This window comes from Dermacentor andersoni, chromosome 6, assembly GCF_023375885.2.
Source record: "Dermacentor andersoni chromosome 6, qqDerAnde1_hic_scaffold, whole genome shotgun sequence".
Taxonomy (NCBI): domain Eukaryota; kingdom Metazoa; phylum Arthropoda; class Arachnida; order Ixodida; family Ixodidae; genus Dermacentor; species Dermacentor andersoni.
In genome coordinates this window covers 65291866-65363954 of record NC_092819.1, presented here as the reverse complement: position 1 = coordinate 65363954, position 72089 = coordinate 65291866, and the positions used below count along the sequence as shown (strand labels likewise).

The 72089-nt window shown below is 46.4% G+C and overlaps 1 protein-coding gene and 1 long non-coding RNA gene across 3 annotated transcripts; one reads left to right on the top strand and one right to left on the bottom strand.

Moving 5' to 3' along the window:
- Positions 1–12180: 12180 nt before the first annotated feature.
- Positions 12181–13935, bottom strand: LOC129382393 (uncharacterized). The gene is made up of 3 exons (XR_008610458.1): positions 13754–13935; positions 12507–12614; positions 12181–12392 (listed from the first exon to the last, which is right to left on the bottom strand). It is a non-coding gene; the product is annotated as an uncharacterized lncRNA (long non-coding RNA).
- Positions 13936–29840: 15905 nt separating this feature from the next.
- LOC126522726 (very long chain fatty acid elongase 4-like) lies at positions 29841–53168 on the top strand. Of its 2 annotated transcripts, none has more exons than XM_055066544.1 (2): positions 29841–29962; positions 50224–53168. In XM_055066544.1, exons 1-2 carry the CDS (start codon positions 29856–29858, stop codon positions 51101–51103), a joined length of 987 nt encoding a protein of 328 aa, XP_054922519.1. In that variant the 5' UTR covers positions 29841–29855; the 3' UTR covers positions 51104–53168. The 2 variants fall into 2 exon arrangements, with proteins under 2 accessions (XP_054922519.1, XP_050027470.1); XM_050171513.2 differs by lacking the exon at positions 29841–29962 and adding an exon at positions 38955–39004.
- The last annotated feature ends 18921 nt before the right edge of the window (positions 53169–72089 follow it).

The following is a 72089-nucleotide window of genomic DNA, read 5'->3' as shown; positions in this document are numbered from 1 at the left end:
AAAATTTACTAAGGCATCAAGTGTGTCGACATCACTAGCGCGCAAAAAGTCAGGAATCGAGTACTGGTTTTAGAGGGTTTTCACCTGAAATTTAGCTCTAGTGTAAGGCATATCATTCTATGATCCGAAAGTCCCTGAAATATATGTATATATATATATATATATATATAAAGAGCTACAAGATGCCGACGCACTTTCTCGCTGACCCAGATGCCATCCAGCCGCCCTTCTGTGCTTTCCGCTAACCAGCGCACTGATCCATATTGCCACGACATCAGGGATCGCCTCATTGTTGTGTCACTCCCGCCTAAATCCAGACTTCGAAAACAGCTCAAACTATTAAAATTAGAGAACCATGTTCTCTACGGCTACACTTTTCACCCGGAGGGCCATCGATGGGTTCCTGTCGTTCCGCGTTCTCTTCGTGTTGAAATTATCCAGGCTTCTCATGACGACCCGACGTCTGGCCACTTGGGTTATTAACAAACCCGTGAGCGAATACGCAGCCGATTCTCCTATTCTTCTGGCCAGGTCTTTCAACCAGCGTAGCTCCTCCACCTCTTGAAGAACAACGGTTTTACTCGATGCTTTTATGCCAAAAGCATGAGCTAGCTCGCCGACAATGAAGATGCGAAATGATGGTGATGGTTATGTAGAGATGAGGAAGATTACTTCCACTATACTGAACCGGAATGGTGCGCGCTCTTTTTTTCACTCCTGTACAAAACCGAAAGGAACAAAAGATGCAGGTCACCTTATCTTTCTCACATTTTAGACGTTTCAGCACCATTACTTTTACGCATGTCACGTATCGAAGCCGGCATCTTAGTAGTAGGCGCTTGAGCATTTGAAATTGGTGTTTGTCAGACTGTCTTATAGTGGCGGGATACCTATATATATAATCGCTTAAGTAAAGAAGTGCTTCCTATATAGTTGGCCAGTCCTTTTTGATCCGACTGGTATGTAAACTTAAATAGGCGTGCAAGAAATTACGTGTTGATTCCTGACGTATTGCTTCTGATGTACGCTTCCACGGTGTGATGTTTTTCGTGTCTATACACGCGGCCTGAAGAACAGTACGCGTACCAGTTTTTGAGCCTCCCCGTGCAGCTCAGGAGCACGTACCAAAGAGTTGCTGTAAAATAATTATGCCGTTTTCCTGTAATAATTATGTTTATGCAAACGAACACAGACTGGTTCAAACCGGTTTAGAATTGTTATTGTTTCGCTTCGGAGTTTAACTGGAACTCCAGCGTTCTCGCTGAACCGGGACGGAGACACTGAAGGAGCGAAAAAAAAAAAGAGCTTCGATTAGAAATCTCTGGCGGCCGCACGGGCTTCGGTCTCGTTCGTTTGAAGGAAAGGTTGTTTACAAGGAACACTCCAAAATTGCTTCTTTGTTTGGAAGGACGCCTTAACGTGTTCATTCTGAGTGTATAATGTCTCCCATACGTGTCGAAAGCTTAAAGTGTACATGTTGAAAGCTTGGCATTGCAACAACACTTCTAAAATGTTATTTATTGATACCACGAGCGTTTTATTGGCACCAAGGGCAGTTTGAACATTGCCTATGGCCACCTCAACGCACCTGTAATTTTTTTTTTTAATTCCATCATGTTTCTTCCCTTACGCATTTTTGTTATATTGAGTTTCGTGTTGATAATCCAGAGAGTCTTAAAGCGATGCCCTGTGGCGAGCGCCAACATGCAATTAAAAGAATATTAGCGTCGGTAATTTCCCCACAAGACGCCAAATCAACGCACACGCTGCGAACTTTGCTTACGCATTATCTTGGACACACCTGGCATCCATTTCAAATTTCATGTCACTATCCTTCTCTCTGTACTCCCGCATGGTTCTCTCTTCCCAGTGCTGCTCACCAATGTTCTACTGTCGGCCACCCACTGTACTTACCACTTTCCTTTCAACGATTTTCTCTATCTCTCATGGTTATCTCAATGAACTTTTTCTACTATTGGAGTGGATATTCTCCACCTCGTCAAGCATAAAGAGCTGCTGCGTTGTAAATTACGTCAGTTGTAAGGATCACTGCGTGGCTGTTAAGGTGCAACCAAATAAATGTGCATAAGTGTGCAGTTAAAGATGCAACTGTAGTGAAAAAATTCACGCAGAAACTCCACTGGAACTTGTCTAAGTGTGCGTAAGCATTATGCCGCTTGTTCATCCATCGATGTTGTAAATCTTGATCCGACCAATATAAACGAGATCACTGCGGTGACAGTAACCCCTGCTGACGGCGGCGCAATGTGAATTGACGACGCAAGTAAACTACTGCAGGTGGCGGTGCCAGGTGCGCTGATGACGTTGCGATCATTATAAGCCGTTACCGCTCTCTAGCGCCCTATGCATCCGCGTCGAACCATTATCAACCGTGATAAACCGCAGTACTCCAGCGGCGGCTGCGTATTGTACGGCCGCGCTGGCCCTATCTTGAAATCGATCTGCGATGGGGACAGAGTTGAAGCGAGAGGCAGCACGGAGGTCAATTCGCTCGCTGCTGCGGGCCCTATCTTGAAAGCGATCGTCTTACGTGACAGACAGACGCGTTTGCTCGTTGGGTAGGCATAAAAAAGCTTACATACTTAATATCGCGTGCTGCTGGCATTTAAGGTACCCTGAGCCATGCTCTGAACTGCATGTCCAGTATGGTCAAATGAGCGCGGCGCGCGACCCGCGGAGATATGAGCCATTGTAAACGAGAGACAGCGAGGCACTCGAAACCAGTTTTTACACTTTTCTGACGCAGCCAGGTGAGTGAGGCGAACGTAAACATGTTTACTTAATCGAAGTCCGATTCTGATTTGGACGGAAACCGAAGAAGCCCCGGCCACGTGGAGGAAGAAAAATACGCAGGAAATGTCACAACGTCTAATTCAGCGGGAACTTCGAGGTTGTATGTACGATATTGTGCGGGCTAGCGCCTACGATAGACGCCTTTAATTTAAAGTAAAGAAATGCGCGTATACCACATTGTACGGTCGTCACATCGTAAGTCGATTTAGGCGATATTGAAGTTTGTACGTTCGAGTAGCCTATTACAGAATTTTCTTTTTTGTTCCCGAGCGTTCGCCCCGCTTCCTTCTTTCTTTTTCTTGCGCGCGTGCATTTGCTTTCTTTTTTCACTGTTCTTTCGGTCCTTACCCCCCCCCCCCCCCCCCATTGTAAAGTGAGTGACCAGAAGGAAAAAAATTATATTAAGGGGTTTTACGTGCCAAAAACACGATCTGATTATGAGTGGGGGACTCCGGAAATTTGGACCACCTGGGGTTTTTTAACGTGTACCTAAATCTAAGCACACGGGTGTTTTCGCATTTCGCCCCCATGAAATGCCGGCGCCGTATCCGGGATTCGATCCCGCGACCTCGGCAACCAGAAGCAACTGTTCCAGTTATCCTCCCTACCTTTCCCATCTCACTTCTATGTCTCTCTTTTAAGCTAAAATTCATTTGGCATGATGACCCGATTCCACGGCCGCAACACGATTCTCGCAGCATGTAGCTACAGCGGGGCAGCAGGGGTTCAAAGCAAACTATGAGGGCGTTAGGCCTATGGCAACGTAATCATCTTTGCACGTGTATTTTCTTTCTCAAGAGGGACAGCTGTCAATCGGCCAATATCGCATCCGTGCTAAGATCTACCTTGTATATAACGACTCCGTTTTCAATGGTAGAACAAAAAATGTCGATATAGCCAACTTTCCGACAATGGGACTCGTCTTCCTCAAGGTGACTTGCATTCGTCAGTCCCCTCGCTTATGATGCTGCCTCCAGCGACGTTCCTTGTTCGACCATTGCAACTCACTTCGAACCTCCATATTGTTATGAATTTCGGTCTTGTGTGAGCCCCGTTGTCAGAGCCCCAGCATTTTGAGCTTAATATACTCTCGGTTGCGTTTCCGCCCTGTACCACGACTTCATATGTAATCTGATAAGATTTTAAGGTGCTCTCGCATGATTCGCCACATCGTAAAGTTATCGCTAGAGATGGGCGAACTGAACACCAAAATTTCTTAGTACAAATCGAATACGAAAAGCCAAACGTAGACGCGTATACGTATTTACAGTCTGAATATGTATTTCTGCACAATTAGTTACCACGTCTGTGCTCGATCATCTGTTTAAAGAATAAACGCTTATTATCAAGCCCGAAGAATTAGTGTTAAAGACAAGATTACTAATTGCCATTAAAAGCTGCATCAATACTCTATCAACACCTTTAGAGCCAGGTCGCAAATAAGCTTTCCAAGAAAGAATGGCTAATGTGTGAAATAAAGCTGGATGGGCTAATGCAAAAAAAAAAAAACGCCAGAATAATTGTTGCGGATAAAAAAGCAGGAATTGTGATAAAAAATAAAGCTGCTGAAGGACTTCTATGCAGCAAACACATGTAACAGGTCCAGTTGCAAAGCAAACATGTCTGGTCGTAGCGTAATATATGAAAATTTTACTTGACTTACTGCCTAAAACCTAAATCGAAGACAAAGTCTACATTATCCATTTTGTTTCCGCATTCCTTCGAAAACTTCTGTGGTTGTTTCACTTCTGATAATATTCGAGAGAGAGAGAGAAAAAAAACACACATTTATTTGATTCATCGAGGTCGTTGCTCTTGAGGTCGAGTGGGTGGTGTCCCCATTCTAGGACTCCACTGGTCATGGCTGCTCGACGAACTTGCTGGACGAGCGCTTGTTGGCCCGCCAGGGTATCGCCACTCAGCAGGACGTCCCACCACTCAAACGAAGTGCTAGGCGTTTTTAAGAGTTGAGGTTTGCCTACGCACTCACATGAGATAACGAAGAGTGTAGGGCGTGTGTCGCCGCACCAGGGGCAGATGCCACGATATGTATTGTGGTACATTTTGCTGTACCTGTGCAGGTTTGGCAATGCGTTTGTTCGGATAAGTCTGAGAGCTACTGCCTCTTGAGTGCTGAGCTTCTTGTGAGGGGAAGGATAAATCCTGCGGTTTAGCCGCTGGATCTCGAGGCGTTCGCCGTATTTGGATGGCAGGGTCACGAAGGCAAAGGGTGGGAATTGACGGAACGAGTGGATCACGAACCAGATCTCGCGAATTATCAAACGAACAACCAGAGCTTGAGAAGGCATTCGAGGAGAGGACACGCTCCGCCTCGTTCAAGGCACCGTTGATCAGCAAAGTGAGGTGCAGCATGCCGTATCACTACCACTCGCTAAACAAACGACACCAAGCACAAGTCGATACCATCAAAAGAGGCGCGTACGAAACGGCACTGGGTCTCCCCTGTCACCACCTCAAACTATAAGTTAGCAGCTCTCAGGATCCAGAGCACCTTCGACGAGCTGTCAGATGCGGTTGTGGCTTCGCAAAAATCCAGCCAGACTACAGAACACGGCGGCGGGCAGAGCCATCTTTCAACGCACCGGAACGGCAACGGAGTTCCGCGCCCTCGATGGGCAACGATCACTACCGCCTGAGGTCAGGAGCATAATTTTAGGCAGTTGGTTTGGCAGATGGAGGACAGCTACAAAACTTTATTGATCGGTTGTAGCGGCGAAAATAATTCGTTAATTTCCAATATTAAAAAGACATACGCGATAGTTTCGCTTTCCAATACAAATAGTTAGTGTGTAATGTTCGATTCGTAATCAAGACTTCGAGTACTCGCCGACCCCTAGTTATCCTCTGTTTGCTTCGGCACTTTTGCCAGCATCTCAAAGCTGCCAAACTCCCATGACGCATTGGCAGGCAACAACTTGTCTGAAGGCACTACTCTGACTCATGTCCTTGGGGTGCATTCTGCGACGATCACTTTCGGCGATACTCTCGCTTTGGCCACGTCTTCCCCATCGGTGCTCGCTGATTGACTGTTTTAGCAAAAGGGGATGAACTGATTGGCTGGTTCACCCCTACGTCATCTGCTTTTTTCTGAATCAGCCAATCAGAGAGCGCCTGACGGCGATACTACCGCCGAGGCGACACTGTCGCCGAAAGTGTTCGTCGCAAAATACGTCCCCTGATTATATACCTGCCACAAAGGCACCGATGCCAGATGGTACCGGGTGCATGACTCGCGGATTTACTACATTTAGATCGCCGTGCTTCGAGTTTTAGCATACACTTCATTCCATTCGTTATTCTCTCACCCAACCGGCGCTCAGGTACAGCCTGGGGCGCGGGAAGCCTGTGCTTCACCTGACGGAAAAAAATAACGCTTGAATTTTTGGTGGAAGAACACACCATTATCGTCCGTGATTCATTTGTACCAATGTTTTTCTCATGTCAGCTAACAAAAAAAATAACAATAAGTGAGTATCATGAGTGCATAAAGAAAGATGTGCGATTCTGCAATACCGTTGTGACGAGCTTACGTGGCATTGGTTTCCACTAAAACGACGGGATCACGAGCATTCAGGAACCAATGGCTGAGTGATATGATGACTTTACTTGTCCGTGTATGACCAGCCGCAAATACAGCGATTTTTTTTTTTTTTTGACGACATCGTTGCAATCGGGCAACTGTTGGGATCACCTAATCTTGTAAGTGCTTATTTGGCTGCGCTTCGCACTTCTTGCCGACCAGGCAAAGATGCTTGCAGAAGCTTTCGGAGGCAGTAGCGTGAGACGTTCTACAGTCAGTGACAACCTACCAACTAAAGGTTATGTGTACGCTTTCCAAATCAAACAAAATTCGCAAGGATGCGCCAACCAGTTATATATAGGTTCGTTTATTTCCATGACACCAAAATGTATTGCACGTTTAAAGCGACTGTTTTCTTCGTAGAGATCTGTCTTTGTGCCACTAGTTTTAGGATGACACCTGCACATATTCGTGAATTTTATGCTCGAATCCTGATATGAGTGCTGAGCCAAAGGTAAGACACTAGCTTGAAACAGTGAGCTTTTATTTTGCAATTGTGTAACCTCTGCATTCTCTGAGCAAAGACATTAAGACGTGAGCTGACTCCAGCTCGCTCGGCTCTCTTTTCGAGGAAATCCGAAAAACAAGGAAATATGGCTCCTTCTCCTCGCGTTATACTACATGTCAGTGGACTTTTAGACGTGTGCTGCCAAACCATGTAACCCGAAAGAAACGTTACAGACGAAGCAATTGCCGGCCTCGACCAACAGCCATATTTACCTGCAGTGCAAGAATGGAGTGCAAATAAAAGAAAGAGACACTATCGATCGTTACTTCAACTTCGACTTGTGCTCCCTTCTTTCTTCTTATTATTTGTTTTTCTAATTGTTTTTTTTTTTGTTTTGCGCTACCAGTTGTATACGGGCAACCTATAACCCACTTGCCCAGATTTCTGTATTACGCGACTGTCCGGCTAAACCCGCCTGTTCCAACATCCCTACCACAATCGAAAGCATCGCTCAATGCGGCATATGCGAAATACCGGAAGTAGGCTTTTGCACGCTGTTGGGCTGTCCTATACAAACTGGCTGACCTCCCGGTCAGGGCACCACTGAGCCAATTTTTTTTTTTTCGTTATGCTTGAAAACAGCGAACGTGCAGCAAGAAAGAGCTGGGTGGCCAGGACTAGGAAGCACCAGCTCATTTGCTTCTGCTGTATTTCCACGTACAGGGCTACGCCCACCACCTTGTGTGGGTGAAACGAGATGTGCGCGTAGAGCGCACTTGCAGAATCTCGCACATCCCCTTATTGATGCGTTCATGGTAAACAATGTTGCAGCCTGCCGCCGCCCTTATAGACCGACCATAAATCGGGCCCTGCGGCATTTAGCGCTTTTTTTCCTTTCCTTTCCACTTCCTCTTGCATATGCAAAAGAACAAGCTACAGATTACATTGGCTCACAACTACCTCCGTGGTTTTCCCGGTAATAAAGTATCTATCTCTCTATCTCTCTCTCCCTCTCAAGCGCCTGCTAGCACGTGAGTGCACCACCTCTAGACTCAGATCAGCCCCGTCATGATGTGGCACCCTAACCCTAACCAAAGCCGTTGGCCGAAAATTATCTTAAAGAAGTCAAATATATATATATATATATATATATATATATATATATATATATATATACGTGTGTGTGTGTGCGTATGTATTGGTCAGATACGCGTGACTATTACACTCAACACGGTGGTTTAGGGCAAGGAAAAGGTGTAGCATGGGCGTTACGCAACACCCCAAGCGCATACGTCTGTTCTATGGGAGGGGCTGATGCCTTAGTCGCTTCTTTCCCCGAAAGCATACGCTGAGACGTCCGCCGTCGCGCTGACGCTCATTTACTTAAGTTAAAGGTGTCGCTTTCTTACTCTTCTCTGGCATCCCTGCTGGGCTTGATAGCTTCCTCGATGCAAACAGCCTTTCGTGATCTTTATGTTCCAGGAAGGCATGCGTTCTTCTTTGAAGAGCAAGGTTTATTTGATACCTCCCCAAAATCTAAGACTATTGGGCGTGTTGTTTAAGATGAGCGTTGCATCTTTTCTCAAACTAAATGCTGGTACCTTCCTTGTGTCTATTGCTTAAGTCACGTTTATTTAGCGCTAAATAACAACTAGTAAATGAATTCTGTGTGTCTGCGCACACGGTCAGGTTGCAAACATATGCGCTTTTCCTGCCCAAGGTGGCGTGTCGCTTAATAATGTGGTTAAAGGTACAGATCTGTCCGTTCTACCTGGAAGAAAAACATAAAAAAAAGAAACAAAACATTGTTTTCCTCGTACTCGAGAAGACGTCAAGAGCGGTTCGGGTTTTCATTATGTGTCTGTCCTTCCACAGGACGCCATGCTTCGCAACGTATATAGTTCGTCCTTACGGATAATACAGCTTCATTGTGACTTTTTGATTCGGGTCTGCTTTGTGCGCTGTCGCCGATGTTTTAATTGTGACTGCTTAGCCGACGTACTTGCAACGCCAAACAGATGCACGTAAAAGTGAAGGCACCGCACACGAGCAGAAATTATGCTTTCAAATTTAGTGCATTCGCCCCAAACGTCCATAGAGGACAACCGGGACTTTAAAGTCATACAGTGGCTCGTAAAGAGATACTTTTGCGTGGGTTGCAAGGAGCACGGTCTAACTGAATGTCCAGAATGTGACGAATTGCGAGAGATTCTCTTTCGCTGTCGTCTCAACGCTTTAGAGAGTCGTTATTTTTCTGTGCATAAAGTACTTGGTCACAACACAGACTATTCCTCGATGCTCTACGTGATTTTCTTTTGTGAAGTGACATGATTAATTCTTCGTGAAAAGCCGTATGTGTGCTTTTTTTTCATGTGTAATCTCTTATTCACGCTTGTTTCATTTTTATACTCTTTTAAACTTTATTCACAAGCGTGTGATAATTCTAGTTTGCATATAAGCGCGGATGGCATGCAAGCGTCTGCTATGTCTAGGCATGCATGTCTCATTATTATTATTTTTTCTTTCCATTTTGATTTACCTAATCCGTGTATTTGTTTCGACGGTTTTTAATTCTGTAGCGCTTAAACAATATTATGTGGCTAGAGTTTTGGAATAGGTGGTCCTTTCAGAGGATAAACTTTTCATCTTTTGCAGACTAATACAGGAAGAGAAAGAAAAGAGCAATCTCGGCATTGGGCGCACAAGATAACCGCGATGAAATATTTCCTTCGCTGTGCGGTCTGCCAAAAGCAACAACGAAAATTGGGTTATGTAGATTATAGAGCAGAAAACATAAACAGACAGTCGAGATTACCGCATTCCACTGACATTTATGCGCTTCCTAAAATTTGGGCAACGTCTTTTCAAATGTGAATACACAGGAACTGCCAAGCCTAAATATTTTTCATCCTATAGCCTTCACAATGTGGTGGAAACTCGAAGGGCCATTGAGGCGCAATATTTTTGCCCGTGTTGAGAAGGTGTCATGGTCTTGTGATTCCGCAGTCCTTCAAGTATTTCTTTCAAGTGAAAACTTTGTTTTAACAGAGGGACAGAGAGAAGGAAGAGATCCCACATAAAGAAACGTGTAGGATAAGAAATCTTGTATATAAGAAGGGTGTAGCGCTCTGTTCACTCCTCTATTGTCTCTATTTTCGTTACGATGTCTATCAAAACTATACTCATATATAAGTTCACTGTAACGTCTAATTGTCTAACTCGACATTCGCAGGAACATCACTGATGAAGTTTCTTGCATTTAATAGATATAATTAAAATATAGCAGCTGTTCTGAACAAATTTCTTGTTATGATCATCAATCTTGCTGCAACACTTGCCGAAAATCTAGGAAGTCTAACTTATCTTTGGCAAGTGACTTTTTTTAGGTCACAAGAAGACTATATCACCGCAAAAGGTACAGTTTTTCATGTTGCTAATCGTGAAAACGTTATTATAGCTTACGGATAGTGATTAGTCACTACACAACGTTATGATACAGATGCTAAAAATGGTCCATAAGTAAAATGTTATTTGTCCACTCCATGGTCGCATTTCCTCAGCTTAAGAGAAAGCTTTAGCACAGGACACCTATACTACTCAGAGAAGGGAAACTGTACCTTCCACAGTGCAACGGAAATAAAGGTAACGGTGGAGTCGTGAACTAAAGCATGCGGCCAAGAGATGGCGTTGGCAAAATCAAAACTAATATCATCATCATTGTAGTGAGCAATACGGCTGCTACGGTAGCGGCAGGCAGCGCTGCTCGTTGGCTGGCTTTGGGCGTTTTGTTACCGCTGTTGGGGAGGTACTCCAGCATGGCTACACTTATCCTTATTGTGTAGCCAGGTGGCCTAGACGCCTCTACTGGCAAAATCACTTCATACAAGTAAGCTTACATTGTTTATTGTCAATGGTGAATGAAGCAGCACATGCCCACAAATTTCTTATAGGTCGTGTGGACCTAATGCCATGCGTCACTAAGTTTACAACACACGTAAACAGAGATAGCAATCTATGTAATGGGATTGAAAGGTGAAATGGAGCAAAGTTGTCTCATTGTGTTCGGCGTGCCGCCAAAGCAGGGAAAATGACGCTTCAGACAACGATATTTATGCTGGGCTACCCTCGTTCTGTAGTTGCCTACAATGGTGTTTGACGTGTTTCATATATACTATACGTGTATTATCCGCGTTCGAAGATTCCAGCTACATTAAAGAAAGAAACATAAGTGCTCGGCAAAGATGTAGTGTTAGCAAGATAAGCTCGGGCTGCTGTGCGAGTCACGTAGTGTAGGAAAAAAAAACGTTATGCTAAATTGCCCGCACATATTATCAGCTCTTGATATTTCTGTTGCAAATTTAGTGTTCCATTACGGCGTTAAAGGCTTTGACACAAGTCCAGTACTCATAGGAAAGCAAGGGACGTAATGGAGACAGCAGTGCTTACAGGGTCTTCTGCAAATATTGTATGAATAAACATGGACACTAAATGAACATCTAATCAAGCCCAATTGATAGTCATAGACGCTTGGAAAATGCAAGTTACGGTTTCATGTTGAAAAAAAATATATATATTTTTGTATTCAAACAAGGCAAAGAGGTTGCTAGGAGATGAACATTTCAACTCAATAACAGAGGTCCGCTACGGAAGCCTCAGCCTGGAGCCAATGTTTCAACAAGCCAACATATTTGTGAGGGCCTTGACGAAGACAAGCTCCCACGCTGAGGCTTGCCTTGCTCGTCCACTGTTTATTGGCTGAATGTGAAGCCGAACTTACTATTCTGCAATTATATTTCAAAATCTTTTTGGGAACGCACTGTGCTCAGGTTTGTCAGCTGCTATTTGAAGAGAAAGAAAAAGTTGTTTTTAGTGATTTGTCATGTTGTTCAGTGTGGAACAGGCTGGTCGTGTAAGCTTGCCTTTTCTAGCTATCTCTTATCTTACGGTGCAGGGCTAGCCTAGTTATTGATTTCATGCAAACTGTACATGCACCACGTAAGAGTGACTGCCAGAGATTGAATCAACATGAAGTATAATTTCCTCAAAAGTGCATTGAACACTTTTGATCGTTTTAAAATTCTTAGCACTTTCATGTAACAAATTGTCGTTGTGAGAGAACATTTGGTACTCGGTCGTAATGCCCGTCAAGCTGATTTGCAAGGAGCAGATGACAGAGTTTGTGCATTAGCAAGTAGGAGCTTGCTACATTGTTTCTGTTCTGGTCGTCATGGCTATAATGACTAGAAAAGAAACTTGTCAGGACTCACATGTTACTTTCCTGTTTACGATAAAACGGCCTGAAAAGCAAGTATGCTTGTATGTCAAACTTTATTCCTGATCAGAACAACACAAAACTGTAGACCGCTGCTTTCCTGTATAGGGCTCATACCCGTCCATATGGTAAACTTGCAAACAGTTCATGGTGAGGCATGGAGTTCAAGAGAACCTGCTGTCATTATGGCGACCGTTGAGCTTATGGCTTGGCGTGGGCAGCTTGCAGACCAACAATATCTTTTTTTTTTCGCCTTTCTGAAAAGAGAGATGATGAAGCCATTACAAACATGCAAGCGAAAAACGATGAAGTAAGAGTTGGTCCAATAAATTAATAAATCATGGTTCTAGGAGAGCTGTTCCGAAACATACATTGCAAGGATTCTGGCCCTTGATGTTACTTTCAGTGTGACACATTCACTGTTGACTTGTACGTGCAGAGTTCAAAGAGGTGAACAAATATGAGCAGTGTCTTGGAAGCTGGAGTTGAAAGAAAAAAAGAGCCTCAATTACTATGGCGAAAGGGTGGGTGACTTTATGATTCATGTCGTACTTAGAACAGTGAGCAAAACGCTCCATAATAGAAAAGCACGCACACACAACACTGTTTGTCGTGTGTGCTTCTTTCAATATTGTCCTTGTGTGGGCTGCGCTTAGTCAAGCCTCGATTAGATGACTGTTGTTTCTACCAGATACTAGTAATTGACCCAGTAATGTTATCATGTCTCAAATGGAATTAATCTAACTGTACCACAGGGAGTATGTTTGCCCCTAATGTATAGTGAATTTATCGCAGTGTATCATTAACGCAAAAACAGCCAATACTATTCATTATTTGTGCTGTACTCCATGTTAGGAATTTTAGCAACCTGACAACATAACAAGAACCGATCGTTTGAATTACATTTGAAGAGTAATGGCTGTATAATTATAGTTATTTTCCAGGTTTAAGAAATGAATGCAGCAACCTGTGTTAGCCACCTCACACGCTAAGATATTCGAAGTTGAAAATGCGAATCATTGCTTTTTTTTTTTTTTGCTTAAGAGGCTGCAAAGTTACTCCGCTTTCGTGGGTAGTCTCCAAGCCGACTGTGCTCGGTTCCAGCGATGAATTTTCTCGCTAGCTAACACATGACTTCTTTATTCAGGCAACACGTCATTACGCGGCCAGACGCGGCAGATCACTAACGACGGAAGCTGTGCATGCAGCCCTTATGCCAGTGAAACGCGCCGCAACTGATAAAAATTCGCCGTCTTTCAACATGTTCGCTTGGTGGCGGCTATCGAACGTTGGACACCTAAGCTGGCTGAGATATTATTATTGGCATCTAATTAAAAGGAACATTCACGATGCTGCTCAAAGGAAACGACCACCCCGTTCGCAATTATTGCCGCCGTACGGTGGCTGTTCTCAAGTGACAATGCAGAAACTTAAATATCAGAAGTCCAATAGAAACAATGGCCCGATCACTTTGTAAAACAAAAGAAGATAACATGTAAACTATGTTTGTCGGCTATTATATGTACATTCATAGATAAAATGTTTAGCCGCATTGAGCGCCCCTAGTAGAAACAACGCGAAATAAAGTACGCGACCATATTACAGTAGCTCCACTTACGCGCGCGGTGCTGGAACGCGCCGCAGTGGATTCCTCGCCTTCTGTTGCGATTGCTGGAACTTGAGAGTGTGCGGGGCCTGGCTTCAGCTCGCGCGCAACTCCGGTGCAGCCTATTCGAATACGTGTAAAACACAGAAACGCTTTTCTGAGATAACGACTGAGCCGATTTTAATTAAATGTATTGTATTTGAGAGAGAAAGTTAAACTTTAGCGACTGTAGGAAACAGAATTTTGATTTAGGCCCTCAATGTTTTAAAAAGAACTTTCAAAAGGTTGGCAGGACTGAAGAAAAAGAAGCACGAAGTTTACAGATTTGCAGATCTGCACCAAGAACAGATATCACAGATTTGTAAACTGCATCCGTTAGATTGTTCAAAGTGGACAAACGTCATATACCAATTTATATCTTACGTGAATGTGTTAGATTGTTTGCGAGGGTTTTTCACAAGCTATATTCACATTTTAGTGGTCTATTTGAGACCCATGCATAATATACCAATTCCGTCCGCTTTATATGTACTATTATATGCAATGTACAGAATTGTGATATCGTTTTTCATTGCTTAGTTACAAAGCTGTAAACTTGATAGTTTCGTTTTCTAGAAATTTCTCAACAATTCTTATAAAAAATTGAAAGACCAAATCAAAAGTGCCCTATAAACAGTCACAAGATTTCAACTTTTTTCTTCCTTTAAATGCAACAGCGCTAATCAAATTTGCTGCAAATACAATATGTATAGACCACGTTGGATGCAAGCCCCCAAGCTTCCGAGAGTTTTATGTTTGTATATCTCGCCTGGTATGGCTGTGATAACCACGCAGAGTGGCACCCAAGTCGCTGAGTATAATAAAAATTTCAATATTAAATTACAGCGCCTGCCGCTTAGTCACCAAACTCGCACGACCTTTCCTTTAGCTCAAAGAAAGATAATGTACTAAATTAATATCACCAGGCACTTAGCGATTCCCTAACACTATAGTTCGATGTCCTTATAATAACCGCCTCATATGTGCCTTGGATATTTAGAATGTAACCGGGAAACAGTATCACCTGAAATAAAGAAAAACGAGACTAGCGTATCTAACAACCGTACGTCCGTACCTAGAATATGCGTCGTCCTTCTAGTGCCCTTCCTATCAATGGTGGAGGCTTTGGCTAGTTGGTTAATCATAGTTAAAATCCCCTGCAGCGCGAAGGACCAGAACTAAGAGGGATGACCCACACGCCACCACGCTTTGACCTCTGCGTCGAGGTTCTTCCCGCGAGTCGACAAAGATGAGAGCGAAGGGACACTGCGAAGGGCATGGGCAGAAATGAGCAGGATTTTGCTCTGTCTATGTGCATAATTAGGCAAAAAAGATAGATAGATAGATAGATAGATAGATAGATAGATAGATAGATAGATAGATAGATAGATAGATAGATAGATAGATAGATAGATAGATAGATAGATAGATAGATAGATAGATAGATAGATAGAAAATCGAAGCTATAAGAGGGCTCGGTCTATGCGGATTAAGCAGCGCGTTGACGCCACCTTTCTCGTCCCTTCGTCACCTCTGACGTAGAAGCAGTGCAAAACCGCGCTGCTCGGTTTGCGCACCACTCTCGGTGGCGGAAGGCCCGGAGTGGTGGTGCTGGCTAACACTCCCAGGGCTAATTCTCTCTCTCTCTCTCTCTCTCTCTCTATATATATATATATATATATATATATATATATATATATATATATATATATATATATATATATATATATATATATATATATATAGGTTGTGGGTTCAGTTCCCACCTGCGGCAAGTTGTTTTTTCATCCACTTTAATTTGCATTAATTTATTGTTTCTTTATTTAATTCATTAAGCACAAGTAATTTCCCCTATGTTGTCCTTGGTGTCAGTGTTTGTTGGCTTCTTAAGATATGACTAATATATATATATATATATATATATATATATATATATATATATATATATATATATATATATATATATACGTGTGTGTGTGTGTGTGTGTGGACTGGCGCGCGCTTTCTTCTTTCTGTTTCTGCGGCGTCCGTTGAAAGGTGTGGCATTATTCTTCCCCCTCGGAAGAGCATCGACCCCATGCTAAAATAAGCCCACACACTACAGGCGGAACGTAGAAGTACACGCGCAAAGAAACATACACACACAAACGCTTGCCGACGCGTAGTCACAAAACGAACGGTAGGGTCTCTGAGGCACTAAATGATCGTCTACGACAACAATAAATAAAACTAAAAGAGCAACACGGTCCAAAAACTATGGTGGTTATGGATGCGCGGTGTAGTTTTAGCCGCACAGCGTGCACAATCTCTGATAGTGTCTATCGACGTCGAATTGGTTGGCTTCCGTCAGGAAGAACTTCATAATTGACGTCACTCACTCGCCGCAGCACTTTGTAAGGTCCGAAGTAACGGCTGAGAAATCTCGGATAGGCCTTTGCAGCGGACAGGAGCCCATACTAGAACCCTATCTCCTAGCTCAGGCACGTACCCAAGGGGGGGCCCCGGGGGGGCCCGGGGGACCCGGGCCCCTCCCTCGAAATTAAGCGGCATAACCCCCCCCCCCCCCCCCCCAATCAACCCACGCCCGCACTCCTCACACACATTCCTAAAGCGCCGACAAATCAATCTACTTGGCGGTCAACATTTTACAGTCTTTTCCTGCGAAAGCAGTGTATGACTAACTTCTGTAGTTTTTTTCGGCGTCCGTTCGCAGAAAAAATCATCATGTGGGCCGATCCTGCATGGCCCATGACAGAATGGCACATACCCCTTTGGACTCGGGAACCTACAGCGCGCCAATTGGAATCTTCGGGACGGGCCCATGTATGGGGAGCTCTTAACGCCTGCTTCGCCTCCGCCGCGGGTGGGCCCGGTATTGCAATATCTTTAGAATGGCCTACGTATGGGAAGTTCTTAATGCCTGCTTCACCTGCGCCGGGGGTCGGCCCGGCATTGCACTACCTTCGGGATCGGCACACGTATGCGGGGTGCTTAAAGCCTGCTTCACTTCCGCCGCGGGTCGGCCCGATATTGCATTATCTTCAGGCCGAGCCGCAGCGGAGGTGAAACACTTTGCTTTTCGTTTGAGAGCTTTGACTGTCGTCAGCTTTCGCTGCCATTCCAATCTTCACAGAGTGGAATGGTTGTCAGTTTTTGCACTCCTTTTGGATGGCGGTAGTTATCGGCATCTCCTGGGGTGTGGAGACCAGTTTTCTGATCGATTCGGTGCCCGCGCTACTAACTCAAGATGAATTCAGGCAGGGCGTAGTTTATTGTTTTAATTATAAGATTTTATTTTGTTTATAATGCCCAACAAAATTTTTATTTGACCATCTATTCAACGATCACGCGCATCGCTGTTGCTTCCTTAGTTCAACCTTCTTTATTTACACTGATCCAGGGGCCAGGAAAGGGATTCGGTTCATAGTAAGCTGTTCTGTATGCTCGCGGAACAAGTTGTTGACGGAGAAACTGTCAGTTGCATTTTACTTCTTTTTTTGCTTCATTATTTGCTCGAGTGACGGCTCGCCGCGACGCTGACAGATCTTCGGAACCATATATCCGCGATATTGGTTAGATAAGATGGTAAATTAGATATTGAGAAACAGCGTCCATCATCAGACCCCGCAATAACCGTTAAACCCATAAGCAATATGACTGTCACCCGTTACCTCGTCTGGTTTTTCCCTAATTGTACAGCACTTTTCGTGCAAAATTGGCAACTGGAAACAAGAGTCGCAACGAGGTGAGAAATTAAGCGATCTACTAAGGGAGAAAGCCACGGCAACAGCCAAACAGGGAGGAAAAGCGAAAATTGTTCGTGAAAATATGTATGGATCAATATCTTTTTATTTAAAAATGAAGTAGAGAAAACGACACTGGAAGTTGAGAACGATCCCGTGTGTTGAATGACGCTTGTACAGTTATGAATCGAGCCGCTTGACGTATCCACTTCCATGCTGTGCTAATGGGGGTGTTTTTCTAACCTTCCGTGGTGGCCTCAGTACGTCTAGAACCCCACAGCGTCCTGCCCTCTACGTGGTTGTACGGGACTGGGGACCACGAATCGTTACGCAACTTCCCAAGTAACAGCACGAATCGGTTTTGGAACTTGGTAGAGCATGTAAACGAGGGATGCAAAAGAACTGTGATTGTTCCGCAAATATACATTTCTCTGTAATTCTTTCAGAGTTAATTCAAAAAACGCTATCTTTATTTGGCACTTTCGCTTGTTAACTTGTTCTTGGCAAGCTTCTTCCTGCGCATCTTTCATGCGCGAGTCCATTTGATGTGGTTCTTTCTTTGCCAAGTAAAGAAGAGGTGTATCTGACAGGTGTACCTGTGAGATACACGGGCTTTCAATTCTCTTTTGCGGGTTTACGCGTCTTTATGGCGAATGGTGGGCATTATTTACATTTGTACTAGTAAAAGTACCCTCCCCCTCATTTGCATAGAAGTATTACCTTGAGTTGCCCCCCCCCCCCCCCCCCCCCCCGAAACATAATCATGTGTGCGTGCCTGTCCCAGCTGGTACTCGACTTGTCGATGGCGGATGTTGTAAGGTCGTGTGTCGATGCGCTGTTGTTTCATTACGTTCGCGCAAGCCAGTTGGCGTGCTTCCTCGGCGGGCGGCACGAAGAGCTCGGCGTCTTGGTCAAGATGATCAAAGCTGTCGCATGGGAGCATTTATTCAAGCATGGTCTCGACTTCACGACCGTAAACAAAGTAGAACGGTGTGAAGCGTGCGGTTTCCTGCCTATCGGTGTTTTACGCAAACATTACGTACGGAAGTAATTCGTCCTACGTTTTGCGTTGTGCGTCTACGCACATAGACAACATGTCAGTCATGGTTTTGTTGAGCCTTTCGGTCAGGCCATTTGTCTGCTGGTAATAGGCAGTTGCCTTTCGATGCGTCGTGTAACTTAATTGGGAAACGTCTTCAATGAGTCGTGCCGTAAATGCCCTTCCTTGGTCGGTAATGACGCACGATGGGGCATAATGACGCAGTATAATGTTGTGTGCAAGAAAATGCGCGAGTGCAGTACGCGCCTGTCCTGCCGCTGTCTCTACCGTTGTCGCGATTTTCCGTGTAGTGTTTCTGTATGCACTCCTGATGACTTCTGTCCATTCTGTAGCACTATCGCACGGTGCGGTCTGCCTATGCTTCTCTCTATAAGCTGTCCGATGGGTTATGGTGGTTTTCCTAACCTATGGCGAATCCGCGTCGTGTCAACTGAGACAATAATGATGCGGTGATCACTGCCAAGGTCTTTCCCTAGGTTATTCCAGGTAACGCCTATTTCATTGTTGCTGCAAGTTAGGTCCGGTGTGGTGTCTTTTACTCCACTGTTTCCCGTTCTGGTTGGTTCACTCGATCGCGTCAGCAGGACAAACTCATGCTCCTCCGCGAGGTTGACTAGGCCCTTAGGTGTGCCTCGATCATAACCCCAACCAGAATGCGGAGCCCTAAAGTCCCCCAGGATCGGTCGTCGCTTTTCACTTTGCGCAATGCGGCCGTCACTAGCCCGTCGAACTTTGCCTTCTTGTCTCTAGGTGGGATGCAGACGTTGGCAATAACTATTTTCGATTTGCAGCGTCTACATGGCCAGGCCATGTGGACCTGGTGTTGGACACCGCAGTTAGGAACGTAGTCCACGCTCACTGTTATGTCCACCGGTGTCAGCGCTGCTTTCTGAGGATGGTCAGGGTGCGTGTGCATCTTGTGTCCTCTGAGGTTCGGTATCCTCTTGCCTGGTTCTTGTATGCATTTGATATCCGGGGGAACAGGCGTCGCATCTATAAAACTCGAAGGTGCTGCATGTTTACTTCTAAGAGTCCTGCAGTTCCACTGCCAGGCCTCGAGATTTTCGGCGACTCTCGTGTGGCGATAGCCATCTATAGTACTTTCGCTGTCGGTCAGCTCTATCTCATTAGGCCTGCGTGTAAGAGTTCCTGGGCTGGTGTTCTTTCGTCTGTTCGGTCCCTCTTTCGTGATGTGAGAAGAGGAGTCTTCGATCTGTCGTTTGAGCCTGTACATCTCCACGAAAAGAAGTTGGATTTGTCGCGCTATGTTATCCAGATTATCGTCTTTTTCTGTCACTTGTGGGTTAGCGTTCTTGGTTTCTCCTGGCATGGCTTTGTTTGTGCGGGCCTCATTCCTTTGTTTGAAATCAGCTAGCTCCCTTCAGATTTCTGCAAGACTGTCCTTTAAAATTCTGTTCTCATCTAAAATATTTTGATAGGCTGGACTCTGGATTACTGGATCGGCAGTGGGAGACACTACTTCCGCCCAGCTTACCTGTTGTGTGACGGCGGCCGCCATGAAATGTTTAGCCTGCGGATCCCTCTCCTGTTTGGGGGCTAGAGGCTTGACATTGCGTGCCCAGGATGTTGACCTAGATCTCTGACGCCTCCGTCACCTGGTACGCGATCTCGTTCTGGATCTGGATATTCTTGCTTGCCTGGGTTTCAAGGGGGTCCCCTTTTGCGTTGAGGGACCTCCGGGAAATCCCTGAGCTCCAATTCTTCGTTTTCTGTTGCAAAACACCGGGGTCGGTATTGTTGAGCAGCTATGTGCGCTCCGCTCCTCGATCGGCCTGGTGGTCGTGTTTGCTTCAGGCGTTTTTTGCAGATGCGGTCGCCAGTGAGGTGCTGCCCCCGCAGGCGGCACATCGCGGCGACCACTCGTGTCCGTCTTCGGGCTCGAGCGCCCCACAGATTCCACAGACTTCTGTGTCCAGTTGCGGGCAAACGTCCGTGCGGTGGCCGTCGCTGTGATAAGTCTTGCAAACCTGTACCGAGTTTCGATTTGAGCAGGGGTGCCATTTCCCCACCGCAACAGTAGACGAACCGCGGTAGGACCATTCCGAGGAACGTGATGGCTGCGCTCTTCAAGTCGCCTAGCATTCTCTCATGGATTATCTCGATGGCGTGGGTGCGGACTCGGAGGTTCGTCTTGATTGTCTCTCAAGGCATCTGCGGGGGAAGTTCATGAAGGACACCCCTGACGGCGCCTTCTCATGTGACAGCGTACGCACTGAACGCGTGCGTCTTGCCGTTGACTGTTAGAGCTGTGATCCTGCGTAGGAGATTAGCTGTCTCTTCCTCAGACGTTGGGACTATTGCGATTTTTGAGCACGGTTTTAGGCGCAGCATACAATGCTCACCCTTTACTTTGTTGTGGTAGGCCGCGATCACTGCTCTGCCAGCATCGGGCTGGTCAGAGTTTTCAACGGGAGTCCTTGGTGCAGGCAGAAAATAATCTTGAAGTCATCCCGCGGCAGTTGTGGTAGCTTCGTCCCACTCTGCGTCGATGAATGGGGGGTGAACTTTTCTGTTACTTCTGCGAAGGCTCGTTCCGTTTTGCCCGGGTAGGTACGCTATGGGATGAAAAAAATCAGGCGTAGTGGTGAGTACGCCTGATTTTTTCATCCCAAAGCGTACCTACCCGGGCAAATCAGGCGTAGTGGTGAGTAGAGGGAAGAAGAAGAGGTGCCGAGCAGTGCAGACGTATCCACGTCGGCTCCCGCGTTCTTAAATATCTTTGGGCGTCTTTTCACGAAGAAGCCTGGATATATATACCTCATCGGAACCGCCAAGTTTCAAGGAATCCACCGATGCCAGAGTTTTATCGGCGGGTGGACTTTTCGTCATATTCTGAGGCTCTTGCTCTACGATCACGCCGACGAGGGAGCTAGCCCTAACGGGCGCAGCCTGCTCTCGGCGCGGCGGTGCAAGCAGGCCTGCCTGTAGAGGCAGTCCCACGCTCGCGTTTTCCCATCTCTGTGCGCGACTGAAGCGACGACACGTGCGTTCATCGAAAGCGACGGAATGCCCGAAGTCGTAACTGTGGAAGGCATGGACGTAACCCAAGAAGATCTCAACGGTGCGGGGTGGATCACTGCCCTCAGCAACTGTAAAAAGCAGGAGACGAAGAGGCCGCCATTACGAGATGGCCAACGTGGTACCGTGAACAAGACGGCTGGCTACCGCACTGCCAAGGGACCGGCTAAAAGTCTGTTGTCGCAAGTAACGGCAGCTTCGCGACTTCCGAAGCTCCCGAAGGAACAGATCAAGGTTATCGTGCGCCCCAAGGGAGGCCTCGACGTATCAAAAGCCGACGTAGTACTGCTCGCTCAAGCCCTGGCCATGGAGGCTGCCCTGCCTGAACATCAAACGAAGGAAGACACCGTGTGCCCAAACAAGGTACAGAATATTTTAATCATCGCCACTCCGCACGCCTCTAATGCGAGGGCCTATGCGAGACTAAATAAAATCCATACCAAGTACGGCGCCTACGAAGTCTCGACGTACGTCGCCGCCCCCGAAGATACGTGCAAAGGCGTAATAAGGCACATCGACCCCTGTCACGATGAAGGCACGCTTAGACACATGATTGTGAATGAAAGAAATCCCACAGCACTAGAAGCCAGACGAATCAAGGACTCGCACGTAGTCGTGATTTTATTCAGAGGCATGCGCGTGCCCAACCACGTGATCTGCAGCACAGCCTTGTTGCCATGTTCTTTATACCGACGCCAAGTCGACGTTTGCCATGCTTGCGGCCACGTAGGCCACCGTGCCGACGTTTGCATCAGCAGCGAGGAAGAGAGAGGTAAATGTCGCGGTTGCGGAAAAGCAAAATCGGACAACGAAGAAGAACATCAATGCACCCCCAAGTGCGAGGCGTGCGGCGGGCTCCACGTCACCGGAGACCGAACGTGCAAAAAGCGCTATCAAATCCCATACATCGTACGATGCCGACGCCGAAGACGCCGACAAAGAGCAAGGAAGGCACAACTGGACGAAGAATCTGACGTCACCGAAGTAATTGGCGACATCTCGTCGGCTGCACCAGCTGCGCGGAGCGGTTCCATCCTAGGTACCCGATCTCTATCCGGAGGGCGCTCACGCTCGAGAAGGAGAGAACCCAAACCGAGGCAAGGCTCCTCCAGATCGAGATCCCGGTCTCGCTCCCAGTCCGTCAAGCGGACCACGTGGGCTGACAAGGTCAAGGGAGCGACACAGCCGTCTGGGAAGAAGAACGCATCAAGCAGAGAAACGACAAGTAAGGCACAGCCAGAGCATAGGATCGATCCCCGTATCCAAGCGCTCGATGCAGAAAATAGGGAACTTAGACGCGAGCTCGCAGAGCTTAAGGAATCTTTTAACAGCATGAAAGGAAAACTTATAAACCGGCATGAGGTTAACAACAGTAACCCAGGCCCGTTAGCCGGGCAGTCGAAACGCAAGGCGCCCAACCCGGAACCTTTTAGCGACACAGAGGAGGAAGAAGAGGGTGACATAACCGAGGTCAACGAGACCCCGTCCGCCGCCTCGGCTTCCACCGTCAAAAACGAGGGTAAACTGGAAAAGACCCTGAGTAGGATTATGGAAATGCTCTCCGCCATAGAGTCGAGAGTAACGCTATTAGAAAGACCTAGGGCTCAGCCCAAAAGTAGACAAACAATACCTACTGAACCGCTCCCGACCGGATCAAATACCGACGGGGGCGCCAAAGGTTTCTAAAATTTCACAGTAAACAAGATGGCTATCACAAATAACAATACCGTTAAATTTGGCAGTGGAACTGCGCTAGCTTCCAGAGGCGCAAGGCTCCGTTAGGTCAGCTCGTCAGATCGGTGACAGACAAGCCACAAGTCATTTTACTGCAGGAGACGCTCGCGGAGAAGGAGATTACTCTGTCGGGGTATCGTGCAGTAGCGTACAAAGGCGAAACGGGGAGAGGCATCGCCGCGTTAGTTAAAAAGAGCGTTTCTTTTGTGGAGTACACCGTTCCAAAATATCGTAGTGGACTAGAAGCACAGCTGATCGAGCTCGTGCCCAGTAGATCGAGCAACGCGAATGTCTTTATTCTTAACGTCTACAGTTCGCCTGCAGATAAGAACAGGGACTTTAATGCACTATTCCATTCCGCAATCAGGGCAGCCAGAGACGCACCCCTCTTAATTGCGGGGTACTTCAACGCTACGAACACGGAATGGGGATACGGGTTTAACAGCAAGAAGGGCACTAACTTAGCCGCATGTGCAGTCTATTTTAACCTCACGCTTGTTACAGATCCTAGGTTTCCCACTAGAAGGGGTAATTCGGTCAGTCGAGACACAACGCCAGACCTCACATTCTTCCGAAATATCGAGGGCACGTGGGATAATCTCCAAGAGGACTTGGGTAGTGACCACTACGTTCTCGATATCGCGGTGCGGGTCAAACCCAAACCTCCGGTCAAATACGAATACGTCGATTGGGATCTTTTCCGGAAAATTCGAGCCGAAACCGCCCCCTCAAGCGAATCCTACAAAGAACTAATTACCAATCTTAAACAGGCCGTCAAAAACGCGACCAAAGAAATTAGCACAGAACTGGAGGTCCCCAAAATGGACTCGCGGTTAGCGCATCTCCTGGAGGCTAAACACGCTCTTAGAGAGAGGTGGAAAATACAGAAATTAAATCGCCGACTGCGAGCAAAACTAACATCACTAAACAAGGAAATAGAGTGCTATTCCAAGCAACTGGCCCTGCAACAGTGGGACGAAACGTGCAACGAAACGGACGGTCGCATGAGAAGAGGTAGTAAGTGGAATTTGCTTAAAAGCCTCCTAAACGATAAACAGTCCCGAAATGCGCTAAATCTCGCCGTCGATAGGGTCATACATAAACAGGTCACCTCGGGCCTCACAAACGATGTAATTGTCGACGACCTGGCGCGAACTTACCTACCCGTCAAGGAAGGAGATTCGCAAGGCATAAGCGCGAGAGCGATGTACACGGGGCTACACAGGCCAGAATTAGACGAACCTTTCACGATTTCAGAAATCAGAGACGTACTCTTCAACCTAAATGGAAGATCGGCCCCGGAGCCAGACGGGGTCACCAACAAGCTCCTCCGGAACCTGGACGACAAGGCCATCGAAATCCTAACGGCAGAGATAAACGAGGTGTGGAGCTCGGGGCAGGTCCCGTCGGAATGGCGCACCGCAAAGGTGGTGCTCATCCCCAAACCGGGGAAACCTCCGCACATAAATAACCTGCGTCCCATCTCTCTAACATCGTGCATTAGCAAAGTGGCAGAACATGCAGTGCACAATCGAATCGTCGAACACGTAGAAAACCACGAACTATTTAGGCATAATCTAATAGGTTTTAGAAAGGGACTCTCCACACAGGACGCAATGCTCCTCCTGAAAAGATCTATATTCGATAACGAGACGCGGGACGTACGAGGTATCATTGCACTCGACCTCGCTAAGGCCTTTGATAGGGTGGCTCATGAACACATCTTGACCGAAATTTCCAATCTCAACCTAGGGCGGAAATTCTTTAATTTCACTCTCTCGTTTCTATCGGAAAGGAAAGCGTTCCTTCGACTGGGCACGATCTCGGGCGGTCCTTACGAACTGGGCAACTGCGGAACCCCTCAGGGCTCGGTCCTATCCCCGCTGATATTTAATATCGCCATGCATAAACTGTCCGAAAGGCTGGCCGCACTCCCAAAAATAGGACACGCAATCTATGCAGACGATATTACAATCTGGTCCCCGGGGGGATCTCTGGCCGATCTAGAGCAATCTCTCCAGGCGACCATAGATGTAACGGAAGAATTTCTTACAAGCACGGGTCTCAAGCTGTCTCCGACCAAATCCGAACTCCTCCTCTACAGACAGTCGAGGCAGGGCGTTAGGAACCTCGAGCCTCTGGAAACGCTGCCAGTCAAAATTACAACACGAGAAGGGCACCCCATTCCGAGGGTGAACTCCATCAAAACTTTAGGACTTCTAATCAACGCCAAAGGCTGTAATGCAGAAGCTCTAAACAAGCTGGGTGCGCAGGCGAAAAACATATTAAGACTCATAACTAGAATCGCAAACAAAAGGGGGGGACTCAAGGAGGACAACCTACTCAGGGTCTTCCAAGCTTTCTTCATCAGTCACATTACTTACACGGCACCGTACCTAAAATGGAGCAAAATTGAAAAGAACAAACTCGACACGCTCATCAGGTCCGGCATCAAAAGAATACTCGGTATCCCACATTCCGCTAGCACAGTAAAACTACTTCAACTCGGAATTCACAATACCACAGACGAATTAATTGAAGCGCAGTTTATTGCACAGATCTCCAGGCTTTCGTCAACTAAGCCGGGAATCAAAATTCTCGATGAAGCTGGTCAACTCCCTATACAGGCACCGCTCGACAGACACCCCCTGTCTAAATTAGCCCGTGAAGGTATAAAGGTTGAGCCCGTGCCGAGGAACATCCACCCAATATATAACGAAGGTCGCAGAAGAGCGCGGGCTAGAGCCATCCTTCGACGAATCGATCCTTACGGGGCAGACGCATTTTTCGTCGACGCCGCCAAATATGGCAGCGAAGACAGGTTTGCAATCACGGTCGTTGACGCGCGTGGGACACTTATCAGCGCCGCATCAATTTACGCTAAACACGCGAATGAGGCGGAGGAAACCGCGATAGCCTTGGCTCATCAAGCCGCAAGAGGCCCGGCGACCATTTTCTCCGACTCGCGCACGGCGGTTAGGGCTTTCTCGTCCGCTCTAGTTTGTAAACACGCAGCCGACATCGTCAACAGATCCTTTCGTATTACTACGCGAGAACACATTGGAGGTCATACATTAGCGTGGTTCCCGGCGCACGTGAACGATGTAACTAACCAAGCGGGTTGCAACCCTAACGAGCGGGCAAACTGCCTGGCGCGTGAATTCACGAACCGCGCCCGAGATAACGGTCCGGCTCTCCCGCAGGATTGCCCCCTTCAAAGATAATCTTACGACCTTTCATGAAATTACATCACATTACAGACAAAGCAGGAGAAAATTCCCTCCCCCCAGCCCGAAACTGAACAGGGCTCAGGCTGTTACTTTCAGACTTTTACAGACGAGATCCTACCTCACCCCTAGAGCGCTGAGTTGGATAGACCCGAACTTCTCGCAATCGTGCTCCAAATGCGGTCACGCGTGCTGCTCCTTCGACCACATGCTCTGGCTGTGCCCGTACAACGCGGGCTCCGACTTTCATAACAAGTCCAAGTGGGACGCCTTGCTGAAGAGCTCGGATTTCACAAACCAACTACAGGCCGTCCAGAGGGCCCGCGACGTCGCGGAGAGTCACCACCTCCCTGTCCCGTCGTGGGCGGAGCCAACAACTTGATCGGCCTTCGGTCCCCCCAATCGAGTTCCTCAGGACACTCTAATAAAGTTCTTGTCACTGTAGTGGTGAGTAATACATCGAGGATATTAGAAGTAGCAGGCGTAATTCGAGTGGCCTGCATGACAAGCTGAGACAAGTTGAAAATAATTGCACAAATTCAAAAATCTGTCACCTTCACTGGAAAAAGGACGACAAAAGGAATGCACATTAGACCATACTACATTAGGGAAATTAAAGTCACCTAGTAAAATGAACGGGCTATTCGGACACTTCACTGTAATCATATCATAGGAACGACATCATGAAGTTCGTCAGCAAAGGTCGCTGAACAGGAGGGAGGACGATAACAAACGCCCAAAATATCAATTTCTTAGAGCACGTTTGTATTTCAACCAAGACACGTTCTAAATAGTTAGTAAGACGATAAGAAAAGACAAAACAGCATCAGAGACTGCTATAAGCAGGCCTCCGCCCCACCTATAGCACCCCTGTCACACCGGTATGTGTTATAGTTTTTTTTTTTTTTTTACAGTCGAACTATTCGCTACTATCAATCTTCGCAGATAACCAGGTTTCGGTAAGACTGCTTATGTCGGCGTCAGAAGGATTGATAGGAGAGCAAAGATCATCGCGTTTTTGAAGTATGCTGCGGGTATTTGTGAATAAAAGCGAAAGTTTGTTACTGACGGGCAACTTTGATCCAATGCCCATCGCGCTGTGCTATTCAGTGGCGGATGGCGCGGAAGCATGAAAAGATTCGACCGATGGCGCGAAGGCATTAGAAATTTCACGCACACACCTATCAGAGGGATTGTAGCTGTAGCACTCTTTATTTACGTACGGTTTGTTGAAGCGAAGCTTGAAAGTTAAGGGTTGCGTTTGGCAAATTCGACCAGTTTCTTCCTAGCAAAACGAGTAGCGGGCGGGTAGTCATAGCTAACGGTAATATTTACTTCTTTCAGCTTAGAGTTATTGAGGAGTATTTGCTGTTTGAGCTTTAAAGAAGCGGATCTGGCAATAATTGATCTGCACTTATTCGAAGTATACCCTCCGAGCCTGTGCGCTCTCTCGATCAGTAGTTCAGAGCGCGACAATTTCAAGTAGGATGAAAGCACATTCACCAGCTTTAGCTACGACTGAGCCTAGGACTCTCATTGGGTGTCGGATAGGCCGTAGAATAGGAGGTTGTCTCGCCGCTGCACGTCTTAAAGCTCACCTTGCTTAGAGCGCAGTTGAACGTTTCCCGCTTAATTTGATCAATCGACTGACGAAGACACTGTACCTCCTCCTCAAATTCCTCAAGCGCGACCGTTTTGCGTTCAATCTAGTTTAACTTTTTGTCTGTAGATGTTAGATTTTTCTGAAAATTCGCCTGTGTTTCTTGTAAGGTCGTCAGCAGGCTTCATTAAATCCGTGTGGTGCTTTTCCGTTTTCTTTTTGTTTGCGTGTTTACTGTTTGTAACATCGCGAACATCTCATCAAATTGCTTAGACTGGGAATCAAGCACAGGGTCCGACACTTGGTTTTAGGTTCTCGTACTAGGTCCAGGGTTGAACTGAACAACCCCGGACAGCATAAGCAGGTGGGCCGCAACGTCAAAGCACTTAAGGAACCCGCAAAACAAAACTCCCGGGCGTGGTAGCAGCAACAGACACACATTATTCGATTTCTTAGCGTACATAGATGTAACATGACTAACCTGGACCAAGAAGCAGAGTGGATTAGTAAGCCGCACTACTGTGCTGTTCACACGCCCACTAAGGGTGCCGGGGTTCCAACAGCTCTTCATATAGACAGCAGCAGACGACGTTGTCGTCGATACGAATCCTTGGTATGGTCTGCTCAGCATTGCTATATTAGTATACAATATTTTGCTATAGTATTTCAGTAGTATTGCTCAATAGCTATAATAAGTTCTACGTGGTGTTTCTGCTATATTGGTTAAATAAAGGCACAAACACATAACTTCGTTTTGCTTCGTCTTCTTTTTGTATATTTCGTATTCTTATTATTTTTATTTCTCTTATTCTTTCTATATTTCAGTTTTATTTATTTATTTATTTATTTATACTGCAGGCCAATGCTTTGCCTAAGCATTTTATTTTTACTTTATGCATATGCACTGACGTTTCGACACACGTCGTCATAGACTAGCGTTTGGGCAACAGCGTTCATCGCTCCGGCGCAGTTTTTGTCAACAGCATGCCTTGGTTGTTTGATTCGTCTTTCTTTATTTCTTTTCATTTATTTATTTTACCTTTTCATTTGCGTTTATTTTTATATTTTTCATTCTTGCTTTGCTAATTTTTTTTTTTTTTTTACTTTACACATATACACTGACGTTTCTCCACGTGGGTCCCACGTGTGACAAGGGTAGTTCAAGAGAGCGGTACACGTCCCCGAGCCCACAGGGGTATGTGCTATTGAGCTTGGACCCTTTATGCATATACACCACGCTCAGCCCACATGACGATTTGTTCAGATAATAGCCATACACAGCTTCGCTGTATATGAAACAAGAAAAATAAGACACAAGTAGTCCTTATAGCACTCGGTGGCATCGATGAGCTGCGTGATCTGCATAGACCCTCCTAAGTTCTATTTTTCTCTTTCTCCCTCTTTGACGGTGGGGATGGAGGTGGGTCGTAGCAATAGGCGGGTTTAACCTGGCGATCAAGGCCGGCGACTGCTCTGCCCGAGCGTCTCTTACAATATCACTGCCGTGCTTCAACCCTTTCCATCGAACCAGTATCTCTTAAGAATCCGATGCGGAGGCGTAAAGTTTCTTTGTGGGCTATGTAACTGATCTCTTTTCTCTCTCTCTCTCTCTCTCTTTCCATTTAGCGTAATTATGCACAGAGACGTAATAAAACTCAGCTCATTTCTGCCCATGCATCGCAGTGTCCCTCCGCTCTCACCTTTGTCAACTCGCACGAAGAACGAACCGCGACGCAGAGGTCAAAGTGTGGTGGCGCGCGCTCGTGGAACCTCCGAAAAGTGAGAATGTTTCACTTTACGTCGTAGTCAAAACTGTGCCTCCTAAAGCTCAGTGGCAGCGAGAAGCTTTAATTGCTTTTGTATGTGCGAATTAGGCAATGTATCTTTTACTTTCATTTCGGAGAATCAGAGAGCTTCTTTTTTTTTTTTTTGGGGGGGGGGGGGGGGGGGTCAGGGATGTTCGCTCTAAATGTTTGTACGAAACTGCCTCCGAACGCTCACTGACAGTGAGACGCCTTCGTCGTTCTTGTGTGCGTGCGTCCGAGTTATACATTTTGCTTTGATTTCAGAGAATCGGCGAGTATCTGCTTCGCAGTTTACCAAATTTAAGGCGCGCGCGACGTACAGGCTGCACTGGCGTGCCTCGATTGGGCCTTTCTAAACAAAACCTCTACTAACCAGAAAGTGGCAGCCTTTAGCTTCGTCGAATGGGCATATCGTTGTGCAAAGGGTCTTGTTTCCCCTAAAATATGGAAGGAAACATGACAGCCGTTGCTCTTCCTGCAAATTCTCTATTCTGCAGCGTCGGTACGCTGACGTTCTTACCCGGGGTGTTTATTTTCCAGCGAAGCTGTTAAGGGCTGCTTTCCTCACTATAGTGTCAGCGTGTAGAAAAAAAAAATCCTGAAGTTAGTGCAATGCCGGGCCGACCCGCGGTGGAGGACACGCAGGCGTTAAGCACTCCCCATATGTGGGCCGATCCCGAAGATAGGGCAATGCCGGAGCGACCCGTGGCGAAGGTGCAGTTCGCCAATAAGGGGCCCACATACACAGCTTCGCTGGTCATCCTTCTTCACAGAGTGGAAGGGCACTGAGCGTTTTTTATTTAGACAGCACACAATTTTTTAAAAAAAATCGCTTGTGGTAGTTAGTACAAAGATAGATCCACCTATCTAAACGTAGGCCAGCCTTTCTGAGGCACTTAATCCGTGTTTATTTAACTTCTATACCACCGTGTGCAACTCCATCTGTCGCACCGCCCCTCCCCCTCCCCCCCCCCCCTTTGCTTGATTGTGGCAGTTAGTGTAATTGTAGTTCTTGAGCTAAATTACTTGAAGCAGCGTACCTTACTCGCGCGAAAAATCCAAATCCAATAATTAACAACAATTGCAGAAAGGTTTTTAAATTAATTACTTTACGGCACATATCGCAATTTACGAATCGTAGCGGTGAGCTCGAAAACGCCGTGGCGGCGCATTCCCATGGGGACAGAAACGCTCGTTTACCATGCCTTGGGTGCACTTTAAAGGGCACCAGGTGGTCAAAATTATTCCGCAGTCACCAACTGCGGCGTACCTCATAATTAGATCGTGATTTTAGCCCTTAAAACTCTTATAAATTAATTTAATTTAGTATAAAGACTAGTCTACATCGCTAAGATGTAGATGAGTGAGTCCGTGGGTTGTACGTTCCACCTTTGTGTGTTACCGTTATTTTTTTCTCATGTGTATAAAATTTCTCAACTAACATCTGAAACACAAATGCCAGCCTGTCAGCTAGGCGAACATCTTCAGGTGTTTATAGATGTCAGCCTCTCTCTCTCACTCTTTCTGTCTCTTACACACGCGCACTCACTCACTATGCAAGCTGCTGCGACTACAAACCGCATCTGTCTAGCACAGTGTGCAGGTTCACTACACGCATTGCTAGCTACAGCTTTGCTAGCCAGTCCAACCAAATGGAGTTCCGAAGGGGAGGGGAGGGGGGAACTAAGGAAGACGCCTTTGAGAAAAAAAATATTTCGGTAAGTGTTTGTAGAATCTAAATCGGGAAGCAGCACGAGTAAAAGTTTGCAGACCACGGCAGAAGCTTTCTTTTTCTTCTCGAGAATTTCGAGCTGAGAATGCAGCTGAGAATCAAGGCCCTGAATTGCGGCACTGATATGGGATCATGCACCCGTGCACTTCATCGCTCGATGTAGAGCAGCATGCTTTCAAGCTGCATCCTCTCGTGTGCACTATAGTGTAATGCCTCCAAGGCCCTTCAGCTGTTGGCACGGCAATGAAATAAGCTACCAACAACGAGTGCCTAGATAACAAAAAGAAAAAAAAAAAGGAAAGATCGTGCCACTCGTGGCTCTCACAATTTTGTTTCTCTGATTTACACGTATATGTGCTTGTACCGTATGAAGTTATACGCAGGTAGCGTGCACATATACTCTATGGACTGTTCGTAGTATTGTGGCTCTGCACATTTAATCAACTATCGTATACATGGAATCCAGTTTCTACATAAAAAAAACTGAACGTCTCTAAAGGGAGACGGAGAAGTCTATAACGTACGGCTCCACACAGTATGCCTGACCTATCTCTCTCTCTCTCTCTCTCTCTATATATATATATATATATATATATATATATATATATATATATATATATATATATACAGTCATATCGTAAGAGGCCAAGAAACACTGACACCAAGGATATATATATATATATATATATATATATATATATATATAAAGGTCATTTCAGCAGTTAAGTCATGGTACGGTCTGAGTACGCATACTCATGTGGAAAGAGAGTCATTGCTATGCTATAATAGTCTGCATAGTCTGCCGCAGTACCAGTGTAAGAGTGAAACCTCTGGTTCGGTTAGCGGAAAATCATCGCACGTCGCGCCGAGCTAACGAATGGTCTACGGGTTGCATCGGGTTACACTGGCGCAATGCGCCCGACAGGAGATAGGTAGAGCTGACTTAGCAGATGACCCAAGCATTCCTCCCAAGAAGGACTAGGACTATTTCATTAAATATTCAGTCAGCCACACGCGCATAAGGGCATGCCTAGCAATTCTCCTCATTTTTTTTTTTCGCAATGTATACGAATTTGTGCTCGTTCTACAGCTTTGCGTCTACTTAGTCACGTCTTACGAAAAATAACTTTTGTTTGTGAAAAAAAAAGCGCGTAAAAAAATTTGCGTTGGTATTTGCGCTGCCTCCTTTTGGCAGTGCAATACGCCGCTTAACAGAGGGGTATTTGCTTCGAGCACGTTTGTCCAGTACACCTCGTGAAGCAGGCAAAATTGGCGACAGTACGGTAGCTGAAGAAGTCAGTGCGATTTAAGGACAATGTGTTGTTTGCAAATCTCTGCTGTTCCAACTTTCGCTGCTTCTTGGGCGGCGGCGTCCGAAGTGCCTACGTATGCCACGAAAGGCATATGACGTATGTCACCCTCGAGCTGCGAAAGAGACCGAGATCTGACAGAATCTCGATCACGTCAGCTACACCGATAGCTCTTGGGGCTGCTGAACGTTCTGCTCGGGAAAACTGCTCGGGAAACGTTCTGCTCGGGAAACGGGGCTAGTTGGTTCGTTATGTAAGTATGTAGGAAGCGCGCAAAACACGGACAAAGAAGCGACACGGAACCAGGACGGCTAGGGCATGCTATCTCCCGCTCCAATGTCGAGACGCCTCTGCATCGCTGCAAACCAATTCAGAACACGGTAAACAAACCAGTCTAATGTACCATCGTTCATGAGAAGTGCGGATTAGGCAACAAACATGGACTGATGACACATCCTTTGGGATTTAGGGGCATAGTATGGGGCCTATAGTGCAGATAACTGTTAATCTATTAGAATTAAATAATGGGTGGAGAAAGAAGACGCTCGTAATCTGCGGTTCGCTAACCAATAGTGGAGTTTGAGCCAAAGTTCTCAGGCCACAATAGCCCGATGCTCTAGCTATTAGGCCAGGCGCAAGCTTTTAACGCCTACTTAATTCGCAGCTCTTCGATCTAGGCTTCTCTATGCATTCCGAGGCGATTGAAACGCGCATTGACGCTTGGAAAGGTGCGAACGCGTCTGAAAGCGCATTAATTCTCACCACTGTCATTCTTAACTCGTGGCAGAACAAGCATTGAGACAATTGAAGCACTCATTTGAGCTGTGAAACGATAGATAGCAAATTCAGGGCACATTTGTTGCCAAACAATGCTTCAATTAAACCTATTCGCGCAGTGCATGATCTTTCTTTCGGTGTCTCTTTCTTCAGCTGTCTTGCTAGATATCGATTGCGTTCAGGGCCGATCATTGGTTTGAGCCAGGGAAGAACCCTTAACATCCATTTCTCTAAGAAGGAAAGAAAATGAAAGAGTAAAAATGGAAGCAATAAATGCGGTCGCGCACGCGCGCTCCTGCCGTGCGAAATGTGCTTTGCTTATTACTGACGCAAAGGCAAAGTTGTTTTCTCTTGAGGATCATATACCGTGAAGCACTAGTCACGGTCTAAGTTATCCACAGGGCCCGCATTCACAATCTACTTTTTAGGCTAGAAATGTTCATAAGAGCAGATGCAGATAATCGCGATGTAGGACATAATATCAGCGAACGCGGTCGGCCAATGGCATACATGACATACGAAAGCAAAGCTTTGCGAATTCGACCTCTCCACAGGTCGCAATTCAAACTCACGCAAAAAAATAACTGCAGTGACGTTTCACATCGCCGAACGCGGGTGACGCACAGGACGATATCGGCCCTCAGTGCGCCTAAACACCTACACTGTCCGCATCGCAGACAGCATTTAAGACAGGGCTCGCGCGGCCGCGCCGTAGGCAGCAACCGCCGGTGTAGAACGCCCCCTTGTAAATATTCGCTTACTAACTAAACTCGCATGGTGTCAGCGCGCACAGGCAGACATGAACATTTCACACTCGATGACCGCGAACACTCGCTGTCAATACGCTGGCGTGACGAATCGCGGCAGCAGCAGCGAGCGAAGTGACGCTTCAACGCCAACTGAAGGGTGCGAACACTGCGAACGCAAAGCTACGAGCGGTCGGCACACCTAGACTGCGCCCTCAAAGATGATTGTCTCCAAGATAAAGCCCGTGCGACTGCGCGCGGCCGATGTATAGTGAACAGCAAAAGTTTAGGGGATGCGGTTTCCCCTTCATATGGGAATTCCTGCACTGTTAAGGCATGACACTTCGTATTTTATGAATCACCATGTAGGTGGGGAAGGCTACTACAAGCTGGAACATTTAATTCGAGGCTATGTGACGACGCTTCGCGAGAATCCAGCTTCTTGGCAGATCCTGCGTCCCGTAAACTTTTTCGGTTGGCTGTACAACGCCCCACTTCCCTTCCCTCCCCCAGTGTCATGCGTGCGACCGTGAATACAAGTGTATCGAGCTCCCAGTCACGCAGCAACTTTGCGTATATTCTCGGGCTCCCTTCACGCTCAGAAAAACACTTTTGTGTATGCCACGTATTAAGTAATAGAAAGCTGCATCTGGAATTTTTCATGTTGCTCCTCAATTTTCTCATTGACACTTTTCATCTAATTATAATATTTGATAAATTGACTAACTTGAAAATTAAGACTAATTATGTAAATAAGCCGAATGCAAAAAAAAAGGTCCTCTGAGTATCTCCAAGCAATGGCAAACAACATTACCTTGGTACTGTTCAGCTACGTGGCTTTTGCACATTTTTCTTAAAATCTAGGTGCATGATAGTTGGGACACTCAAGAACACTTTCGTTCAATTGCGATCAAGAACATCGAACTATTTCTAAGTGCAAACGCAGCCACTGCATAAAAACATCGATCTCTAGCCTCCACAGCGTTAATTGTACCTGATGTCTGAAATGGAATATAACATCCGTTCGTACAACGGGCATGACAATTGATGGCTTGTTAACGTGGGGATTAATTGTGAAGGGTTTCCAGTTAACGTGAGGATGAATGAAAGTCATTGACCGTACTTTTCAGTGGAGGTCAGTACTAATGTGAGTGACGGTCGGCGAGTGTGATAGTACGTGTGTACGAGTTTACTTGCGCATCAGCTCAAGCGTGCGCTGGCGTGAATGAAAGATACTGTGAACGCAAGCGAGTGTTGGTGAGTATAGCTGGGCGCGAATGGAAACTTGATTGAGTGCCGACGCGTGTGAGTCGACAGGAGTGTAAGAGAGCTACGTAGCCTGGCAAAAATATTGGCGAGTGAGGTTGTGATAGCATTCACATATTCTGCCGACCTGTAGTCCGTATTCCGCGTAATTTCCATAACATGGTCTTGTTGAGGGTTTGGAGATCCAAACGTGTTTGAGATTTTATGCCTTACGCTGGTGCGTAAAATGCTGTTTCTGCTCCATACTTCAGACAGCCGATTAGGGAAGGCACGCACGTGTATTGGCCGGGATACTGAAAGCGCTAATGTAAACAACGCGAACGGCAAGGCGAACTTGCGTATGTTGCGAAGTAACCCACGGTAGCGGGCGTTCTTATTTTTATTCCTCTGAATTTCCGCTAGCACCGTTGGCCGACTGCCAATCGGCCATTCATCGGTCTTTCACGCAAAGCCAGCTCGCCTCTGCCTACGTAGGTCCGAGATATCCTTGCCGTCAAGTTGGCTCGAAATTGACCGGAGGTGTTAGATCCAACGGAACGTCCTTATGCGGGACTGCCTCGCGGCAGGAAGCTTTGTGCGTCAGCAAAGGCCAATGTCGGTCATTAAGGAAAGTTGATACAAATATCAATATTGCTGTCGGCGGCAACACCGCCAAGGTTACAGTAGAAGCAACGCTTTCTAGCCTACGAGTTCCTTTCTTTTTCAGATTTAACTTGAGGCATCCGTTTTCATGACACATTTAAGTTATAACTGAACGGGATCGGATCCGCCACTCATGTTTCCCTTGTGAAACTTGCTCAATTTATTTTTCTCACGTAATTTTTTTAGACGCACTTTGCCATCAGGCCTAGTTGGGGACATGCTCTTAATTTTATGGGGTCGAAGTGGAGTACCCAGTTGACGAATGCTTTAAAAAGAAAACGCTGTCGTTGGGGCGGTAGGCAGAAGTAAAGTCAACGGGTGCAATTACTTTTTTATTTTATTTTCTTAGTTACAAGCAACAAAAGCAAACATAGAGTGAAGCCAAAGAAAGAACAGGGAAAAATTAACAGTAGTAGTATTTTAATTGCAATGCAGAAGTAATAGAGAAAACAAAAATAAATGCGGCCGAGAAAGCAAATCCGACAGAATCCGTCCGACGACGAATGTCGACGCCAGTGCGATTAGCATTGAGACAATGTAGTGGACACAACGCACTGCCAACGCCTAGACGCGTGGGCAGCCGGGTTTCCCTCTCGCGCTTCTTACTGAACGCGCTGCATCAACACCCTCTAGAGGTGTTGGCTGCGTGCGCCGTGTAGCGGCGTGGGCCGTGTTGTAAAATGTCCTCGCGTGGGGCGTGTTCCATTCCGCAGAGAATCGGATGAACTTAAAGGATCATTTTTTGTCATTGTGGAGGGACACATACGCAGTGACACGAACCTAGTTACCCAAGCTAACGTCAGAGAGGTTCATTGAAGAACGGTACATACTCAGTGTGATACCCACTGCCGCATCCCCTGTAACCCATGTCGGCGTCGTCGTTGTTGTTGTTGTTGTTGTTTCCTATCACGTGTGTGGCTCCTACCCACGATGTCGGCGTTCAAAGAGGTTCGTTGAAGAGCGGCACATAAATACACCGTGCCATGTGCACAGCACAGCACAGCACAGCATTCCGATGCGCTCCCCATTTGACCATGCTCTACCCAGTGACCCAAGCTGGCGAAAAAAGCGATTAGAGAGGTAGATAGATAGGCAGCCCCCGGAAAGTGCGTGAAGTGCCTTAAGAATGCTAATCGCATTGAAACAACTTGCCAGGGGTGGGAGCCAATACCATCATCCTCCGCGCGATACGTGTGCTTCATTAAGCTACCGTGGCGTCTGTCCTTCCGTCAACTTCCTTGGGCATTTGTCCGCGACTTGTACAGTCGCGAGCAAAAAAAAGTGCAGAGGCCGCGGCATTTTAATATTGCTTTTTTTTCATTTATTTTCTTTCAGGGCCGAGGCATCGCAGAGAAGAGTGGATGGTATGAAAGCGAAAACAAAACGCATTTTAGCAGCCTAGTGAGATTGCAACAAATTTTGCTAACGAGGCCTTTCTTGAATTCGTTGGCATCGACGACGGAAGCGATGGAATGTAAAGCCAACGTGTATCCCAAAGCTCGGCCCACGTAGTTTTAGTGCGGATTTTTTTTTTTTTTTTTTTTTTGCTGATTGGCATACGTCGGCCCTTGTCCTTGAGAACCGGCCTTTGGGTCACACCTTTACAATGCGAGTGCAAAGACTGGGCTGACATTAACAAGCTTTCTTTCTGCCCTCTGCTCCGTCTGCTTTGCCAGAGTGAAGTCAACGATTCAGGCCGCGGCGACCGCATTCCGATGGGCGCGGAAGGCCAAGCGCTCTCGGGTGTCGTGCATTGGGTCCACGTTAAAGAACCCCAGGTGGTAAAAACTCATCCGGACTGAGTCCTCCACTATACGGCATGCCTCAATGATCATGTCGTAGTTTCGGCACGTAATGTCTCAGAACTCAATTTTAATTTAGACGGAAGTCGAGGGTTCGAATAAGGGCACGTGCGAGCGTTAATTCATGCTGCCGCCTCTCTCCAAAGGCGCCTTTCCCCCTTTCCCTGCCATCTCCGACTCCAAATCCCGGAAGTTCGACTCGACTACTGCGCTTGTTAGATATGCCGACCGCGTCTTAATTTGCCAAGCAAGCGAAGCTGCGTAAAGGAGTTTGGCGAACGTTGATCATCGCCAACGCTGTTGAGTCGCGCTCCAATGTTTCACAATTTTATGGCCGCGGAGTTTCTGGGAGGTGCGGACTATTTACCCGGCGCACGCGACGCGTTCATTCAACCAATAAAGATGCGGAGTCTCGTATCGGCGTACTTATAATTCTCAGTACCCTCATTACGCACGTGCTACTTTGGCATGTCTCCCTGACCCCACGTGGCAAGGAAGAAAGCGGCTTTTCCGTATACCTGTTTACGTCGAGGATCAAGCTACTATATAGCCCTATTAGGCCTTGCCACCCCGTTTGATGCACGTGCAAAGTGAAATCTTTGAAAACCTATGAGGCACGACCAGTGACGTCTTCGAGCGTGAGTGTGCCAGCTGTATCGGCATACGATAACTCAGTCTGCCGTTGCTTCGAAAGCGTTCGGATCATATGCTCCGTGGCATACTCGGCACCTTCAGCCAAAGGTAATACCGTCTTTGAACTTTTGGTTTTCCGTCATCATGATCGCCGTCGTTCTAGTTGATTTGTTCTTGCGTCCTACTGTCGTTGTGTGCGGATTCATTGTGCAGCAAGGTCCTCGATTCCCTGCAAAAAAGAAAGAGGAATATTTGACAATGAGTTTATTACTGCAATCTATAGTGTTCCTGTATCAACGAGCAACCGACGCTATATCATAGCAAACACTTCTTTTTTTTTCCCGAGTTAACACGAAAGACAGAAAATGATACATTTCAGTATATACACATATACGTATTGAATATACTCATTCCGAACAAAAATATTTGTGAGATCTCGCAGAAAGCTGTTGGGGCTACCTTCATTTTAATCCGAACAACAGTCACGAGATAGGGAATGGACTGAACGTGTTCCTCCGTTCGCAAGAATATCGAAGGATAATCTTTTTTTTTTTAATATTGTGGCGTGGGGAAGAGCTTGTGCGGCTTCAAGGCGAACGCTTTAACCACACTCAACGCTATGCCTTCGACTGCGATCAACTGTTAGAAAATGAGCGGAACTTGCCTGCCTCCGCTTGAGCAGACTATCCAGGCTGTGCAGAATCATGCACAGCAGGAAACAAATCTGATCAAAGGATGCAGGGCCTCAGTTTTCTCGGTTATTCTTAGTTTCATTGAACACATCGTTCCAATGAAAAAAAAAAAATATTGTGGGCTTTAAGGTCCCGAAACATTAGAGTCGGTTATGAGGGACGCCGCATGGGCGCCGGGCATGAAGGAGTTTGCACCAGTGGTGCTTACGTGCGGCAGCACCGCGAAAGTAAAGAGATGCGACAGCCGGCGAAGCAGGCGCAACCGCCAGCCACGTTCGTTTCTAGTTTTGCGTCGCCGAAATGCCCTGTGGAACTAAATCAGAACAAACATGTGGCGTTTTTTTTTTTTTTTGCGTGCACGAACAGTTAGTTATTCAAACATGACTGAAGCTGGCGAGGCCATTCAGTTTCGCCGGTTTTCGTCGTGGCCTCACCAGCACGAATGGCGGAAAGTCTGGACATGCGCGACACGCAGCCAATGGTGCGCACACTTCCGACGCCGCTCTGCTTTTGTCCAGTTGTTCTAACATAAACGAAGAGGTCGCTAATTCGCGAGAGAACCGTGTTCCACGTTACTTGCTGTGTCTTCGGCTCGGCAGGTGTGACGGCTCCGTAGCTTGGGCACCGGAGGCGAACACGTGGGTTTCTTGTGTTCATTTTTGCCGTCGTCTCAGCGGCTGCCTTCTTTCGTTTGAGGCACATTTTCTTTTCCCGCGCTCCCCGGCTCTGGCTGCGGCTATAGCTGGTGCACGACTCTGTGTTCTCTGCATCCACGGCGAACGCCAATGCACAGCGTATTTACACTGGCCGTCGACGCCGGCCATACACGAGCGCCAGTGGTCGCCGACAGTTCCCGTCACGTCGAGCTCTGTGAAATAGACTGAGACTGAATATCGGACTACTCGCTAAGACATCACGATCGGCGATGCATCGCAAACAAAAAGAAAGAAAAGGGAAAGAAAGCAATCAAGAAAGAAAGAAAATGAATTGAGTACGAGAATTCAGCGGTAAAAAATAGAACAAAGAAAGGAGACGTGTACGACTCCTATTTGTCCATGGCTTCGGCGCTGCTTCGCCAATCTACGTGCATTAATTACACGGCAATGTTAAATCGCACAGCAAAATAACCTAAACTGCCGGACGAGGGGGAGCAGAAGACAGTTAGTTCCACGTCTTGTGGATTGCCGCGATGATCTTTGTTTGGGGGGCGCATTTGCATCACAATTTTCGCCCGTTTTTTTTTTCGTTTTTTTTTCGATTTGTAGGCTGCCTGATGCCATCAATGGGACCTATCTCATAGATGCAGTCACCTATGTCAGTAGCAGACGCACGGAAATGTGCTTCCCAGGTCGTCGTGAGATTTCGTGAAGAGCAGTGCAATGCCGCCGTGAGCGCGAAGTGTGCGATTCGCGCCTTCGCCCCCTTCGTCTGCACCGCATGCCATTGTTCTTAAGGCCGATTTACGCTCGAGCCGCCCATCGCCGCAAGCCGTACCGCACGTTTGCGGTCGCGCGAAAAATTGCACGTATCCAGCACTTGTGCACAAATTACCATTTACACCGTGTGCACAGTGTGTACCTTACACATTGTAAACCGAAATTTGTGCACAAGTGTTTGATACGTGCAATCTTTCGCGCGATCGCACGCGTGCGGTGCGGCTCGCGGCGATGGGCGGCTCGAGCGTAAATCAGCCCTTAACTGCTGCCGTTGGCAGCGCTGTTCACCGGCATGCTGCTGGCGCCACACGACGGCCGCCCGATGCACGAGGTTCTTTAATGCACACCCAATGCGCGATACACGAACGGGTTTTTTTTTTCTTTTTTTCGTTTCTCTCCCACCGGAATGCAACCGCCGTAGCCGAGACCGAACCCGCGACTTGCAACCCCATAGGCCCTGAGATAGCGGAGCAGGTTTGCACACGTCCGCAGCTCCCCAAGCTTGCCCACTTGAGCAGCTTAAAGCCTCTCTGTGTGTTTGTTTCGTAAAGGTATCTCTTTCTCTCTCATTCGGAAGACAAAGGGAATTTCGAAGCACACTGAACACGCGCTTATGCCCAAATGAACAAAGTAGAGCAACAAACGAAGGTAGATTAAGATAATTCGAAGCAGATAGAATGCAGGCCATGCGACTATAAGTCTGTGCACTGTGTATGCAGACGCGTGTTTCCTTTCAAGCGGAAATTATAAGGTTTCGAATACTCGGGACATACCTTCTGAACTGAACGGTGCACAAATGCAACGATATTTCTCGCTGCTCATGACCGCGACATACATCGAAAAAATAAATAAAGAAAAAAAAACAGGATGAAAGGGGGAAATGTTAAATTTGACGCGCGCACGCAAGCACGCCTTGCCCTTCACCCAGGCGATTTAATGACTACAGCTGCCGCTCAAGCAATTTGCGCACATCGTATCGCCGGCTTCCGACAATTCTTCGAACGTCAGCATACTTTTGACAAACACGCATTGCGTATGTAGGCATGCCCGTACGATTCAAGACTTTCAAGGTTTCGCCGAGCGGGATGAAGTCCACGGAGCGATTAAACTCTCCAAAGGCGCGCCTCAAAAATTAAAGACAGCCGTTTCTTCTCCTCTGTTGTTTCACGCGGCGGTGGCGTCACTGATATACTGCGTAAATGCGCAAATTATTTTTTTTCCCCGCCTCTCGCAACTTCGCCCAGAGCCGGCATATTTTGGTACGTGAAGTAATAGCCGAAAGCGAGCATGGCGAACTCGGGGTCATTAGGCAAGGACGCGCATGCGCCCTCAAACTGCCGAAGGCGTGCAGGGAAGGAGAAAACTGCGTCACATCGAAGATTCCGGTGGTCATGGCCCGAATATTGTCTCGTGCGTACCGGCGGCGCACACGTTTCATTTCAGGGGAGGAAGAAACAAAAAAACAACAACAACCTGGCAGCTCTGACCCAGATGCACCGACAGCGGTAAACAAGGCGCCCCGGGTGATGCCGGTAATCATCCCTTGTATACGCGCGCAGCAAGCGAACAACGCGACGTACGAAGGCCTTGGGAGGGTGCGTACACCGCGTCCCGTTTCACTCTTTTTGTTCTGACAAGCCCGTTAAATCGAACTCCACTGCACGGCCTTCTTGCCCCCCTCCGTCTCATCCTGTATCGACGACTTGGAGGCCCCCCCGCCCTCTTCTGAGAACGCTCGGTTGCGCGCGCGCGCGAAACTATAGATATACATACGCGCAAACTTGTTCAATCACGAACACTGTCGAGCGCGAAACGGTGCTTCGAGTGACGCAAACCTACACACGCGTGCGCGGGCCCACTGGACAGCCCGCCCTCGGACACGCAAACGCTTTAGCAGGTGCGGGCGCGCGCACACGCCCAAGCGACTCACACATATATGCAAGCAAAGTCACGGATTGCGTGCTCGCAGTCCACGCCTGTTTACTGTCAATATACTGCTTGGCCAGAGGCAAGGACCCGTCTTCGCAAAACAGCTCTTTATGCACAGTTGTTTGTAAGAGAAAATTCCAACCAGCCATGAAAGAAGCTGGACATGGGCAAGCGATCTCTGCTTTATTCTTACTTTAATGTTTCCACTACCATCGTAAAAGACAACTGGTTCTATTATTATTGCTACTGCTACTACTACTACTACTACTACTACTACTACTACTACTACTACTACTACTACTACTACTACTACTAACTACAAATACACGCGCAGGATCGTCCGCTCAAGATAGTTCAGAAAAACGCGGTACGGTCGCTCGTAATCCAGAAGACGCTTCCACAGACGTGAATCCACTCACTCACGAACGCAGACTTGCTCACTGCGAAACGCTTACGTTCACGCTTAGGCCGGTTGTTGCGACATAGTGGATACAGGCAGGCGCGCGCAGCATTTCACGTGCGGTTGCAGTACGCGGCGCACATCGTTTCAAAGCACGCATTGTGCCTTTGGGCGTCTTCGCCGCAAGACTCCCGCGACTGAGTCGGCGAGAGGCTCGACCATGGCCGCTTCTCGTGCGCCCATTCGGGTGGCATTCACGTCGGGCGAGTTACTACGGGACCACTCCCGTGGAGTTTGCTATACGGTCATGTCACTAAAAGGAACGCTGACACAGCGATTGTTCGGCTCCCAAATAAGCGATGTGTTGTATACATCCGTTTTGTAATCTCCGTGCACGTGGATTCAGGCGTTCTTGCGGAGTGCCATGCAGAGAAGTGCACTTGTACACTCGACCGTGCAGAGAAGCGCACATGCCAATTACAAAAAGCGTAAAAGCGTAACGAAATATTTTTTGCCGAATATGATCAATTTGCAACAAACAAAAAAGGTTATGAATTGTTGTGAAGCCTGATGAACGAAGTAAGACGAATTCATGGACCACTCATTCTCATGCTGCGTGAACCACCGTGCTTGCAGGCCTCGTAGAGACTAGCGTGTCACATTTCCCACTAGGAGTAATTTTTGTAGGAAACCAATTAACCACTCCCAAGTGCCTGAAGCATGGCGAGAGCCTGGAAGAAGGACGACGCGCGCCTTAGGTCCCAACTGATCGTTTCCTCGCTGAGGTTTGCGAAAGGATTAAATCGAGCGCGATAGCAAAGAAACACTGATGGTCTGAACCAAAGCAAGGGGGTGGTTAAAGGGACGGCAACACGGAAAAAAATGTACGCAGATTGTACGCAGCCTCGTGGTAACGGTTCAGACAGGCCGTGCTCATGAAGAGTGATTAAAATAATCGATTCCAAACCACTTTCGTTCTGCGTGCCCACACAACAATTTGAAGCGTTATTCGTACCGAAATCCAACGCTTCGAGCCGTCTTGCGAAAAAAAAAAAAAACAATAGCGTGGCTTTCAATGCAGTGTTTTTCTTTTATGACCTCAAAACTGCTGGCGTGTATGCATGAGCAAAGACACTTGTATGTCCCTGGCCTGTGATCTTTCGCCTGTGATCTCGCTGCAGCACGACAGATTAACAAAGACAATGACGTACGGAGGGTACGGCGTAGCTTATTGCTCGCCTGATCAATGGCAGCGTACGTACATAAATGCGGCCAGGCGTGGCTTACGCGTTGCCTTCAACGCTTGTCGTAAGCGGCTTACCAAATGCAAGCCGGGTAAAACGGGATTCTACGAAGGTGCAGCGCATGAAAAAAAGGTTACATCTTCCATAATTATTGCGTCCGATAGCACCGTATGACTTTATGGGTTGGGCGGGGCGAAGGTGAGAGTTGTGTACACGGTATCCCACGTGGTCATACGAAGAATACTGAATATGGGTAATGTGGGACATGAGTGTTTTCTGCAATGCGATATTCAATGCATCGATATAGCATTTCACTCTTGTACAATTGGAATAATCGGTTGATCGAGGAAAGAAGTAGTGCTGCAAGAGCTTCGTTTCTATAGGTGTACAAGTTGGGAGCGATTAATTCTCGATGACCTTGTGTGTGCGGGTAGGAAATAAGTTCCGAGATTTAAACTAAGTTCATTGCACCAAGTAAAAAAAGAAGCCTTAATATAGCAACTATGCAGGGTAGATGTAGCGGATGCAACTGCAGTCGCTCCAACATACTGGTCACCGATGACGTAGACCAATAATCCTATAAAATAAACTGATGCCCATACGCTGAATTTGCTCCAACTTTACAATGTTTATAGCATGGCAAGGATCCGAAAATATTGGAGCGTACTAGGTTAACAAAGGAATGATGTACGCTTCCAGCTTTACATGAGGTGATCATTTCAGCTGGCTTCGAAGGAAACAAAGTTCATTAAATGCTTTACGTTAGACGCGATCGGTGTAGACATTCCATGAAAGTTTACTGCTAATTATAACACCCGGATAAAGTGCCTATATAGAGCGCATACATAAAGTGCATCGAGCAGCCAGACACGCGGCAATTTTGCGCGTATTCGCAGGCTTCTTTGACGCTCGGAAAAAAACATTTATGTAGCACGTATTGAGCAGCAGAAAGCTGCATTGGAGTTTCTCGTGTTTCTCTACAATTTGACAATTGACACTTTTAATCTAATAATAATATTTGAGAAAATGATCAATTAATTAAGACTATTTATACAATTAGGCGAAACGCAAAAGAATAATCTCAGTGTATCCAAGCAACGGCAAATAACATTACCTTAATTCGGTCCAGCGACGTGGCATTTGCAAATTTTTTTAAGGTTTGGCTCAAGTTACGCGGAACACCTTGTATAGTGCCTGTTTCAAAATACTTGTCAATCGCAGAGACAAAGTCATGAACCAGTGCTATTATTTATGTTGTTGACGATACCTTCCTGCGAAACCCGTGCTGAGAGCAAACAAAGAATTGGTTGTTCTAGAAAAGGCGGATATGGGTTTAGTTATATTATGCTCCAGTAATTTGCGGCATGTGTCATTAACGATATTAATCTGTTGTTTCCGGCACACGACTTATCACCGGATTTAAGTGCCGACGACACTTCAGCAGTCAGCCAGTCAGTTGTAAGCGAGCAATGATGAAAGGAGGCGTTTTCTGTAAAGGTGCTCGGAGACGAGTTCGAAATGCCAGTTAAGCCAACGATCTCTGAAATCATCTGCATCGCGTGATTTCTCTCTGTTGAACTTTCAAACCCGCGACAAAAAATGCCTTCCCGGCTTATTTCGAGATCTGGCATCGCAGAATACGCGCGGAATGAATCAGTAAGCCTCCCCGGTGAGCTCATTGTGTGGAACGTAGCTTCATTTATCTTGTCACTGGGGTTTCGTCGACAATGTGATGTGGAATGGTGAAAGGAGGACATATTTAAAATTAGGTGTGTTACGTGCCAAAATCACGCTCTGATTATTATGCGCGCCCCAACGGGGGAGTCCGGGAATTTCGACCGCCTGGGGTTCTTTAACGTGCACCCAAATCTATGTACACGGGTGTTTTCGCATTTCGCCCCCATCGAAGTGCGGCCGCCGTGGCCGGGATTCGATACCACGACCTCGCGCTTAGCAGGCCAACACAAGGAGGACATATTTAGCAAACCCCAGTGGTCCTATTGCAAATTGCGACTTCATTTTCAAGGCTCAATAGTAACATTAAACACTTGAAAGGCACATCGAAAAACAAAAAGGAAAATCTTCGGCTGGCATATATGCGATCGTACGTGCATTATGACACGAGAGATATGCCCCGATGAATCACTTACTGCAAAAAAAATTTTTGTTCAGGTAACTCACACACTGCTCACGGTTCAAATAGTCCTTTGTAGATCGATATAAATTTAATGCAATAACAGGAGAAGAAAAGTACGCTGAAACGGTATGCATTGGGGAACTAATAAGAAAAGAAAACATAGGTCACTAATAGTATGTCGCAGATCACATTGGTCATCGATACTAGGTCACTGTAATAGGTCATTGAACAAGTCGAAAGTTAAATGAGGTATATCGCGATCCATACGGATTCCTTCACCAGACGTGTTTCTTATTCAGAACAAGAAATTCATAATTAAATTAGAAACGTCAATTAACTTTTTGACTTTGTCACTAGCCAGAAGCCTTTCTGTTTCTTTTTGTACAATATGCTACTTGGCGAGACGAGTTTTCGAGGAACTTCTTGACTGAGACATTGTAGGGTGCAGGACGAATCACTTTTCCTGGTTCTTACCTTATTCGCACGATTCTACCACGCCCCCGATTGTAACGCACAGTTATGTTACCGCCCAAATATAAAACAATAAACAAATAAAATAACTTTGTGCCGATTCTACCGCGCACATCAAGTAACGAAACCTGAGTCGACGCGTACCGTTTTGAACGATTTTACGAAACACGTACAGACACACAAACACGCACAAGGCTTAATTTTATAGTCGCTATCGGAGCCCCACAACACCTCCATTTCGCTGTCTGCCGGCCACAGAAAGTAATCGCCAGTTCCATCTAATGAATTAGAAATGCCGAACTTCTCGAAAGCTCGTGCAACCACCGTCTGCGGGAGTGCGTTCCACGCACCATGGTGTCCCCCTTGCGGTGTCTCCGAGTGTCGCTTTCTTCAGGCGACACGTTCGATGCAAGTGTGGCTAGCTACCTTGCAATGAACTTTTTTTTTTAGTAAGGAATCGGTTTCGTTTTTGATTTCGAGTGGAATGAGTTACGATTGCAACGCGCGTGCAGATTTGAACGCACCTTTTATTGAAGAAAGTTGCGTGTCAGAATCGCGCAAATACGGTAATTACGCCCTACATTGACGAAAACAGTGTCCATATATGGGTACATACGGACGCAGTTCAGAACAAAACTCTTGTGGAGCTATAACATAAAGCTATTCCAAACTGTTCTATTCCAATTCTGCAATCAGCCCTCCGCGACAGCTCGAATGTTTTGGACCACTCCCCCTTCGCCTCTCTGTTATGCCACGTCACGAAAACCGCGCTAGCTCTCTATCTGACATGACGTGTACACACTGATTATGCATGATTAGACCAAACAAAAGAAAAATTAATTATTCTTATTCGACACCCTTCCGCCATTAACCCTCTGCTATTGGCCAAAGATTTCAACCTGCATCCACTTCAGCTGTCTGTCACTAGACGTCAAAAAAACCGCAAAAACTCATTGCGTCAAAGTGACGTGTACGCGTTAAAGATACATTAATATACCAAACAGAAGTGTTTTTTTTTTTCTGCATAGTCTGAGACTGCCTCGTTCCGAAAGGCATAGAAAATGGCTGCCGCCGAACGCTCAGGCACTGGCTACTCGCACATGCCGGAGAGCATGGGTTTATTTGCGTATAACAAAACATTTTGCGTGGCTGCATAATGTTACCGAGCACTTTTGACACGTTTACGACATCGCTCTGCCAACTCTTCTTTGCTGAGCGGCATTTTTCTCTGTCCGTTGCACGCCGCCGCGATTTCAGACAGCCACCCGCAAGCTAAGTAAGGGAAAGTGGACCAATCGCCGAAGCCGGCACCTCCCTCTTCATCCGGTTTTCTATTTTCAGTGCGCTTGCTCGGCCCCATCGAACCCCTCTCCACTTCAGCGTACTCTTCACCTCTTGTCAGCCAATTAGATGGGAAAAACCGCTCAATGTAGGCAATGTTATTCGTTTTGAAAGCAAACAAGGGTGACTTCCTATAAACTAGGGGAGCATTTGATTGAGCTGTTCTGGCAACACTGCGGGTCGCCGCCCGATGCCTGCGTCAGCGCTTACGTAAGTTTGACGTCAGGAGATTAGAATAAAGACACATTGGAATAGTGGGCCCTATAAAGTAAAACTATTCCAATGAGTTCTTAATCCCATCTCCTGACGTCAAATGTGCGTAACCGCCGACATAAGCATCGGGCGGTGACCCGCAGTGTTGCCTTAAGAGCCCAATCAAACGCCCTCTTAACTCATAGGAGGTCACTTTTCTTTGTTTTCAAAACGAATAACATTGCCTACATTGAGCGGTGTTTCCTTTGTAATTGGCTGCCAGGAGGCGAGGAGCATGCCCAAGTGGAGAGGGTTTCGATAGGGCAGAACCAGCGTCCTGAAATTATATAACCGAATGAAGAGGGTGGTGCCGGCGTCTACGATTGATCCGCTTTGCCTTAGTTCGTTTGTCGTGGCTGATCGAAAATCGCGGTGGCGTGCAACGGAAGGTTAAGAATGCCGCCAAAACGGATCCTCAGTAGAAAAGAGTTGACAGAGCGAGGTCGTAAACGTGTCGAAAGTGCTCGAAAACGTTACCCGTCTACTCAGAAAGTTTTATTATACGTAAATAAACCCACGCTCCCCGGCAGATGCGAGTAGCCAGTGCCTGAGCGATCGGCGGCAGCCATCTTTTCTTCCCTTCGAAACGGGGCAGCTTGCTGCTATTCAGGAAAAAAAAAGCAGTTCTGTTCGGCATATTATTGCATCTTTAACGCGTACACGTCACTTTGACGCGGTGAGTTTTCGCGGTTTTCTGACGTCACGTAACAGGCAGGTGAAGTGCGTGCAGCCCGAAAACTTTTGACCACTAGCCAAGGGCTAATGGCGAAAAGGCGTCGAATGAGAAATAACTATATTTCTTTCGTTCGGTCCAATCATGCATAATAAGCGTGTACACGTCATATCAGATGGAGTACTATCGCGGTTTTCGTCACGTCGCGTGACAGACAGGCCAAATGGGGATGGTCCAAAAAAGTTTTTGACCAATCACGGAGGGCTGCTTGCAGAATGGAAATAGAAAAGCTTGGAATAGCTTTACGTTATCGCGCCCAGTTTTACGTTATAGAGCGCTTGTATACGTCACACAGCAGCTGGCAGCCTTCCAGAAGCGACCTCGCTTCTTCTTTTTCTCTCGCTCACTGAATAACGCGCGAGGCCGAGGGTAAATCTCGAGGAGCTGCCAGTGCGCACCTGTCGCACCCGCCGAGGGCGCGCGTACACACTACGTTACGCGACACGAGCCATCGCCATCAGAAACCAAACAGCCTTGCCTGTCACATAACCCAGCGCGCGCCTTCGACGACGAGACCCTTCTTCTTCCTCCCAGGGTGGGAGAGAAGGCGCACACGCGCACGAACGGCGGGGGCGGGCGGAGGGTGTAGAAAAGAGGGTGGGGTGCACGAAATTGACGAGACGCGGCGCGCGCGCTGCTGGCTCGGTGATGCCGCCTATATAGAGTGTCTTCTTCTCTCGGTGACGTTTCAGACAGCAGCGTCCAACGACGTACGGCAACAGCAAAGACACAGGCATGTGGCAGCAACAGGGTATCAACGCCACGGGTGCCGTGAGCCGCTACTCGGCGCTGTCCTGGTTCCAGCCCGACGAGCGGGTCCGGGACTGGCCGCTCATGGGCGGTCCCACCGCCGTGACCAGCGTCCTGACCCTGTACGTGATGGGCTGCGTCTTCGTTGGGCCGCGGCTCATGAGGGACTTCAAGGCGTTCTCCATGCGGCCGACGATGATCGCGTACAACGTCGCCATGGTGCTGCTCAGCATATACTTCGCCTACCTGACGGTCACGCTGGCGTACTTCAGGAGCGGTTACAACCTGGTGTGCCAGGCCAATGACTCCAAGACGAACCCGCTGGGCGACATCATCTCCTACTACGGCTGGTGGTACGTGATGCTCAAGGTGGGCGAGCTCCTGGACACGGTGTTCTTCGTGCTTCGCAAGAAGAACGACCACATCAGCTTCCTGCACGTGCTGCACCACACCCTGGCGCTCATCACCGTGTGGCTGGACGTGAACCTGGGCATCATGGGACAGGTGGCCCTGTTCCCGCTGCTCAACAGCTCGGTGCACGTGGTGATGTACTCCTACTACGCGCTGGCCGCGCTGCCGCCGTCCATCAGGCCCAACCTGTGGTGGAAGCGCTACGTGACCGTGTTCCAGATCGCGCAGTTCTTCGTGCTCATGGTGCACAGCCTGGTGCCGGTCTTCAAGGACTGCGACTTCCCGCGGCCGTTCGCCGTCTTCATGGCTCTGGAGGCGGGGCTCTTCTTCTACCTCTTCAGCGACTTTTACGTGAAGAACTACGGAACCGAGAAGGAACGCGCCTCCTCTGCGAAACTTAAAGGCCACTAATGGTGTCCGGTGTCTCTAACGTTGTTTCCGTACGTACGAGGACACTCGATGCCACAGAGGTGCTGTGCGTGCGAAACTACGAACCGTCAGTTTGTGTGAAGAGTGCTCGCACCATCTCGCGTATACATGTGCCGGCGCGCCCGGTGGACGCATTTTTGAATTGGCTGAAGATTGCACATTTGCCGCTATGGGTGTAATGTAGTATAGTTCACAATTTTGGCGGGGTAACGTACGTAGCTGCTCGCTGGGTTTATGTCGATATTACTGATGAAGAGTAAAATTTTGACTTCACTGATATGCGGTTTATATATTATATGTTGCATATGCAGGAGTGTGTTAGTCTTACTCCTTCACCTCAAAGTCAACGCTACGTGTTCACAAAACGTTGGTATACCCCACACAACGTTTCGTAAAAACGGGTGCCTACCAATGACACGACTCCTTGAGGACCAACCTTCATGATTCGGCTGCTCGGATTTAAAAAATAACAATTTACCCAAGGCAGGTCTTTCACATATTGACAGCTTTCCATTATCTTTTATTTTTTCTGCAGTCTCTAGAAAATAGTGAAGGCGAACAACTTGTATTTAATAGCTGTGGCCTTTGTTTCCTTCCAAAAACAGTGTGAACTACTATGACACGAAATCCTCGTGGAGAGCAGGGAAGAAAAGTGTCAGCCGCATCACATTGCCGCAACGAGTCCGTAGTCATGTGATGGCTTGGCAAGCGAAGGTGCTTAAAACACTCTGGCAATTCGGATATATTTGCTAGTTTTAAAGCAGTGAGGTTCTTCTATTTTTTTCTTTAACCTCATCATTCGTAAGTTGTTTGCTTTTCTTTTCACCCTCGGACAAATCATGTCTCTGCTGTTTACCGAAAAACAAACAGACAAACGTGCGTTTGTGTAGCTCATTTTTACTCTGCTTTAATGGGGAACCTTAAACCCCATTGAAATCGTCTCAGTACATCAGCGTCCTTGTCATGACGTACGCTCGAAATCTGATGTTCCGCCTATGTACATACATACAATCGGGATATCATTGTGTCTTTGGATAAAGATCTTGTTGACTATGTACGCCCACGGTGTGCGTCGTTTATTGTGTCTGGTGTGTTATTTGCTGTTCGGGGTTCCCTATACTACTCGCTTTGCTTTTTGCGATGCTCCGAACTCCATCTCTAAGGACGCTGGCGTTTCCAGGATGTGGTAAAACATTCCGAGTTCTGCGCTCACCTGAGGCCCGTTATCACGCTGATAAGAGGCATTAATAAAGATACGGTACTGATATATTGATAGCTACAATAATACGTACTGTGTCTAGAATGGCTGAGATCGCATACCGCATGTTTTGTAGTATAGAAACAAGCGGACATTTCAAACTGAGCGACCCCGACTAGGAGTGGTGCGCTAACCTGTTGATTCCATTTAGGAGTCGCACGCTGATGGTAATTATACCTCTTCAGAGATAAGTAAGTATTCGCGCCTCTGTACACGTATGAAAAACGTGCGTTCTCATCTACGTAACTAATTATTGTCCTAAGTCCACTGTGCGTTAGAAATTAGGGTGTTGGGTTGAGCAAGCTGCTTTTATGTTAATTGTTTCAAAATGCGAACGCTTATCACATTCCGGCTTAAAGGAAAATATGTGTTTGATATGATGCAATCGTTTCTTGCACAAACCTATCATGCCTAAACGTGCTGAAGTTGAGTAGGGTAGATATCTAAGCTCAGGTACAAGCCAGTGTGCATACGATGCAGTGATCTTGGACCAAATATATAAAAGACTGCGTCGTTCATTAGTCTTTTTTTTTTTCTTTGTACAGTGTAGGAATCTCTTATGTTGACGGTTTGAAGGCAGGTGATGTTGAATATTGACGAAGTTTGAAACCGACTCTTTGACTGCTGTTTAACAATCGTGCGTCCATATCATTGTATTCAAATCAGCGCTGACAACTGCGTGGGATGTATCACTATATGTTACAGAACGCTCGGCATTCGTAATGGCGTTTATGGTAGTTCGTGCATTTCAAACACTAGCCTTAGTTAATAAAAGTTGTTTTTATTATACACCGTGTCTCCTGTTTTAGTCTGATTGCTGCGTTTGAGCTAACTTAGCAATAAGTGCTCCTGTCCTAAAGTCATTCATGCGCTACACAAAACACCGTTACGAACCAAGCCGCCCAACCTTCCACGCTAGTTAATATTGACCATGATCTCTTCAGTTTATTTTTGAGTCTTTCTGCATCCGTAACCTAAAAATTATGCGTATTCGTATTTTTTTTTTTTCACTGAGAGTCCGTATCATCGCTCCTCGCAAATAGATAAGCACCACATGGTTGGATATACATTTTATTGTGCAAATACCTTTTTTTTACTTATTATTTCGTTACTCTTTCATCTATCAAGTAGACCCACCGCGCGATGATATTCCGTCGATTGCAGAGTAAACCGTTGTTTTGTTGCTGTTTTTTCATCAGTCTTAAATTGACGTGTGTAAATTAATGTATTGCAATCGCTACATTATTTCCGCTACGTGTCGTTTTCTTTCTTCCTTTTACGTTCGCTAGAATTTAGTCACAGGTTTATGCTCACATTTGACCGTTTGCTCTAAGTCCTCTTGTAGTGCTCTTATGCTGCGAGCTACGTCTCAGCTATATACTCTTCTTGCACTCTATTGTCTCTTTCCTTACGCAGATGTATACACCTGCTCATCTCTATAATGTTGAAGTACTCGAGGTTATGTGAAATAAATAAATGAAAATTGCGAAACCAACCTGATTCGTCAAAGAAAGAGATATAATATTGTTTGAACCTGTCCGGCCGCGTACGACAGACAGCCAAAGCTCACTGGTGAACAAAGGCGAAGATGCAACGTCGTAGCTGCCAAAGTGAAAGGACAAAGAAACATCGTAAGGGCGCTCGAGTACGGTTCGTAAATACGCCGCTCGTAAATGTTATAGCAAGAGCGCAGCATGTCACTGTTACATCACCCTCATTAGATCACTTCTGTGATTACCACTGGCTATTGTGAAAATGTTCTCTGAACGAAACTCCACGTGTCCACCTCCCACAACCGCACCGTTTCCCGCTCTGACATATGCGTTTCGATTACTATTATTATTATCGCGTTCCTAGTAAAGACAAAGATCGGCCAAATGTTGTAGTTAAGTGCATGTCTCGTTCTATTCGAGAACGCATAAGTAAAGGATTCAAGAAGAAAAAGCTAAGCGCTCAAGATTTTGGATACGATGGCTCAGTGAATGTGTACATTAACGAGCATCTCTGCCCTGAAATGAAAACACTGTTAGGAAAAACTATCGCCATGAAGAAGACAAACAACTGGAAATTTGTCTGGGTTTCAAACGGAAGAATTCTTGCCCGAGAGAGAGAGAGAGAGAGAGAGAAAGAGAGCAAATTATAAATGAAAGGTAGGGAGGTTAACCAGGACTGAGGCCGGTTGGCTACCCTACACTGGGGAAAGAAAAAAGGGGACGGAAAGATTAAAAGAAGAAGGGAAAGTCCACTGGGGATATCATTCGGTCCCGGAATGGCTGAGAAAGCAAGGATTCCCAATATTCGTAATGAAAATGACCTATCACTTATTTGCAGTTTTTTTTTTCATTAACATGGCTACCATAGTTCAGTCTGCTAATGATTTCGTGAACAGGTCCTCCTGTTACACTTTAATTCGTTGTAATGTGCGTAGCTTACTCAAAAATATTGAGAATCTTTGCTCTCTTCTGTCATTGCCTACTTTCCCGTTTGATGTTATTGCTACCTCAGAAACATGGCTGCGTTCAGACGAATTGCACCATATACCCGGATATTCGTTCTTTTCCACTCCTCGAAGTACGGTAAATAAGGGTGGCGGCGTCGCACTATTTGTGAGGTCTTCTATATCTTGCTCAGTCATTAAGGAATACTCTTTCTTACCCATACACGAATTAATTTTATAGGCTTGCTGTGAATTCTCAATGCTTCGTTGCAGCGGTAATGTATCGTGCTCCTACAAATCAGCTTTTGTGCAACATTTCGAAAATTTATTACTTTATTTAACCCATTTAAGTAAACGAATAATATTAAGCGGATAATTTAATATTGACGCTATAAAGGAACATGACAGTGAATAGTCTAATGTTGTTAGATCATATGGATTCCATAACGTCATTAAAACCCCAACACGCATAACTTCATTGACACCCACACTGATCGATCAAATATTGTGCAACTTTAACAAAAATTCAAGCTGATGTAATGTTTATGATTCGGCTGTAACGAATCATTCGGTGTCCACCATCTTTTTCCATGGATCCACTCGTTCTCACAGCCATTCTCATATTTCTCATCGAGTTAACTATCCAGTATTGCGTAAGTGCCTCTGTTCTTAACTATAGATCTGCAGAAAAATTCAAAGCAATTTGACAGTTTCCGCAAAGCGTTTTGGGATGAATTAGCGCAATCGTCAAGCACTTTAGAAAAATATACTATAGCACTCCTATGTGTCCTTGGATGACGAAAGGACTGCTAAAATTAATTAAAGATAAATACTTTCGGCACACTAAAGTAGTCACATAAAGGTAACAAATATGAAGAAAAGTTAGCATGGCTCGAAATATAGTAACTAGCGCTATACGTATTCGTAAAAAAGAGTATTATATAAATGTAATAGTCCGTAATTCTGGTAATTCAAAGGCTAAATGGCGCATTATCAACTCAGTAATTAAGCCATCGGTTAGAGGATATACAATGCCAGACTTGAAAATCTTAGGAATATCTATGGAATCTTTAGTAACGTTGTTTAACTCGTACTTTCTGAATTATTCTTCAAGCAACATCTAATAATGTACATCTTCTTTCGGCTATTACTTACCCGGAAAGGACGGCACGCTCATTTGATTTTGTGAATATTACAGCGGAGGAGATAGTGTCCGTAGTTAACGGCATGCCATTCAAAACATTCTACTGGTCACGATGGAATATCCACAGTAACCTTAAAGCATTGTATTGATATACTCTGCAAGCCATTAGAAAAAATATTAAATCTCTCTTTCTATACTGCTACCTATCTAGACTTATTAAAGATCGCTAAGGTTATTCCTATTTACAAAAATGGGGACCAAAATTTGTTAGAAAACTACAGTCCTATATCTTTCATAAGTTGCTTAAACACCGTCTTTGAAAAACTTATCGCCCAACGAACCACTTCATTTCTTGAAGGTCAATTCTTTTTGTCTTATTGCTAGCATGGATTTTGAGCTAAAAGATTGGCAAATAAAGCAGTATTAGCTTTGTCTGACTGCATAAATTCTCACTTGAGCAACAACAAAATGTCCTAGGCATAATTCTAGATGTGCGAAAAGCGTTTGACACAGTAGATCATGACATACTACTAAATAAGTTAGAATGCTATGGTTTGTGAGGTCTAACTCATCATTTTTTCCGCAGCTATCTCAATAACAGAAAACAACTAGTTGCCATTGCAGATACCAAATCCGACGTTTCTGACATTGTTACAGGGGTCCCACAAGGCTCAGTACTGGGGCCAATAATTTTTCTTTGTTTATAAACGGTCTTCCTGATACCTTCGAAAACTTCTCTGCTGTAATGTATACAGACGACACTGTTTTACTTTGTGCGCTATAGACTCATTGGACAAAACATTCCAAGTGGCTAATAATTAACTTCTAAGTGTTAATCAGTGGTTCGCGTCAAATAAGCTAACTCTGATTACGAAGAAAACTAAATATATTCTCTTTACTTCTTCGTGGAAAGCACCTCGAAGAGAATTTTATTCGCTTTCTCTAAATCATAATATAGCTGAGTGGGTTAGTTCAATTCAATGCTTGGGTTTCACACTAGATGAGCATCTTAATTGGAAGCCTCACATTGCATTGCTGTGTAAAAAGTTAAGCAAAGCCTGTTTTATTCTGTACAAATGCCGTTATTACTTCGACACTGCCTCTCTGAAAGCAATTTACTTTAGCATATTCCATAGCCATCTATCCTACTGTACTGTATCTTGGGGTGACACGTATATTTAATATGTAGAACCTATTGTGCTTCGTCAGAAAAGGGCCTTGCGATTTATGACTTTTTCGGATTACAATGCTAAATCAATGCCGCTGTATCAAAGTTTAAATATACTGCCTTTAACTTTATTACTGAATTTTAAAACTACATTAAGTACTCATAATAGCATAACCACTAACTGCCCTTCGAGTTTATCAAATTTTTTATATTCCAGAAGAAATACACGCAGCGCACTTAAGTGAAATTTTTTCTTGCCAAAAATACATAATGTATATGGAAGAGGTTAAACTGCACTCGAGCACCTCTATGAAACAGCTTACCATCGGAAGTAAAACAAGTCAAATTTTTTTTTCAATATCATTGAAATCCCATTATCACTCACTACTATTATCTGCATAACGTTTTCATCTCGCGGATGTATATATCTTTTTTTTTTACTTGCAGTGTATAGTTACTAAGTACAAATTTTTTTCTGTAGGTTTCTCGTAGCTATTACAAGTACCCTGCCTTTTGCTTATAAATGAATATTTATGTATATATGATTTCTTATACTTTGTCGTATTGCCGTTATGATTGTGAATAATAACTAGCATGGAGCCCAACTAGTCTTGAGCTAGGGATTCAGATATCCTGTGCAATATTTCCTGAGTACGTTCCCTATTTTGAATCAACTTTCTTCCCCGCAGGGGCGTCTGCGTCAGCAGGCGTTTGGTGTGTTGCGACACCACGGACCCGAGCACACGAGGGTCGGACCCTCCAGCATGTAGCCGTGCGCGGCTTAGCCGTGTCTGGGGAAAGGGAGATCCTGGAGGTTGAGCCGATGCCGGGTGTTTGGACCTTTAAGGCCCCCCGGCGGAGGCAACACACCTCTTTGGCCTCTGCTTCACATAGACGGCACCCCCGGACTGACCCACCCGGGGGAAATCGGTAGTTGCCTTTTCCTGTCTCTCTCTCCCTACAACCTTCGTCTTTTCCTTACTTTCCACCTTTCCTGTCTCCTTCTCATTTCTTTATTACTTCCGACCTTCCTGGCAGCAAGGGTTAACCTTGTGTGAGTAACCAACCTTGGTTATGTCATATTGGGTTATAGTAGCAACGTACAGCTGTCGTTTGCAGGCCCTGTTTTTTCAGGCCCTGCAGCGTCCCCTTGTTGGACTCCATGGTGGGTGGCTAGCGTTGGTGCCGAAAACTACACGTCCACACATGGCTACTTCCTTCCCTCCACTACCTGATCGCCCTCAGAAAAGAGGGCGCACCGATGAAGTCTTCCAGTATTTTGGCCGCCAAAAAGAATCCTTCCCGCGTTTCCATGTGATTCATTCTGCAAAACCAGATAAACCAGTACGAACAATCTCACCCTTCCTTGTTTCCAAGTCATTGACTGAAGTCTTTGGTCTTGGTTATAAGGCTTCGAGGATGGCAAGCGGTGATCTCCTCTTGGAGCTCCGCGATCAAAAACAATATGAAAAATTCTCAAAACTAGTGTCATTTGGGGAAACCCAGATAATTATAACCCCGCACCGCACGATGAACACCACCCGTGGTGTTGTCTCTGACGATGACTTGATGGAGCTCACTGAGGCTGAGCTCTTGGAGGGCTTCAGTGACCAGAATGTTATCAATGTTAAACGAATTAAGATGAGGCGAGATGGGAAAGAGATCAAGACGAAACACCTGATAATCACCTTCGGCTCAAGTGTCCTTCCCGAGTCCATCGAGGCCGGTTATATCAAACTTCGTGTTCGGCCATACGTTCTCAATCCTCTCAGATGCTTTAAGAGCCAACGTTTCGGCCACAGTTCACAGAACTGTTGAGGCCGGCTGACTTGTGCCAAGTGCGGTGACAACGAACATTCCTCTGAAACGTGCCAGAACACTCCACATTGTGTTAATTGTGATGGCGAGCATGCCGCATATTCGCGGTCGTGCCCGTCTTAGAAAAGAGAAAAGGAAATCGTAACAGTTAAAGTAAAGGAAAATATAAGTTTCAAGGAGGCACGCAGGCGGGTATCCTACCTGCCAAAGAAAACCTTTGCCGATGTGGCGCGTCAGGGGGCAGCGTCACAACGGCCTCCGGCGGCTGTCTGACCCACAAGCAGTGAGTCGGCAGTTACGCCATCTGCCCCCGCGGCGGTTGCAGCTAGCGCTGCTCCGTCAACCGAGGAGAAGGGACCATCTACCCCGAAGGTGGGCGCAGCCGAAGCTGCCTCAACCTCCCTGGTCCCTTCCAGTTCTGGCAACGGCCGGCGCAGCCAAATCCCCCAGGGAGCCCCATCGACCTCCGGGCTGGTGGGCGCAGGGGTCTTGCCCTCCAAGGCGGGACCTTCCCTGGTGACTTCTCGCTCACAACAGCACGTGTCCGGCGCCTCACAAGAGGCAATGGACACTACACCTATCCCCACGGCGCGCCAAGCGCCTAAGGAGCGGCGAGGCTCCCTCGAACGCTCCAGAAAGGGCAAAACCCCGATTACAGGGCCTCGAAAGAGCTCTGGAATCTAATCTCTGAAACCTCTAATTAACACTTCTGTTTCTGTACACACAGCACCTATTGACTTCCAATATGGATACACAAATAATTCAATGGAACGTCAGAGGTCTTCTTAGAAACTTTGATGATGTGCAGGAACTCATCCAAAAACACAATCCAAAAGTGCTGTGTTTACAAGAAACACACTTAAAATCCAAACACACAAACTTTCTCCGACAGTATATAACTTTTCGCAAAGATCGCGATGATGCTGTCGCATCATCGGGCGGTGTCGCCATTGCTATCCATAAGAGCATTGCGTGTCAACTTTTACAGCTACAAACACCTCTCGAAGCAGTGGCGGTTCGAGCTGTTCTCCTAAACAAACTCACCATCATTAGCTCTCTTTACATACCCCCCCCCCCATTACAAATTAACGAAACATGAATTCCAATCCTTTATAGATATATTACCAGAACCTTATGTTGTTCTTGGCGATCTCAATGCGCACAGCTCCCTGTGGGGCGACTCTCGTATAGATGCGCGAGGTCGTCTTGTTGAACAGTTCCTTTTTTCTTCTGGTGCGTGCCTTCTGAATAAGAAGAAACCCACATATTACTGTCTTGCAAACAATACCTTTTCTTCAATTGATCTGAGCATAGTTTCCCCGTCCATACTACCTGAACTCGAATGGGAAGTTACGAACAATCCTTACGGAAGTGACCACTTCCCCATACTATTAAGAACACTTAAAGAAAACGAATATCCACCACAGGCTCCTAGGTGGAAGATTGAAACAGGAGACTGGGAGAAATTCCGAAACTTAACTAGTATATCATGGGATAACATGTCCTCGTTAGAAATTGATGCTGCTGTGCAGTATTTTACAGCCTTCATAATAGATGCCGCATCTAAATGCATACGTGAACGAAGTGGCTCGGCATGCAAACGGCATGTCCCGTGGTGGAACGATGAATGCAGAATCGCACGTAGGAATCAGACCAAAGCGTGGGGGTTGCTACGCGCTTCGCCCACTGCAGAAAAATCTTGTCAACTTCAAAAAAGTAAAGTCCCAAGGTAGGAGAACCCACCGACAGGCCAGAAGAGAAAGTTGGCACAAGTTTTTATCGAGTATTAACTCGTTTAGAGATGAGGCCAAAGCCTGGAACAGGGTTAATAGGATTAGAGTGCGGCAAACATATTCACTACCTCTAGTAAATACACAGGGCGATACACTGCAAGATCAGGCAGACTCACTTGGGGAGCACCATGAGAGTGTATCAAGTTCAAACCATTATCTCAATCCTTCCTGAAATATAAACAAATAGAAGAATGCAAGCCACTCATCAGAAAATGTCGACAGAATGAACCGTACAACTGTCCTTTTAGTGCTGCCGAGTTGAGAGCTGCCTTGAGCGCATGCAAGAGCTCTGCACCGGGATCTGATAGAATCATGTATGAAATGCTCAAAAACTTACACAATGACACGCAAGTTACACTACTCACACTTTTCAACACCATCTGGGATGCAGGGTACCTTCCAACCGCATGGAAGGAAGCCATTGTGGTCCCTCTTTTGAAACAAGGCAAAGACCCTTCCTCAGTGGCAAGCTACCGCCCGATAGCACTCACAAGTTGCATTTGTAAGGTGTTTGAAAAAATAATAAATCGGCGACTCATTCATTTCCTTGAACATAGCAAAATGCTTGATCTTTATCAGTGCGGCTTCCGAGAAGGGCGCTCCACAACTGACCATCTTGTACGTGTAGAAGCAAATATCCGGGACGCATCTGTACACAAACAGTTTTTGTTATCCATATTCCTCGATATGGAGAAGACGTATGATACAACGTGGCGTTACGGAATCTTAAGAGACTTGTCAGAAATGGGCATCCATGGGAATATGCTAAACCTAATGGAAAGCTATCTGTCCAATCGTACTTTCCGGGTAAAAGTCGGCAATGTACTATCACGTCCTTTTACGCAAAAAATGGGTGTTCCCCAAGGAGGCGTGCTCAGCTGCACGCTCTTCATTGTGAAGATGAACAGGCTTCGCGCTTCATTACTACCGGCCATCTTTTATTCTGTCTACGTGGACGACATACAAATAGCTTTTAAATCCTGTAACCTCGCAGTGTGCGAGAGACAGGTACAGCATGGCCTGAACAAAGTGTCAATGTGGGCAGACAAGAATGGATTTAAGATCAATCCTAACAAAAGCTCTTGTGTTCTTTTTACAAGAAAGAGAGGACTTATCCCAGATCCTTGCATAGAACTGCGTGGACAACAGATACCTGTAAACAAAGAACACAAATTTCTAGGTGTTATACTTGACTACAGACTCACTTTCGTCCCCCACATTAAACATCTTAAAGAAAAATGTCTAAAAACAATGAACGTAATGAAACTTTTATCCCAGTCTACATGGGGTAGTGACAGGAAGTGTTTAATGAATCTCTATATAAGCCTCATTCGATCACGATTAGACTATGGTGCCGTGGTTTATCACTCTGCCGCCCCGAGTGCACTAAAGATGTTAGACCCAGTCCACCATCTAGGTATTCGACTGGCCACTGGCGCTTTCAGAACGAGTCCCATACAAAGTTTATATGTAGAATCAAATGAGTGGTCACTTCATCTGCAGAGAACATGCATCAGCCAAACATATTTTCTGAAAGTCCACTCAAATCCTCAACATCCGTGTTTTAATGCCGTTAATGACAGGACATATGCTACACTCTTTCGCAATCGTCCCTCCGTAAGACAGCTTTTCTCACTGCGTGTGAGGGAGCTTAATGAGGAAATGCATGTTCCACTCCTCGAGCTTCGCCTAATGCATCCAGCCAAGCTGCTACCTCCTTGGGAGTGGCAGCTGATACAATGCGACACATCTTTCACTCAAGTAACAAAGCACGCTCCAGAAATTGAAATCCAAATGCATTTCCGGGAACTCCAGTATAAACACTCTTGCACGGAGTTCTACACAGACGTATCAAAGTCACACGACGGGGTGTCTTATGCAGCCGTCGGTCCATCCTCGGAAACCGATGTGCTGCATCCGGAAACTAGTATCTTTACGGCTGAGGCCTACACATTGTTGACGGCTGTAAAGCATATAAAGAAATCAAAACTCCAGAAATCAGTTATTTATACGGACTCCCTTAGTGTTGTGAAGGCCTTGATGTCATTCTGTAACCACAAGAATCCGGTAATTAATGAACTCTACTCCGCGCTATGTAAAGCATATACATCTAATCAATATGTGATTATATGCTGGGTGCCTGGACATAGGGGCATCGAGGGTAACGTTCTAGCGGACCAGATGGCCACATCGATTTCATTGCATGCAGTTAATCGTACTGCTTCGGTTCCTAGCTGTCACAGACGTGAAGCCTTTCTTAAGAAGGAAACTGCGAAACTACTGGCAACGCTTGTAGGACCTGGAAACAAATAATAAGCTGCATATAATAAAGCCACAATTAGGTTTCTGGCCTCCTGTAACAAAATCTCGCCGGACAGGTGTCCTATTCTGTCGTCTAAGAATAGGAGACACATTTGGCACACATAACGTTTTACTCACGGTAAACGAGCCTCCAACCTGTGGTAGATGCGGGGAGAGGCTGACCGTCCTCCACGTCCTACTGGAGTGTCGGGAAGCCGAATCTCAAAGAAAGAAACATTTTCTCTTAGCATACCAGCAGTACATCCCCTTTCATCCTGTTATGTTACTTGGTCCAGAACCACTCTTTGACACCAACGCAGTCCTAGGTTTTTTGAAAGATGTTGTGTTTCATGTTATTAGCCCCACACGTTCGTAGCGCCTCCTCTCTTCAGAGGATGCCGCTGTGATAATTATTTTGAATGGCACATGCCTCTAGGCCCTTGTGGTTCAAGGGCTCTGGCGAGGCAGTAGTGCTGTAAGCAATTTAACATCTTGCATATTTTAAATAATGCATCATTCTTCTACGATGGATTTTAATGTTCATAGTGTCCGTCATTGCTCATCGCCATAATTTTATAGCACGCAAATTTTACGCACTTTACAGCGACTATTTTTAGGCCCCTTTACAGCCAAGTCACATCCTCACAGAACTCATCATCATCACCGCGAAATCACTAACACTGTCTTGGCGCTCTTTGGCCATATCTGGCCCTTGCGCCACTAAATTACATACATTCATTCAATCAACTTTCTAAACTTTTTTTCTATTATTATTATTATTATTATTATTATTATTATTATTATTATTATTGTTATTAGTAGTAGTAGTAGTAGTAGTAGTAGTAGTAGTAGTAGTAGTAAGAGTAGTAGTATATCCGGAAGCGCTCTAGTGAACGTGGAATGTGTTTGCGCCTGCTCGACTCTAGTGGAATAGAAGTCCAAGCAGTCGCGGAACGTTTTGTTATCCATTTATCATCCTTATGTGGAGCTTCAGGTTTCAACGCTGGTGTCAGTCAGCAGCACACGGCTGTTCCTATATCAAGGAAGGCACTTTGATAAAAATCTCATCAGTGAATGCCTTAAGAGCTTGAAGCCTTACCTATCCTGCGGCCCCGATGGAATCCACTCCGCAATTCTAAATGCTTATGGCATTATATTTGCTGTGGTATTGACATTTATGTTTAAGAACAGTTTGAATACTTCCACTTGCCCTCCCAAGTGGAAAACTGCTTGTGTTCTTGTATTTAAACCTGGCTGTTAAACCGATGTCTCGAACTGTCACGCGATTTTTCCTCTTTGTGTCACGTCTAAGATTCTTTAACTTGCTCTTCACAGCGTATTGTGGTTTACGGTGAATAACTAATTGATTCCTATACAACATGGATTTCTCACCGACCGCTCAACAATCCCAAATCTTGCAAGTTTCATGACACATATCTCCGATCCGGCACTTCAAAGGGGGCAAGTTGTTACCATTTACGGTGACGTCAGCAAAGCTTTTGATGTAGTCAGCCACTCAATGCTTCTGATCAAGCTTACGCACTTTGGTATTGACTCGTCAGTTGTCATTCTCTCGCGCAGCTATCTTCTCGATGGATGATGTTATGTTAACGTCAATGATCAAGCGTCTTCTCTTTACGTGGAAACTGGCGGCGTCTGTCAATGATTTTTTATCGGACCACTCCTTTTCTTGATTTTTATATGACATTCATTCCGCCCTTCGGAATTATTCTTTCCTCATTATGCGCCGCCGACATGAAGTTTTCTAAAGCAAAGTTACACTGTTGATGACTGTCACATCCTGCAGTCTGACCTGCTTTCCTTTTTCTAAATGGGGCAAAAATAGTAACCTCACCTTGAATGCTGCCCAACAAACATCTCAGCTTGGAGAACCTATGCCCGATCTCCTTCATCTCGTGCGTGGGAAAGCTCTTCGAACATATGGTGCACGACCGCATTACCCAGAACCTCGAAGATAACGGCCACCTACCGGGCACCATGTTTGGCTTCAAGCAACACCCCTCAACGCATGACGTACTTTTACAGCTTAAAGAAGGCCCCCTAGATCAACTTAACATAAGAAGCAAGTAATCCACAGTTGCAGTAGACGTCAAGGGAGCCTTTGATAACGTCAGTTACGACGCGATCCTCAACAGCGTCGAATGCACCGGCTGCGGCTCTAGGACCTATGCGTACGTCAGAAACTTTCTGACGGAACACACGGCAACGGTCGGTATCAGCATCATCCGGAGTGAAAGCTGCCTACTTCCAAACAGAAGCAACCCGCAAGGGTCGGTCATCTCATCGCTACACTTTAACGTGGCTGTGATCAAGCTACCAAAATTCATCAAGACTATACTAGATCTGCGTCACGCGGTATATGCCGATGACAGCACTCTCTGGACCAGAGTTACGAACACTGGAAGGCAAGAAAGCGGTTTACAAAAAGCCGTAGACACCATCGAAATTTATCTCCGAAACTGCGGTCTCCACTGCGCCCCCGACAAGTCGGAGCATCTCGTCCTGAAAGCAAGAACGAGAGACCGGCCACTCAGTTACGAAGAGCATGACCTCAGCGTCACCCTCAACGGGGCAACAATCCCGAAAGTCGATACTGTACGAATACTTGGACTCCACATTCACAAGGACAGATCGCGAGCGGCAAGTATATACCAATGCCAAAGCGCACCCTTTCGCAACTCACACATCTCGTCAAGATGATCTCAAGCCAAAGAAGTATGCTGAAGGAGCAAGAAACATTAAGAATAATACAAGCACTGCTCACCAGCCACATCGCATACGGGACGCCGTACCCGGCATTAGAGGACGCATAAATTGAAAAGCTCAACATAACGATAAGAAATGTAATAAAAGTCGTCCTCTGACTCCCCCCGGGGCTCCATTACATGTCTCCTTAAGATGGGCGTCCACAACACGTGGCAACAGCTATAGCCGAAGCGCACAACAACAGCCAACTGGAACGGCTCAAGCTCACGCCTACCGGGATAACAGTACTCCAACACCAGAACTGCAGCGAGACGTGCGTCGCAGGCACGGACAAGAAAGAGCGAATACCACCGGACGTTCGAGAGTGATTTTGCATCGCACGTGTCCCGCGCAACATGCATCCTATATACCATAAGAGTAGAAGACAGGCTAGAGCCGACGCCATCAAACGAAGGTTGAAGCAAGGCCCAGATGCCCGCTACACCGACGTGACTAGGTATCAGCATCGAAACGTGTATGCTCTCAGCGTCGTAGACTCGCGAGGCTGCGAGTTAGCATCGACAGCCGTCAAGGCACGCAACCCGGAAACGGCTGAAGAAGTGGCAATCGCTCTCGCCAACACCACATGCACAGACGAAGCGGTTATAGTCATCGACTCTCAGGCCACCTGTAGAAACTTCTCGAGGGGCCGCACCTCGGCCGTTGTACTCAAAATGCTAAAACGACGAAGCACTCCTCTCCCATGCACCTACGTAACGTGGGTACCCGGACACGAAGGATTTTAGGGAAACGAAGCGGCCTGCGCCACTGCCCGCGAGCACGTCAGCCGGGCTCCCTTCACTCCACACGCTCTCCAACCCGCTGCAGAAAAGGAGGCCGTACCCACCAACTATTCGGCCCTATTACAACACTACAGGCTCGAGTGCTGGGTGTACCCTCCCTCGCACCCAAAACTCGGCAGAGAGGAAACCATGGTCCTCAGACGCCTACAAAGTAACACGTACACTCAAGGAACGATAATGCACCGCCTCTACCCGACGCTCCACAGCTACCTCTGCCCACTTTGCAACGTACCCAACGCCCTGGCACACCTGCTCCTGGAATGCACGTGGCAGGAAGGCAGCGAAATACAACCGAAAACGGATGTGAAACGAGCACAACAGGCAAACGAAGACCACCTATTCGAAACATGGGAGGCCAAGCTCACCCTCGGGGACCTGGATGACCAACAACTCGTCGCCAGGGCCAAGAGGGCAGTCGAAGCCAAAGGGTTCCTGGACTAAGGAGCCTTCCCACCTCAGGGTGACACCAGGCCTCGCTCGGGACACTGTTTCGAAAAATAAATGTCTCTCTCTCTCTCTCTCTCTCTCTACGTATGCGTGCGCCAGCACCCAGACCTTAGAGTTGTTCCTGGGCGCGCTAAATAGATGAATAATTGAATTAATATTTTTATCATTCACTAAGTGTAATATAGAACAGCAGGAAATATATACATTGTTAAAAAAAAAACAACGAAGGATTTCACGGCAAGCACAGTGCGTACAAGGCGCTACTGTAATATGTGCGTCAAGCAGTCAAATGTTCTGCAAATTGATGCAAACAATTACTCATAAAGAGATGTGTAGTGAATTCTGACTTATAAAGTTGATAAATTTACAACCAATTCCACATTACACAGTTCAATATGTGCGAGAAAACCTTGACTCTGAGCGTGCCAGCAGTGATAAAACGGCATAATCAGCAGGTTCGAGAAAGCAATCGAAACACATAACGGCGCCAAATAATGCGAGCAACTTTATTTTTGCGCACGTTATATACGCGTAGTTCATCGATCCAACCTCGCTCTATGTGCGCCTCGCCTAACGGAGGCATATTCAACCTTTGGAAACATTTTGAACATGTAAGACAAATACCTGGTGTGTTTCAGGGGCATCTATGATCAGTTTCCGCTGAGGACAACCGAACTGTTGCAGTGATTTTCTGCTGATCTACGCGTCCCGTATTGGCTTTGACACTTTGTGCATAGCGCAGAAAGACGACGTCGCCCTAGGAAGTGTGTGTGTGTGTGTGAGGGGGGGGGGGGGGGGGGTCGTGTGAAAGCCGCACTAATTGTGTCTAGAAGGAGGCATACAAAATAAATCGATCGTTGTGCTCACAATGTGTAATTTTATTTACGAGTGGTTAATTCCTTTGTGGAAAAAAGAATCTTCTTGTAACTTTCAATAACAACAGATGCCCTTCAAAGAACAGAGAAAAAAGAACACTCGGTCTTTGCTTCGCCCTTAATTATGCGCAGAAGCTTGTTACTTATTTTGTAAAGCATTCCGCCCACAAGAATACCAACAGAAAAAACTAGGATGCATTAGAATGCCCAAGACAAACGCACTGGCAACAAACAATTCAACTTTTACAGCAGAATGGAGCTGGCAATTGGGGCTGCCTAAGGTTTGGAGCCCGGGGGATGGGGTGGGGAGCAGGGGTGGATTTGCTCCTCTGTGGACAAGTTCGGGGGGCGAAAGCAACCCAGCCTAAACTCCTCCCGCCCCTTTGTAATTGATGCTTATGGGCTTTCCTGCCTTTACTCTCCTTGCGTTCTCTCTCACTCTCTCTTGCAATTTGTGCTTGAAAATAACATAAAAAAATCGATGACCAAACCCGCTGTAAGATATATTGTAAAAGACGTAATAATATGTAGAAAGCACTGATACACTGATGAATAACATATTCACAACTCTATTGTTAATCTTAACTCTCCTTTGCTGCAATTTAGACCAGCCGCACGAGGGACAGAATAAATCATATGGCTGTCACACAGCCAACAGTTCTCTTTCACAAGAAAATTCGTTCACATGAGTGGACAATCACCGACGCATAAGCGAATATCGGACGGTACTTCGTAAACAAGGCTAGCAAGAAAATATCAGCAAATAAGGCGTCCAAGGACTGCCTTGAGGGGCACCAGGACAATGGACGTCAAAGTAGAGAGTACGTAGTTGACCTTGAACTCCTCAACGTGGACAGATTAAAGAAAGGGGTGGGAATTGAAGAATATTGCCACGCTATTGACTTTGGTTAGGCGGTTAGCATGATGTTACCACGGTTACCACGGTTACCACGGTTACCACGGTTACCACGGTTACTACCCGTCCCGGCTTTCAAACGCTGGTAACGGCGGCTACCAGCGCCACCTATAGGTTCCACCGTGCAGCTGAACCGCTACGGGCCGTCGTCTATCCTATATACCTTCCAGTAAACAGAACAGGCCGGCAGGCCTCACGGGTCACTTCAAACGTCATCACAAAGAACCGCGCGCTGTTCGTGCATCGGGGAAAGACTGTAAACATCCTCGTACCTTCTTGCGACACCCGGCATCTCCCTGCATTTAAGAGGCACTTCGACGCTTTCAATAACGCAACGGCGACGAGGAAAGGTGATGCTTCTGACGCGCAGCAGCTTCGGAGAACGGGCCATGCCCACGCAATATCTGTTTGCGCCGTGCATGTCGCCGCCTTCGAACCTACGTGAACGTTAGACTTCAACTTGAAGGAGGCTGCAGTACCCTGCAGAAAGAGACGTTGTGAACGATCACGAGGTTTTTGAGCGTTGGACAAGACAGTTGTGTTCATTTCGACAGCTGTGGCACTGGCGAAAGAAAACAATGTAAAGTTACTTGTACTTAACTCTCGCGCCCCGACGATGACGTAGAAAGTGTATTTCTGACACACATTACATGCATTTCCGATGTTTAATCAGCCAATGACCATCCGACTCGATAAAGGTGGACAGCTATTTTTGATATCGTGATTTTCGATCACGTTTACATTATCGGTCATCAAGTCGCTGACCGCTTGTTTCTGCAACAGTTTCAATTTTTTTCTTTTGAATTGCATGTGTCAGGCAGCACAATTCTAGTCAATGCGCCGGTCTCCTCGAAGAGGCGGACATTCATTGCTCGGAAAATTGAAATGCATAATGAACTAATTAGCAAAAAGTAAGCAATTATGTTCTTAACTAATTACTAATTACATCATGGCCCATATTGCAATTTACAACTATAGACAGTTCGCAAGGCGAATCCCCTTCAAACGAATTCTCAGGATGACATGAGTTTCGAGAGATTCACGAAGTTTACGGAGAGATGCATTGGCGCTCCAGTTAGTTACTTTTGTACTTCAATGCATAAAGCTACACTTTGATAAGAAAGAAAGTGGAACAAAAATGAATTTTTACCGTAACTCGTAAAGGGTGTCATCCACACAAGTCTTCTCAAGTGGACGTGCCTTGCGGTCTCACCCGCTAGAATTTGTAAATTGCAATATGTACCGTAAGGTAATTAGTTAAAAAACTTACTTGGGGAACGTTTGTTAATTACTTCATTATGCATCTCAATTTTTAGTGAAAGTAATGCCTGCCTTTTCTAGTAGGCCAGCTCGTGGACTAGAATTGTGCTAGATACCGCAGGCAATCGTTAAAAAAAAGATTTCAAAGTGTTCGCTGAAACACCCTGCATATTTGAGCTATCTGATGGATGTTGCTGGTATTCGCGATCGGTCACCTTCAGGGCTATGCGTCCCCATCTTGCGTGCCGTAACGTTACGACCGATGTCTCGCGGTAGTAATGAGCTTAACTACGGACGACATTCAAAATAGCGCTGGCAGGAGACACGCAGTTCAGAGTCGTAAAGTCACTCTTACTGGAAACTAATGATTAGTATTTAGCAGCTCGTAGGTGATTCAATTTATTGTAGAGGTTTAGAAGCGCAATATAGGCGTCATTATATGTGTAGTTGTTTTCCCACAAAGTAAAACGAACGATAATGTTTACGTGCTAATAAATGGAAATTAAGCACTGCTCTGTCATTCAGGGATCCTTTTTACATCGGAATTCCAACACGCATTCGGTCCTCCAACCACCCACTGAATTTCTTTCAGTTAGCGAAGTCAACCTTCACCGGGCCCTCACGTCGCAATGTCTGTACTTTATTGGTGCTCCACATTGCGGGTGCATAAGATTGAAGAAAAACAAAAAAAGATACATCCGAGATACGGTCAGAGATATAGCGCGAAGTTTCACTCATCGCGCAGGTACGCTTCTCTCGCGCTACCTGACGCTGCCGCTTTTCACGCCCAGCGCCTGTTCTAACTTGCGCGGCGGTTACGCCCGAAGCTGACAGTTTCTCCGAGAGGCGAATCAGCCACGGCAAATTGGAGCACCTGAACTCGGAGCCATTTCGAACCTGTGGACATCGTCGATGCTGCCTCCTTGAAGGAATCGGCAAAACCCTGCTTTCCCCAACCTCCCCGCGCTTACTCTCTCTCTCTCTCTCTCTCTCTCTCTCTTGACATTTCAAGGCGAAAATTCGCGTGTCGCAGACCTCGCCGCGTTGAATAACAAACGGATCGCTCGCGCGTGTTGCACGTTGACTAATAATTACGTTTATCGGCGCTCATATATCTCTGGCCGCCGGCGACGACAAAGCCGCTTGGCGACCCCTTTGCCTTGACTCATTTCGGCTCTCCCGGAAACCATATTGAATTGCGAGGCGCGCCTCTCGAGCGTGAAATGGGGGCTTTCGCTTTCTTTTCTCTCTTTCAGCTTACCTTCGCATCCTGCGGCGCATAAGTCAGTATGCATTACGCGTCTGTCGCGGGGCAGAATTCTGAAGCCAGTATACGTCGACGAGGAGCCGTCGCGCCTCTTTTGGTTTGCGTGGGTGCGCGCCCGGTCCGCGTATCCCTCGTCGTATCCCTCGTCGTGTGTACAAACCAGTGGTATTTAGCACGCACGCCCTGCCGGGATGCAGGAGGACGTGGTGCGCTTTCTTTTCCATTCTTCGGTTCGTCTGTCTTTCTTTTCGTTCTTTTCTTAACCTCCCTCTAAGCGGTTTGTCCAGTCCGAAACGGGCCTGACAGAGCCAATCTCTCAAACGCAGCCACTTTCGTAAATATGCAGTAAACATAAAGGAGCGCGACCTGGAACACGGACGAAAAAAAGAGGCCGGGGGCGAGCGCTCCATGACGATGTGATGGCATCTTGGCGAAACTCGAGTTGGTTGACAGGGAAGCGCGAGCTCTCTACACATTGCTGCTATTGAAAACAATCAAGATGCGTCCATGCGGTGCGGCACATCAGTTTAACTTGCTGCTGCTGTAAATACAGCCCGTCTGCAAGAAATGCAAAAGTAAACGTTTCAAGAAATGTAAAGGCGAGGCTTCGTGTTAACATTAACAAAGAAAGTACAGAGCATGTTCATCAATGAGCGATCTTATGTGAAAAAAAGTGAGTATATGTGTATATTGTTTTCAACAAAAACATTGTTGC

Excerpts from the sequence above, each read along its gene's own strand:
- LOC126522726 (XM_055066544.1), top strand. The coding sequence starts at position 29,856 with ATGCATCGCAGTGTCCCTCCGCTCTCACCTTTGTCAACTCGCACGAAG. Across the intron at positions 29,963-50,223 it reads GCTCGTGGAACCTCCGAAAA|ACAGCAGCGTCCAACGACGT; the intron begins GTGAGAATGTTT and ends GTGACGTTTCAG.